General features: G+C 36.6%; 1 long non-coding RNA gene across 1 annotated transcript; it reads right to left on the bottom strand.

Annotated features, from left to right (window-relative positions):
- Positions 1-48,834: 48,834 nt before the first annotated feature.
- LOC144365876 (uncharacterized) lies at positions 48,835-58,183 on the bottom strand. The gene is made up of 3 exons (XR_013424608.1): positions 58,022-58,183; positions 57,582-57,690; positions 48,835-49,233 (listed from the first exon to the last, which is right to left on the bottom strand). It is a non-coding gene; the product is annotated as an uncharacterized LOC144365876 (long non-coding RNA).
- Positions 58,184-72,089: the final 13,906 nt, after the last annotated feature.

Raw genomic sequence — 72,089 nt, 5'->3', positions numbered from 1 at the left:
ATACTTTCTTCTCACAATGAGGCAAATGACGCACAGGAGTAAATGTGATCAATTATGGCACAATGATGCCAGAACTTATTAATAGTCTGAAGAACTACCATCAAGTCAGGCTGCTACTCAAAGAGAATGCAGAAAACCCATTAGAATGTCAAAAGACATATATCATAGAGGTGAGCTTACAAGCAGAGTACACTTCTGAACAGGTGATTACATAACAAGAACTAGCCTTGACTCCTGATGCCAGAAAGTGTAACATGATTTTACTTTCACCAGCATCATCCTTGGAAATAAAATTACTGACATCCTAATAATTATGAAAATAATGAAATGGACAGAGATAATGCAAAAACAAAAGTATATTACAATGCAAAAATTAATGCCTAAAAAGTTAAATGTTAAGAAGGCAAGAAGTGATATAGTTGGGAATACAGAGATCTTCCCTGAAACTTTTACTTTATAGTGGAGTAAACATTTTAAATATTTCCAGATATAACTGACCTTTATCCATCTCCTTGTAGCACCATGTACCTGCCAAATATTATGTTACAACTCTGTCAATATGAAAATTTATTTATAATTAAAATTATTTACTTCTAAGTGAGTACAGGGAAATGAAGGACATCATGACAAAATGAGTTTCTCAAAGTATAAGCAGGCCCATTTATGTGTAAGTAACCTTTCTACAGTCATTATTTACTACTGGATGCTTTCAAGCCAAAAATAGACCATGTTATTTTCAAAATGCCACTGAAGAAGAAAACTTCACCCTATTCTTTTCCCTCCCTTATTTTAGTGTTAAATCATGACAACTAAAGCCTGACAAATATTCATAGCAAATATAAATGAGTATCTTATGATGCAGAAATTGCCTTTCTAAGTATAATATCCAGAAGAAACCCTGGAAATGTGCAAGAGGGAACATTTATTAATTTTAAAATATGCTATCACTGTTTGTGATAGCAAAATCTGAAATGTGTTATCTTCACCAGATGGAATGTTATCCAGCAGTTAACATAAAAGAATGTTATCCAACCTCCTCTATCTCCTTTCCTTTCAGGATGATGCTAACTCCAGGTTAGCAGAAGGTAGGAGAATGGATTAGCCAAGATAAACATACACTGATATGCAAGTGATATCTATGATTTCATAGTTTTGTTTTGGATTCATGAATTGTTGTTTTCTTATAAACAGATTATTAAAGAAATAAAGAATGTAAGGGGAAAAGGAAGGGAGGGAGAGAAGAAGGCTATGAATGAATGGATAATAAGGCTGTGACATGACCCAGGAGGTGTTACATCTTGGATCTGGAATGTCCCCTAAATGGTTCATGTGTTGAAAGCATAGTCCCAGAAGCAGCAAGGCTGAGGTGAGGATTTTAGGCAATGATTGGATCTCATGAGCTCTGACCTCATCATTGGATTAGCCTATTTAATGGATTAATCCATTGATTGCTGGATGGCTTACTGGGAGATAATATCTAATTTGAGGAAGTAAGTCATCAAGGATGTGCCCTGGAAGGGTTTATCTTCTCCTCAGCCCTTTCCTCTCTCTGTTGCCTGCTGAGATGAACCATTCTCTTCATGCTCTTTCACCATGTTTCTGCCTTGGAGGCAGCTGACCATAGACTGAATTATCTGAACCCATGAGCCAAAGTAAGTCTTTCTTCTGCTAAATTGTTCTTATTAAATGTTTTAGTCATGGCAATGAAAGCTGACAAAGATTCCAAAGATCATGATTGATCCAATTCTGTGAATGTACAGAACAAAACCCAACATACTTAAGCACCAATAATAGAACTAAAGTGAAAAATCTCTATATACCCAGGGCTGTTTTTATTAAAATACACTGGATTCAATTATTTAACTTTTGAAAATTGTACATTACGCAACTCTAGTTTGTACTAAGCCTCATTAAACTCAATTTGGTATTTCATATTAAGAAATGAAGCTCAGACACCTTGGCCATAATTCAGGGCCCCTAAGTAATCTATGAATAAGAAACATTTATGTAATGTTTATTTATTTAATCTTTAATTAAAATATTGATGTGTGTAGCACTGACCATTCATTGCAAAGTAAAATCCCAGCATGTACTAAGAAACATAATTTTTGTTTATTTATTTGCTGCTTTGTTTTGTTTACAGTCATCTAAAGCTAAGTGCTAGTTTATTGGTTTGTTTGATTAATTGGTGATATCTGTGTGCCCAAGGCTCTGTGCACAGTTTAATGTTGCCATATCAACATACTGGTTATTGCTTTGTATTACTGAATGTGGGAATGTATCTGTAACATCTTGAGTAAATCTACCTAGATTTTCCAGTTAATCCAGGTATCAATGACAAGAGAGCAATACAATATACCTAAATAAATTGAATTTGCAATCATAGTTTAATATTTATTTTATGAGCAATAGCTAGGAACCATTTTCAACTATATTATTCAGAATTTACAGAGAGTGTATTATCAAGTCTAAGATATTTTCGCTGATCTGTGCCTTTATCCTGAATATTTCTCCCCCTCACACACACACACACAGTCACCAAGGCTTTTATACACTCAATGGTCATCTTCTTTATAAACACACCTTCTTAGTATAAATCACATCTTCCTCCTTGTTTACATTGTGCTCACACTGATTTTTATCTTAGCATGTGCATGTCTACATTCCTCTGACAAAGTGACAGATATTGTATGTCTCTGGTTTTCCATCTCAGAATGTGTACAGATATTTGTCTTCTTCATGCTTAACTTATCCAATGAACAGTCCTGCAGAAAATCACATAAGAAAACCTAACTGAATGATTGGAATTCATTGTTATCAATTTCAATTTAGCCACAACACTGAATCTCTTCTGTTCTTCTCATTACTTTGGTTTCATCACTTCAAGGCATCTCTCAAACTACCTGTTCTTTCCTCAGACTTCTGCCTTCTCACTTTCCTCCCTCTTAGAAGATAACCTTTCCCCTGCCATCTTATTTCGTTTGTGCTTCTGTAACAGAATACCACAGACTGGGTAATTTATAATGAGCTTATTATTCTTCAGGCTAGGAAGTCCATGATCAAGGGGCCACATCTAGTAGAGCCTTCTTGCTGTGTCATAACACAGTAGAAGTCATCGTGCAGGTGAGACAGAAAGGACTGAACTCACCTTCGTAACAAACCCATTCTTGTGACAACATGAACTCAATTCTGTGATAATAATATGAATCTATTAATGAGGACAGAGCCCTTATGACCTAACCATCTCTTAAAGATACCACCTCTCAACATTTTCATATTAGGGATTAAGTTTCAAACATAGAAACATTGGGGGACACATTCAAGCCATGACATTCCACCCCTAGGCCCTACATTTGTGTTTCCACATACAAAATATATTAATTCCATCCCATAATTCTCAAAAGTCTTAACTTGTTCCAGCATCAACTCAAATTTTTTAACTCCAGAAAAATTTTAAACTCATCTGAACAAGATATGATTAAGACTCAAGCCACGATTCCTCCTGCAGCAAATTGCCCTCCAGATAGAGTCTGTGAAATTAAAGAAGACAGAGATTTCCAAAGTACAATGGTGGGAGAGATATACAACAGACATTGCCATTCCCAAAGAGAAACAGGCAAGAAGAAAGGGATAACTTGTTCCAAGTAAGTCCAAAACCTAAGAAGAAAAAGATTTATAAATCTTAAGATGCCAGAATAGTCTCTAACTCCATGTCCTGTATCTTGGACACACTGGGGTGGGGTTGGACTTCCAAAGGACTCAGGTAGCCCCTCCGCCATGGCTTTGCTGGGCCTATCCACAGAGTAGCTCTCATGTGCCTGCAGCTCTCCCAAGCTATGGTTTCACACGGAGAGCATGACTGTAAGTTTTGGAGTCTCAAGGGCTACCCCAAACCCAGAGCTCCACTAGGCATTGCCCTAATGGGGACTCTCTGCAGTGACTCCAACCCTGTGATAAGTCTCTGCCTAGGGTCTCAGACTGTCTGTGACATCCTCTGAAAAACAGGAAGAGGTTGGTATGACCCCATAACTCTTACATTTTGCCTGTTTTCAGAATTAACACCAAATAGAAACGACCATGGTTTACAGTTTGCTCCTGAAGCAGTGAGTCAAGCCACAACTGGGCCTGCTTGAGCCATGGCTGGAGTGACTGAAAGGCACTGCACTAGCAGGGGGCAGAGCCCTGAGGCTTAGGTCAGTGAATGCTGAGGTCCTACAAGCATTTATCCAGAAACCTTGCTTTCAAGGCCCTAGCCTACCTTGAGAATCTGCGAAATGCCTTTTAAGTTCATTTCTTTTGCCTTGATGAACATAGCCTAGCTTCCTTCTATCCATATTAACCTCTTTAGCAAATAGTTAGTATTCTCACCTAAACATGCTTTTTTATTCCTTACATAGCCAGAATGAGAGTTTTTGTTCTATTTCCCTTTTAATTATGAATTCCAACTTTAAATCATTTTTATCTTCTCTTGTTTTACTATAAGAGGTTAAAAGAAGCCATTCAGCATCTTGACTACTTTGATACTTGGATATTTCTTCTGCATATATCCTAGTCTATAGCTCTTAAGTTCTCCTTTCCTCAAAGTCTGAGGTTACAGACATAGTTCTGTAAAATGTTTTGCTGCTGTACAAGACTTGCCTTTTCTCTAGTTTCGAACAGCTGTAACTCATTTCTACAAGAGACCTCATCACAATGTTCTTCACTAGCTATATTTCTACTCAAAGTCTTTTCACAATCAACTAAGTAATCCATAAGAATATCAGGCTCTATCTAAGGGTCTTCTCTTCTGGATACTCACCACAGAGATGATTCCATTCATGACAATCGAGGCTTTTTCTAGCCTATTCATCCAGAATCTTCCTATTGATCACACAGTTCCACAACTGCTTCCACAGTCTCAGATGTCTGTTATATAACAACAGCTATACTTCTTGGAACCAATTTTCTGTCTTAGTCCTTTTTTTGTGCTTGTATAATGGAATACCACAGACTTGGGGATTTAAATTGAACAGAAAATTATCTGGCTTATGATTCTGAAGGCTGAGAAGTCTAAGACTGAGGGGTTGCATCTGATGAGACCTTGTTACTATGTCAAAACATGGCAAAAAGTATCACAAGGGGAAGAAAAGGCCAAAATCACTTTTATATGTAATTCAATCTCATGATAACGAAACCACTCCAGAGATAATATTAATCCACTTTTCATAACTCACATGAGCAGAGCCTTCATGAGTTAATTACTTCTTGAAGGTATCACTTCTCAATATTTGTGCAATAGGGATTAATTTTAACACATACTCTTTGGGGGACATGTTCAAATCAGCACCTACTTTATATACACATTAGAAAAAAATAGAATTCTATTAATTTTCTGTTACCAAACATAAACCTGCATACTATATACAACTATGTTCACCTCTTTATCAATTTTACCATAAAAAATATGTGCCTTCCTTCTATCAAAGGGATGAATTTACCTATATTTTGGGTCATATGCTCTCTACATTAAAAAAAAAAAGTGGCTCATCAGTCTTTATTTAAACTGTCCCAACTTTCCATACCACAAACAGACAAGCAAACAAAATATTTTGTTGAATCCCATATCTTCTCCCAGATAATAATTTCAATTTTGTCTTTTTCATCATAATTATCTATTTATTTCATAATAGTTATCTGTTTAATTAACTTTTCCCCACATTCTCTTTAATTTATTCTGGTAAATGTTAACTCTCTGATAGGGTTCTTATGATAATAAAATGAGGAAATGAGATCAATATCACAATTAGATTATTATTATTCACCAATTGCTCTTTGGGAGCATTTAACAGACTGACCATCTTCCTCTTGAAACTCTCATTTTGGATACATGATCTGTGGTCTTTGGATTGGCCCCCTCCCTCTCTGACACATCTTTGTCTATTTAAATTCACCTGCTCACCTGATAGTTCAATGTGAATTTCTTTTCTCTAAAACCCTATGTGCCTGAGGAATGATTCTCTTATTAAGACTTTACACAGGTTCTGTATAACATCTCTTTTGCTATGGATACTTTGGAAATTATTAGATTCACTGTAATAAAGGCCAATATAGGGTTGCTCTCATGTAGTCTGATCCAGCTGAAAAGGCTTCTCTTGCTGAGGTGCCATTTAAAAAATAACATCCTAAGAGCCAACAGAAATGTGTTGATTATTTTCCCCCACATTTAAAAATACTAACTGTGCTTCTTCCTTCATGATTAAGGGGAAAAAGTATAAGAACTTGCCTTGCAATTGAATATGAATCCTACTGTGTACTCTGTTTTAGTATATTCAGAAAGTTCTCCAAGGTGGAAGATCCCTGTATGAACCAGGCTGTGCACTGGTCACCAATTTCTCTGAGTCCTATGAAACCCAGCATACACAAACTCAAAAAGTTACATGAAATGTATTTAATCACTTAAAGATAAGCAGTAAAGGACAACAAAACCCTACAATTCATTATGAGCTGGTCCCAAAGACTCAAAAATCCACCTGGGGCAGGTGGAGTCTCAACCATAAATCCCACTTGCACAACACAGGAGAGATCCCACAAAAATGACCACCATGAACTTTGTACTCCATGGCATTGTGATAGCTTGGCTCTGAATTCAAAGACAATCTATTTCCAAAGGGCACTGAAAAAGATTTAGGTCATCTGGTCAAATTCTCACTATCTCAGGTTAATATATTCCTTGTGTATTCTACAGTTATTCTTGAGAACTACAAGAAAGAAGGGGGAAAGGCTAGGGAACTGGGTTGGACCAAGAGAATTATCCTAAACCCAGTATTTTCATGGAATGTATTACATACATGCATACATGAATTGTTAAAAGAATCTAGAATACCTATCTCCAATTTCTTTCCTCATGAGGTCATCAATGTATTGAATCTTGGGAATGCTCTACAAAATTGTGAGTAAATCAAGTTCTCTAGAATAAATAATGACACAGATTTATATATTTAATACAGCTCTAAGACAAAATAATAAAGATGCACCACTGTTTATACCAGGTGAAAGCCGTTTCTGTTGGTCTCTGGTTATTAATGTAAGAAAAAGGCATATACCATAGGAATAGCTACATTCCATGTTCTATGCTAAGCTCTGTAGATTTATTTTATAAATTGGGTTGGAATCAAGGAACTCATTTCAATCTCCATATCTTCAAAAGCCTACTCCCATCTCCCCATCAACAAAACAAAACAAAACAACAATAACAAAAAAAAAAACCTCAGTAACTTCTCACTGTGCTTTGTGTGCTTTGTGTTTTTCACTAAGACTCAAATAAGATTCTTCTTCCCAGTATATTTCTACCAATAATTGCATATCAATCATCTGGATCCTTTTAGGAAATTGATTTAGGGTTAGAGTCATTCACGATAAATTCAATGCCAAAATTTTCATAATTTATTGGACTTAGCTATTCTAATTAAAGGAATTTAATGAATTTAATGATTACTACTTTCATCATAAGCCATCTTTGTACACAAGTTTCAGTCAGCTTACTGAGCAAACAATTAAAATATTTGGCTCATTCTAGCTATAGGGCAACAAGCAATGAGGATAATAGGAAGGGACATAAGAAATTTTGTTTCCCTTGAAAAGAACATACTATAAGGGTGTAGAAGCAAGGCATCATTGGCTTGAATAGACTGGTAAAAAAGTTCTGTTTTGCAGGCAAAACAGTCCATGAGGTTTTGGTGTTTGAGGTTCTCTGGAATGAATCTCTTTTGATTCTATAGTGCTTCTCTTTTCTATGCAATCTGTTGTTACAAAGAAATCTGACAAAGATTTGGATTCAATCTAAGCTGAGATTCAGCAACCCAAAACAGATAGGATGTCTTATTATTTGCTATGACAATTCTGCTGTTGTAACAATAGCATCAACAAGAAGTGCTTTGGTCACTAGCATATTAAGATCTGGATTCTCTTACTATACCTCAAACTAGGAATTTAAGACTGAACTCTTACCATTTTCTGTCATCAAGCTCTCTAGTGCAGTTGGAAGCAGCAAGCCTTCCTTCTTTTCCTATAATCCTTGGTTCTTCCTATTTATTTTATATAAATAGATACATGCTTCCCCATGACTTGACTACAAATCCTATTTCACTTTATAGAATTTAAATAACTGATTCATATGCAAAGCCATTAACCACTAGAGTTCCCAATTCTGCAGTAACTAGATCTTCAATGCCTTCAAGCCCAGTCAACTTAAATGACCCATCTATTGATTTTCATTTTCTTGAGAGCCTATTACCTCTCCAAGAGCCAAATATTATATTAGTCAGGATCCTTAGTTGCAAACATTAGAAACTATTCTGGCTTATTTAAGGAGAAAATAATTTTAAGGGCTATTATGGAACTTATATAAATTGGAAAGGGCTAGAGGGCATGATTCTGAAGCTAATGTCTCAAAAGCAATGACACCATATTGCAGGAGCTACTCTGGAAGAGGTACTAGCTAGTTTAGTGTTACTACAACAAAATGCTTGAATCTGGGTACTTTATGAAGTAGAGAAGTTTATCTGGCTCAAGATTATGATAGCTAGAAGGTTCAAACAGCATGTGTGTCCTGGCAAAGGTCCTATGTCTGAGTCTTGACATGACAGAGAAGCAGAAAGGGAACCAGCCACATGCAGATTGGGCACATGTACAAAACAGTGAGTCAATACAGCCAAACTCACTTTATAAGGATTCAATCTCTTGGGAACTCATCTGATCTAATCACAGCTTTATTAATCTCTTCATGAGGGCAGTGCCCCTGTGATCTAATCATCTCCCACCAGACCTCACCTCATAAAGATCCACCACCTTGCAACACTGTCACACCAAGACCATATTTCCAGCACGTGGGTCTTTAGGTGAATGGTGGTTGGTGCAAGATGTGGGTGGGTTGGAGAGCAATCATATCTAAACCATATTTCATACCCAAACCATGCCATATGCTCACTTACTAATGCAAATCTTATATGGGTTCCAGCGACTAAAGAAATCTAGGTCACATTCTAACATCTAAAACTGCAAAAAAGTCTGGCATAGAAATTTGTTGGACATTGCCTTAAGAAGACGGACTAATAATGTGAGGAATCACAGGGAAAACAGTTGACCACCACTAGTGATGAGTGTGACTACACGTTAAAAACCCCTGACTAATATTACCCAACTTGAGATAGCCATTATTAGCATTCACCAATATTTTGGGGTTTCCTTCTCCTCCCAGATAGTAATGGAAAACTACCTTTTTTTTTTTCTTTTTAGAAGCCAACAGAAGTCATATGACTTCCCTCAGCTGATGGGATGGAAATGGAAATGACAGGTGTCACTATAGGACAGGAGTGTTTTTGAGCTGATATGTATTTCCACAGTCTCTCTTGCCCTGCTGCAGTGAACACTGAAGCCCCAAAGGGAGATGGCAGCATTATAACTGGGAGGATCTCTAGCAGCCCAGGAACCTGAATAAGTACTTTGAAAAGGAGCTCTTTGCTAAAGCACTGGACATACAGCAGAAGCAAAAGAAAACACCTTTTATTCTAACTCCTTCAACTTTTTCTGTGGCATAATCTAGCCAATGCTGACAGGCATAGACCTCTCTCCTGACTGTACACTTTATACTGTATGTACCTAACAGCTTGCAAGGCATGGCATTGGGAAGTCACAAAAACACTCCAAATTCAGTGTTCTAAAATTGATTCTGCACTTGTCCACGAATTGTTCTTCCATTGTTTCTTTCTTCAGAAAAGCATCCAACAGATGAGTCTATTTAATCTAAGAACCTAAGGATCTTTCCTGATTCTTCCTATTTTCTTGTTACCCATCTGCTGTCAATATACAAGTGTTATGTTTTTTTATTTTCTTTCTACTTCTATAGTCCCATTTTGGTCCCATAGCTTAGTCCAAAAAACTATCCATTGTATGATTTATTGAAATAGTCTCGTACCTAGTCACACACACTTATCTCTGCCGTCCAACAAGCCTCTACATTACAAACAGCATGGTCCTTTGGGGATTTATTTGTTTGTTTTTAAATGTAGGGTCATTCCATAACTTTCATCTTTAAAAGTCACTAATGGCTTTTCATTTCTCTTAGTGTAAAGCTGATATTCCTGAGTGACTCTTTAAGACTCTACATGTTCTAACTTTTTGTTCATCTTATCTTCATGCTCATCTCCAAAAACGCTGTCATCCTGTTCTTAGGACATTCCATCCTCTTTTCTACCTCAGAGCTTGTGTTCCTGCTATTCTTTCTGCTACCTGGAGCCTCTTCTTCAATCCACCACTACATTCACAGCTACCACACCTACCTCTACATTGCTCCACACACCTACTCTGCTTTCTTCTGACCATGCATTCTTTATATCTCTGGTTACAGTTTAAAGTCATCATCTCAGGACACATGCCTTAATTCCTCAATCCTCTGACCTGTTATAGACTCCCAACATACTTCATTCTCACCCTCTTATTTTTGTAACTTTTATGGTGTTCATCTTCCCAAATAATGTTTAAATTTCATGATGAAGAAAATATTGACTTTTCCTCCATAGTTTCTTCAATCCTAGCACATAATAGGTAATAAGTCACATTTTTTTTCAAAGAAGGCTTGAAGATGAATGAATGAATGAATGAATGAATGAATGAATGAATGAATGAATGAATGGCTCCTGCAAGGAACGCACATCTTTAAAATACTTCCAGTTTTTTTTTAAATTTCCTCTGCTAACTTAATTCCACGTTCAGCTGCCATTGCTGCTGCTGCTCCTCCTCCTCCCCCTCCTCCCCCTCCTCCTTCTCCTCCTCCTCCTCCTCCACTTCCTTCTTTTCTAATGTAGATTTTAAAATTATCTTCTTTTGTGGAACTAGTGAAACATTCCTGTAATCCCAGCTACTTGGGAGGCTGTGGTAGGAGGATCACAGTTTCAAGGCCAGCCTGGATTCCTTAGTGAGAATGGAGACCCTGTCTCAATAAAAATTTAAAAGTCTGTGAATGTAGCTTAGAGGTAGAGTACTTGCTTACAATGTGTGAGGCTCTGGGTTCAATCCCCAGAATGGCAGAAAGAAAAACAAAATTATCACATTTGTTGTTTACATCATGCTATCTGTCCATCTGTTCTTTATTGTGTTTGATTGTCCTACTTATGTTCAGCTTCCAGATTGCATTGAATTGTTTTAGTGTCAGTCTTCTCAATTGTTTGGAAACTAGGGATTAGTTTGTTCATTTCTCATAACCCATGCTGGCATGGACTACAGGCACTGTTTTTGGAGTCTAGCATTTGCAGAAATGTCCCCACCTCTGGGACAGTACAGAAAGAAAAAGAATTATAATAATCTAGTTTTTTCCTTCTCCAAATGGAAGGAAATTCTATTTTGGAATACAAATGTTTATAGCTTGTTCCATGTAAATATTTTAATTCATATCCAGAAAGCACTTCAGTAAATTACTGAAATATTAAAACTTGGGTTCTAAATAACATCTCTTTAAAAATTTCTAATATTTAATATGACTAATAATATTTCATAACAAATATTCTGTTATTTAAATCTATTGCAGTAGCATAATAATGTTATAAAAACAATCCAAGTAATGAACTAGAAAGAACAGAACAATTTTCATATAGATTAAGTCATGAACAAATGTATCTGAAGTATAATTCATTGGTAGGATCTGGGAAAGGATGTTTAAAATCCCATTCCAAGAGTAATTTATGACTGTTCCAGGATATTTGGTCTCTAATTAATAAATCATGAGCCAATGGGGTTTCTTAATGAGCACTATGTCTGGGATAGATAGTAGCAATTTGGCAGGTCCCACAGGTGATTTTTTAAAGTGAATCCAAATTCTCCACAGGTCTTGTCTACTTTCCATCAGTTTCTTTGAAGGGTACATGGGAGCTGTCATAATGTGTTCTCCTGTACTATGTTGAAAAATTGAAAAAACTGCTATAAAAATGCAAATTTGGGCACATTAGTGAATTTTCTCTTGAAGCTGCCTGGATATCATTCAGAGAAATAATAAGCATTTGTGGTAAAAAGGTAGAAAGAGGATTTCAAAAGCAGTAGCAGTATGGTCTTCCAGCACACTTTTAAATAGCAACTTTGTTTTAATTAAAGTTTGACCTCAACTGAACTTTTTTTCCTATGTGAAGAGATTTTTAGAAGACACATAGTATTTCAGGGCAAATATATGAGTCAGAATTACTTGCATTACTGTGAAAATCAAAACTTGTCTACCATCATTGCCTAAGTCAAAGATCTCTCCAAGTAGAACTATTTACTGTTTGGCAAATTCTTACTCATTCTAATTTAAACTAGAGGCTTTTTAAATCTCTCTTTTAGTGAGAGAAAGGGGAACCTCATCAGCACATGTGTTTTTTGTTTTTTGTTTTTTATTATAGTTCACAGTGGGAAAGATCCATTGTATATTTCTCCTGTTGGAAACTATGGGGTATGTGTCACAGTGCTCAGGAAGCATACTCTTCTAGATGGGATATAAGCTTCAACATCTGTTTTGAACCATAGGTCCTGGATGTTTTAAAACTTGGGCTTGCTGGTCCTGAAGGGACTACTTCTCTTAGAGCTAGCCAGTGCCTGGAGATTGTAAGTCCAAGCACATCTTTTATCCCCAAACCAAGACATCCAGACCCTAGATCCCACCATTATTTTTATGTACTTTCTCAAGGCTCTCATACCATGGACCACCATCCACCCACCCTAATCGCCTCAGGACCAGGTACTAGACAACTTTGGGGGCCCCTGAAGTTATTCCCATTAGCTAACCCTAACCCTGTTGGCCCTTGCTTGCCCATTCCTTCCTGTGGAAACCATAGTAAAGCTCGTTGCCCATGTTTTCCCAATGTTCCTGCTGTCTCCTAACTTACTTTGATGCCTCCTGTGTGTCCCACACACGCCCATGATGAACTGTGCACTGGATCCTCTTGAGATCTGTGAGTTTGAGAAACCGTCCTTTCAGTGACAAATGTCTCCGTGGGCCTCAATACACCTATATCCAAAGAAAACCTACATTTAAAATAATATCCCAGCTTGTACAATATTCCCAGGAATTCTAATTATTATCTTTTGGTCAAAGAAGGCATTTTCTCCCTTGGTGATTTGAAAATGCCAACAAGTTTCCAAAGTAATAAGTACCTGTGCCCAAACCACTCAAATTTCTCTTAAATTCTCTCTCTCTCTCTCTCTCTCTCTCTCTCTCTCTCTCTCTCTTCTTCCTTCCTTCCTTTCTTTCCTGTTTTTCCTTGGCTGAAATATTTTAACTTCATTGAGGTATAATTGATATAGAAAGACTACACATACTATTGTGCAGAATTCAATGGGATGGGACATGTATGAACAATCTATTGTACCATTACCACATTCATGGTGATGAACACATTCAGCATCTCCCAAAGACTTTTTGTGCTTCTTTGTTTTTGTTTTAATTGCATTTTATTAGATTTGCTTTGTTTTTTAATAAGACCACATCACATGAGATCTACCCTTTTAAATTCTGAAGTTTGCAATACTGTATTGTTAATTACAGGCACTATGTTTGCAACATATTTGTAATTAAAAAGGATGCAATGATATTTTCAAAATAAAATCATTGAGAGATGTGACCCCCAGTAGAAACTTTGAAAGAGAAACAGCATGTTTTTCTGAATAAAGATCTAAGATTCAAAATAAACTGGTAAAAGAAAAACTTATAAACATAAAAATACCATTGTTACAGTAACTCAACTAAAGAAATCAAAAGCCCCCTAGCAGAATAAGCTCATGAAGGCTTTAGATATACTGAAAGTTTAATTTCATATTTACTCATTAAATCAGATAGTAAACCCTATGATACTTTTATAATTTAACTGATGGCAGAATAAGTATGGGATTTTTAAATTGAGACATAATATTTGTACATGTTTACAAGATACAGTAAAATAATTTAATATATGTATAAAATGTATGATGATCAAATCAGGGTAATATGCACTTTCATCTCCTAAAACATTAATCATTTCTATGCATTAGGAAACTTCATATTCTAGTTATTTTGAAATAACTACTTGAAATAACTATAATATCACAGACAATTGTAGATTACAGTTACCCAAACATGATATAGAAAACCAGAACTAATTTCTACTCTCTAATTATATTTTGTTACCCATTGTCTAACCTAGGTACATCTCCCTTTCTTCCTGCCCTTCCCAGTATCTAGTGACCGCTATTCCATTCTGAGATTGATTTTTCAGATTCCACAAGAATAAAAACATGTGGTATTTGTCTTTCTGTGTCTGACTTATTTCACTTAACACAGTGACTTCCAGTTCCATCCATTTTCCTTCACATGATAGAATCTCATTCAATACTGAGGCTGAATTGTATTCCATTGTGAAATGTACAGCATTTTTAATACATGCATTCATTGATAGACAGCTCACTTGATTCCGTATCATGTGTATTGTGAATTGTGCTGCAATAAACTCAGAATGCAAACATTTCTTTGACATAATGGTTATATTTCCTTTGAATATATATACAGTGTTGTGGTTTAGATACGTGGTATCTCCCCAAAAGCTCATGTATGAGACAATGCAAGAATGCTTGGAGGTAAAATGATTGAATTGTAAGAGCTGAAGCTAATCAGTGGGTTAATCCTCTGATAGGGAATAACTGAATGGTAACTGTGGGCAGGTAAGGCGTGGCTAGAAGAAGTAGATTACTGGGAGTATGTAACCTACTTGGGGTTATACTTTGTCTCTGATGAGAAGAGCTCTCTCTGCTTCCTGATAGCCATGTCCTAAACTGCTTTCCTCCTCCACACCCTTCCACCATGATCTGCCTCACTTTGGGCCCAGAATAACAGAGTCAGTTGTTTATGGACTAAGACCTCTGGAACTGTGAGACAGTAATTTTTTTTCTCCTCTAAAATTGTTCTTGTTAGGAATTTTGGTCACAGCAGTGAAAAAACTGGCTAAAACACCCAGTGGTGAGACTGCTGGATCATATGGTAGCTCTATTCTTAGCTTGTTAGGAAATCACCTTACACCACAACGGCTGTGCTAATTTACATTCCCACCAGCAGTTTCTATTTCTGCTTTATCCATATCCTATTTATTTATTTATCAGTCATTTGATAAGACACTGACCATTTTAACTGATTTAAGAATGACATTAGAGAGCAGCATCGTTATCTTTCACTTGGTCACAGCTCAGAAGAAAACCATCTCAACTCTTGAGCACCTAGCAGCAAATAAGATGTAGAAAAGAAGGAAGTGTAACATATGAGTTTACAAAGGATGAAGAAGTTGAAATACACTGGAAGGTGAGCCCCAGGCAGTCAGGGGTCTCATGGGAGGTTAGATGGAATTAAAAAAAAAAAAAAGAAATAAAAGAAAGTAAAAGAGTGCCAAGGAACTTTTGATAGCTTTGCCATTTTAAGTCCTAACCTTGCCATTAAGTTATGCTTACACGTTTCTTAATTCATCATTTGAATTTTTCTTTTTTCATTATACAACCATCTGTTTTTGTTAAAAGACACATGTACCAATTAGTACATTTTGGTTTGCTAATCTAATGTACTTTGCCTCCACTTAAAGGAAAAAAATAGTAAAGTCAAAAAATGATTTATGATGAAAAACTTTCCAGAATTATCTATAAGATAGATTAAAGACGCTGGTGATCTGAAAGGACCAGGAAACTCAGTACCCAGAAGACTAATCTCAAGAGCTCTTGAATGCAGGAGTCCATAGCAGAGTCTACCCTTATGTAGACTCCTTTTCCAATTCCCTGGTGAAGATCTGACTTGACTAGTACCTCATAAGCACTTGATATTCTACATCTTATCTGCCCCACTGCTTTGGTCTGAATATATGTGATTTTTCAAATTTGTATTGAAACTTAATCCCCAGTGTGATGGTGTTAACAGATGATTAGACCATGAGTTCTCTGCCTTCATGAATGGGATTAGTATCTTTATGAAAGAAACATGAGGGAGCTATTTGTTCCCTCTGACATGTGAAGTCACATAGAAGACACGAGCTATGAGAAATAGGCACTCCCCAGATGCCAAATCTGCTGGCATCCCATCTTGGACTTCCCAGCCTACAGAACTGAACTGTTGTTTGTAAATTTCCCAGTATATGTTATTTTGCTATAGCGGCCTAAATGGATTAATATACTCACCTGAACTTTACTGTTAAACTAAACTGGAGGAACCTATAAGTCAGATTATGTCACGCCTCTGCTCAATGTCTTCCAGGGGCCCATATGCACTAGAATAAAAAAAGCATAATCTTTATATTGCCTGCAGAGTGCTCTACTATCTGGATATCCATTGTCTGTCTGACCTTATCTCTTTTACTCTTTTCCTCACTACTCTGCTGCACTGACCTGCTTACTGCTCTAGAACTTAACCAGGTATATATTCCTGTGCAGGACTGATCTTCTTGTTGCTTCCTTCCCTGAAGACGCTCCTCACTGGTCCTCTCTGATCACTGAAGAATACCAAAGATGCGTGACACACAATCGAAAATTCAAATGGGTAAAATGAGTTTACTCATGTTACAAAAATTTTGCAGCATTTCCCTAAAAAGTGTGTTTAATTCATTTAATGTGTTTGGATGTAAGACTTAAAAATTTTAAATTTCTGCACTAGTTAACATGTACTAAGCATCAAAATTATCAGGCACTGTGCTTGGAACTGAGAGAGATAAAAAGACAAAGGGGACTTAATCTCGCATCTTGTACCTTCCTGCTCATGTTCATGTGAAATGACAAAACGTCTTATTCCTTAAAACTACTTAATTATTACAAATTGATTAAAATTAAATGCAAATGCTTCATGGAGATATTTGCCAACATTAAGAAATTTAGGAGGAACAGGATTGTTTAAAACAGCATTAACCTGCATTAGAATGGCTCTTGGTTTTTCCCTTTTTATTTAGCTGCAAAGAAATTCTACTGCCCCAGCTGCCTTCTCTAACCTTAGTGATTTCCTTGAGGACACATTGAACTTCTTAATTTCCCCAGCCATATTCTGTGCTAAGTTAATTTAATTCATCATAGTATCGGGTACCTACCTGGCACATGTGCATCATTTATGAAATTTCCTGTCTCCCCCTGTCAGTCAAATCCACACTTACTTTTTAACATCCTATTCACATTTCCTCATTGAATAATTTCCTGAATTCTTCTGCTTGTCATTCATTCAGCTTGCCTTTACATGTTTTAGTCCTCTGTGAAATCATTTAACTAGGTATTAGTTGGACACTTCCTCTGTGGCAGGCCCATTTCTACAGGCTGAGAATGCAAATGTAAATGAAACAGAAAGGAAAAAAAAATCCCTTCTTGCATAAAATGTACAGCCTGGCCAGTGAATGTGTGCAATAACTAAATAAATGTGCTGTTCTAAAAGCTTTGAAAAATAAAGTTGTGCATTGCTTCAGTGTCCACCCCTGACTCCCTGCTTCCTATAGAAAGGATGGGCACTCGGGAAGGGTTCTGGGGTGAACATTTGAACAGAGACTGGATGGAAACTCATTTCAGAGAGAGAGAAGGCACTTACAAAGTCCCTAAAGCAGGGACATGTTTAGGAGCTCTAAGGATAGCAAAGAAGGTTAACATATCATGAACACCAAGATGAGGGAGAGCAACTGGGCAGACAGAGTAAAATCCCGCAGTCTTCTATGCTAGGACCTTACTCTGGGAAGGATTCTGGAATCTAAATGTATTGGGAAGCCATCCAAGGATTTGGGACATGATAATTGTCTGATCTAAATCTACATTTGCAATTCATCTGGCTATTTTGTAGAGACTAGACAGTAGGGGTCAGGAATGGAGACAGAGAAGTGTTAGGAGTGTATCACAAGCTGCTGAGAGATGATGGTAGCACTCATTCTCTGTATAGTCACTTCGAATTTTTTACTGTAAGCCGCTTCATGACAGAACTTGATTCATTCATTTCCTACTGCCAATATCTAGCAAATGCCTGGCATGATAGATAAATGTCTGTACAGTAAGTGCTTATTGAGAAAAGGAAGGAAGGAAGGAAGAAAACACATAGAAGAAAGGATTATAAAATAAATAAATAATGAGTTTTAAGATCTTGAAACTAGTGAAAAGAATCTCAGATGAGGAAGCTCTCTTTCCAAATAGAATTTTAAAGAGAGAGGAGAGAAAAAGCTTCATCATGCTTTCAGTGAAAGGCACAGATGTGTTTTTCTATTTTAAAATTGAAAATGCTGGAACCTACTCATGCCAACATTAAATGAATTGTCAGCCATAGAGAAGACTTCAATGCAGACTGACCAACAGGTTTTAAAGGTTATGGGAAGTAGGAAGTAGGGGGAAGTGACAATGTCTTTAAACAGGAACGAAGTAATTATCTCTGCCATCTCTCTTCATGAGTGGCACTGTGCTCTCCTAAGCAAGGTCATTGAGCAGATGGTTTTATTATTGGGATAGAGGAAAACAAAATAAACCTCTTATGTGAAATCAGTTTTATTTGGAAAGAAAATTTTCACTTTCACAGATGTACTTAAAGTTGGCACCAAAAAAAATGAGAACATGTTGAATTTGAATCAATTGCTCTGATTCCTTATGTTTTCTACTAACTGTTAGTCAAATGATCTTCTGCTGTATTTGGCAAAATAACAATAAAGAATAAGCTTTAATCTTAAATTCAATGATTAATCACCCAAGAAGCTTGTGAAAAGAGATTGTGTTTGGAACTTAATTTAATGACGTTAATTCAATTCCTGTTAAGAAACTGAACATTTGAATAATCATGTTCACTCACAAACCAATGCTTCTGATAGGAAATCAGTCAAAATGGTCAAGTATCACTGTGTCTAACTGGCTTGACCATATTGTAAAATTACAAAACAAACCATGCAAATCATCTTGCCTAGAAAAATTGTAAGAATGTCCTGATGAGCTGTTCCAGACAGCTATTACGTCTCTTAGAAATTTGGGCTACCACCAGCCACATTGAGGGAGAGGCTTAAAGTGCACAGAGATGTCTTAGTGTACGATAAATATCAAGGAAACTTCTGCTTGGAACATCCTTTACTTCTGACACCCATACCACAGTATTATTTTTGCAGAGCCTGTGGGATTGGATTTAATCTTAGGGCATTCGTTGGTAAATAGTAAATCCATTTTTCAGTCCTTCAGAAGAAAAATATTGGAAGTCGTGGGTGGTGATTCCTACTTATATACTCCACATCCAATTTGTTCATAAATTGTCATCAGCTTTATCTACAAGGTGTATCCAGAATCTTTCTCTTCTCATCCTTCATTGCCAGCATTATCTCTTTCCTAGATGACTGCAAAGGCTTCCTAACTACCTCCCTGCTCACTCCTAAGCCCCCTCAGCAGCCCAGGGAAAGACTGTGCTAAATCATAAATTCAATGACATCTTTACTCTCCTCACATTCCCAGGTTTTACATTAACGTCAAAGTCAAAGTCAACAGAATGCAAACATTATATGATCTCTGTTCTTTCTGGCCTCATTTATAGCTTTCCCTTTAATTCCTCTACAACTTAGTTTTGTGACTCATAAATGTCTATGTGTATGGTATGTTTTGCTCAGACTCCACATTAAGTAGAATCCTATTCTGTCAATTTATTTGTCATGAATCAGCCAATACAATTTTCCTAGACATAATAAGTAGATTTTGGCTTATTTTAATACTTATGTCACAATAATATTTTTATGTCCTGTTGTTTTAAGATAAATTATTGGAGGGCATTGTTATTCTTTAATCATACTTGCCTCACCCTCCAAATAATGTATAAAATTTATTGCAGTTCTTTGTGAACTTTGGGACAGATTTTTGAATTCCTCAAAGAATGGCTTGTTCTTGCCATTCTTCTGCCAAATTAATTTGTAAATAAAGGTAAAAGAGATCATGTAAGGCTATTTTGAGAGTAATATTTCTATTCTGAAATCCATGAACCAGAAATTTTGCCATCTCTGTAGGCTGAGTACTTATTTTAATTTCTAAGTTTCTTCTATTGATATATTTTTCCCCAGTTAACATTGGTGGAAATTAAATGGTTCATTGCTTTTGGGAAATTTTTGTCTTTGCTCAGTAGTTTAAATTTAAGGCACTTTTACCTTTTCTCCTTGCTTTGCTTCCATTTGACAAGCTTCAGGCAGAATTTAAACTAGGAATCCAATATTCCTAAATATTTTAGTAACAATATAGAAAGGGACTTTATGTGAAAAATTTCCCTGAAACATACAGCTCAGTTTAGTTCTGAGTTCCCAGCGCATTCATAAAAAGTTTAAGTAGACTTTTCACAACATAAGACTTCAAAAAACTAGGAAAATTTCTAGGGTAAGTTGTGGAAACTTGGAATTCTATTAGAGTGTAAACTGAACACCAATAGGCAATCAGTGATTCAAAAAATGGTGAAATTTAATACACTATTACCATGTTTTATAAAGGAATAATATGTAAAGATGGTTAATGAATTTTGCCACGATCAAGTAAAGCCTCTTCTTATTCAAACTATTACTTCAACTTTCAAGAAATTTGTTATAAGAATTCCTCATGAAGATTACAGAAATACTGAAAAGGATAGATAGGCTTCCAAGAGGTGAGGAAGAGGCACTAGCATTAGCTCAGAGAGCCTGAAGTGTCGATTTGCTTTGGAACACTTGGAGGACTGTTCCAGCATGCCAGTGACCAGCTGTCCACATTGTCACAAAGGGTAAACCTAGGGACAGGGTTTGGGCTAAAATCCCAATTAAACCTGAGAATATGTGTCCAAATGTATCAGCCTGTGAGTGATTCACAGTCTTAAAGTTTATACTAGTTCACCTGTGAGTTAAAAAAAAAAAAGTTAATTCCCAGAAAAGTTAAGTTGGCTTGAGCATTGGGATGTCGTAAAAGTTCTTAGGATGCTTCTATTACATGGTCCAGGCTGAGAATCACCTGTGTGAGGCAAGAGGAGTCTATGAACTATGCTTTATTGGGCCATCTTAAGAATTGAGAAAATACGTTATGGACATAGAAAGCATGCCTTCTGTTCTCTAAAGATGCTTGTTTCCAAACCTCTATTTTGTGATTCTAGAAGAATAAATGTGTTATTTGGGTTCAGAATTTAGACATGGAGTTGAGGCAGCGATCGCTGCTCTCCTTAGAGGATTGCTAATTATAAAACCAAACCCAGCCTCCTAAAACAACAGTAGAACAGAAACAGGATGATCTTTAGATTTCTAAATAGCTCTGACTGCCATAAGAATGATCTTATTTTTATTGTAAAGCCAACAGCTCATGGTTGAGCCCTCAGAGCACACTTCTTTATTTCCACTTGCCTTTGGAAGTGAACTAGAAGTCTCAGAAGTAAAAAGGGGACAGCAAGAAGAGATAATTACAAAAGCATAAAACCACAAATATCAACAAAGTTAAATTTTTGGTTTATGCAATAGCCAGCTTATTTCCAAAGCCTGTTCCATTCAACCCACTGCTTTGAACACCAACATTTTACTTCTCCTGCATAGGCACAAGTTGCAACACCTGGCTAGTTTTTGCATTTCCTATCCTTGAGAGTCAACTGCATAGTCTGTTCACACAGGCATCTCTCCAGTTTTACTTTACATCTCTAGTTAAATCCCAGATCAGAAGTTGCTACCCTTTAATTTTCAAAAAAAAGAAGAATAAGAGGAGGGGGAGGGGCAAGAGAAGGAAAAGGGGAAGAAGAAGGGGGGAGGAGAAAAAAATCCTAATTTATTTTAATAAAACTATGCATTATATATGGTTTGTCTATACATTAACAATATCTTTAAAACAACCATGAATCTTGAATATTATATTCTAGATGATGAGACCACAGCTCAGGGACATGAAGTACCCTCCCAAGAATGTACAGATATAAGACTCTGGCTAAAATTCCCGTGAAAGTCTATCCTACTTCACAGAGTTACTTTCTTTGCCCACCTTTCTAAGTGTTGTTTCTGGGCAAAAGGAATCATATTACTCCAGAGTTAAATTCAATCCAGTGCATACTGGTATCATGGAAATGCATGAGACAGCTACCTGTCCTAATAGTGCAATGTACAGTTTCCACAAGCCTATCGCCTCAAAGATTTATTCCATAAATGACCTATTCTGTGAGAACTTATATCCCCAATTGCAATCATTGCAATACGAACAGTAATTATAGCCAATATCCACTGATTCATTATGAGCTAAGCACTGGTCTGATCCATTTTTGTAAATTAACATATTCAATCTTTACAGTGTTCTATCAGGTCAGTAATTATTTTCCTATTACAGAGGATATAACTAAAACAGACAAAATTGCCAAAGGTCACATAAATGACAATTTACAAAATAGGAATTTGAGCCAGACAATCAATAGCCATTACAATGGAAGGAAGTAACAATAGCCTTAGTGTAATAAAGATTACATATGCTAGTGAATAGCTTTTCTCTAACACTTGCCATATGCCTGACTATGGAAGGAATGATCTAAATTATTTAAGATAGAGAAAAAATTATCTTGAAATTTCAAGAAAGTGACTCAGCTAGAAATTTGGAATATATAAGAAGTGTATGAGTAAGTGCTTCAAAAAACTAAATATCTGCATATATTTCACAAGGATTAGTATGGTGGTTTAGACTTGAGGTTTCCACAAAAGCTCATGTGTGAGACAATGCAAGAACATTTAGAGATGAAAGGATTGGTTTAGGAGCCCTAAGATAATCACTTGAATGAGTATTAACTGTTGGTGGGTAGGGTGTGGTTGAAAGGGATAAGTCCCTAGGGCTTGCCTTTAGGGTATATGTCTTTGGTGAATAGAGATCTCTCTGCTTCCTGATTGGCCAAGTCCTGAGCTGCTTTCCTCCTCCATACTATTCTGCCCTAATATTCTGACTCATGTTAGGCCCAAAACAATGGAGTCAATCATATATGGATTGAGACATGTGAAACCCTGAGCCCCAAATAAACTTTTCTTCCTCTATATTGTTCTTGCCAGATCTTTTGATCACAGTAATAATCTAGTTGTAAATAATAATAATCTAGTAATAATAATAATAATAATAATAATAATAATCTAGTAATAATTTAGTTGACTAAAAGGATTTGAGAAAGGGATGTTAAGATTACAATATCAGCTTGGGTTGTGGCTCAGAGGTAGAGTACTCACCTAGCATGCATGACATGAGGCACTGGGTTCTAGTCTCAGCACCACATAAAATAAAATAAATATTTTGTGTCCACCTATAACAAAAAAAATAAATATTAAGGGAAACAGTGCCAAAAGGTTAAAAAAATTACAATATCACTGTAACTACTTTTATACCTTTCAATTTGACATGACTTAAATTGAACATGAAGTTGTGCCTTTAATGAATAAAAGGTAGATTGAACCACTTATTTCTTCCAATTTTGAAAATGGTGTATGTATTTGGTTACAGAGAAAACAAGCTAGCTCCACAGATGGTTGAAGAGAACAAACTGAAAACTTAAAATAGAAAAAAAATGAGATATTAGTTCTTTACAAGTCTTATAATATAATATTATAAATAATATGCTTCCAGAGTATTTTGAATAGAAAGAACCTCTTAAAAATTATTCTTTGAATTAAGTCCCCATTCTCACCTATTCCTCTTTCCATAGAAACTTCGTTTCAATTTTCTAGTTCACTTAATACACTATGACTTTCATTATTCATTGATATAACTGAAACTGAAAACCTTAACTATTTTAGAGTATCTAGAAATATCCAAGAAATGTCAAGCAATTTTAGGGAAATGGAGAATAAAAAAGCATGATATGAGTGTTTATGTCTTTTAGATAAGTAAATTATCTGGATTGAAGAGGGAAAGAGAGAATCATGAATAGAAGGAGAAAATAAATTGATTTTAAAAAATAAATCTATATTATTATTTTTAGGAACTGCTATATATTATTATCTTCCTTACCAGAGGCTAAAGAGAGGTAGATGGGGATGGGGAAAGAGAAGATGAAGATCAAAGTGTACAAAGTTTCAGTTAGACTGAAGGAATAAGTTTTAGTGTCACCACTGTATGGTGAAAATAATAATGTATAATGTATTTAATAATTGCTAAAATCAATTTTAACATTTTCACCACCAAAAAAAAATAAATAAATAGGTGAGGTGATAGATATGTTAATTAGCTTAAGTGACTCTATACATATGTAGATCAAAACATCAGAATGTATCCCAAAACAAAAAACGATTATTGTCAGTTTACAAAAGGTTCAGTCACCATAGCACGCCTGTAATCTCAGCATATCTGGAGTCTGAGGCAGGAAGATTGCAAGTTGGAGGCCTGCCTGGGCAATTTTTTTACTTAGTAAGACCTTGTCTCAAAATAAAAGTTAAAAAGAGGTTGGAAGTGTAGTTTTGTGGTAGATACCTCTGGGTTAAATCCCAAGCATGCCCTTTACATACATACACACACACACACACACACACACACACACACACACACACACATTAATATTTTTGCAAAAGTAATCACCATAATTATTTTTATTCTTTGAGAACTGATTTCCATTAAATACTTTGCAGGAAAACAATTGGTGCAAATGATTTTCTTATATGGTAATTTATTTTGATTAGGAGAGTAGTGCCAATTCAGTTTGTATTGAAAGGGTAAAATTTCTAAGTTGCAAACCCTGAGTTAAAATGTAAAGGACTAGGTATTGTAAAGTTTCTGAACTGCACACAGAACCTGAAATTCCTGAGGCAATTAAGACAATGCCCTGTACTGACCAGTTAGTTGTTAAATAACCTAGGACCCTGTGCAGCTTGGCACGTAGGCATTCAGGGCCCAAACCAATCAGTTTAAATGTATCCCCCTCTTTAGGAGTGACCTATCACCCCCACCCGACCTATTCCCGCCAATGAATGGACTAATTATGTTTGAGAGTTGTTATTCAATTTTCCCACACCTCATGATGATTTGCTCTGATGTATGCAAAGCCCCCGCCCTCCCCAAAAAGTGTACTTAAGCACTGCTCAACCCTTGCTCGGGGCTCTGGGCTGCTCTCCCTTCTTGAGTGAGCGCAGAGCCCCAGCATGCTGGATCTGCAATAAACCCCTTTTGCTGTTGCTTGAGCCGGTCTCTTGGTGGTCTCTTCTTCCGATGTTCGCTGGACCCTTACAGAATGTGTCAACAATATTCAAACCATTTCTCACTATGTTACCCTTTAGGATCTCTAAAGTGATGATAGAAACTTTTTCAAGCAAAGACTGAGATATAATTGGAAGATTATAAAACACTCCTCCTTACCTACAACATACTGAGACTAGGGCAAAGGACAGATAGTCAGCATAGATAATAAATGATCAGACTGGAAAGATGGGAGGATAATTGAAAGAAAAGGAAATGAAATGTTAACAACTCCAGAGCACTCCCTTTCCCCTCTCAAGGTTAAGAAGAAACCCTGGGGAATCTCCTCCCAACTCAAGAAGCTGCTAAAAAGTACCCCCTGGGCAACCTTTTCCTGACTTTTGGTCACAAAGGTAAAATAGGAAGAAACCTGAGATCTATAAAGGAATAAGATGCACCCCCTCCCATGGACACCAGCTTTGGGTCCACAGCTTCTCTTAGGAAAAAGTTTTCTCCCTCTCTCTCTCTCTTTCTCTCTCTCTCTCTCTCTCTCTCTCTCTCTCTCTCTCTCTCTCTCTCTGTTTTCTTAAAAAAAAAAAATTCTTTCTATGATTGCCTCAGTGTTTCTCTGGTGTTTAATCTTCAACACCAAGGAACTAGGACCCCATCCAGATTTCCAAGACCAGTATCAATATCATCACACCAAAAGTGTCATAAGTAGATCATGACTGATAAAGCCGCAGACAGAGACCCTACCCAGAGAAGCAATAGAGGGAAGCTCAAAGTCAATAGGGGATTAAAAAACATGGACACAAGATATATCCTAAATAATCCTCTAGTACCCATAGTGATAACAAATATTTCACAGTTCAGCAACTAATCCAAATAGATAAATCACCATACTCAATACCTCTTTAACTCAGATCTTATTACCCAATACTTTGTGTCTAAATTTAAACAATGACAAAAAGTAAAGCATGCTAAAATACAGGGGAAAAATACTTGAGCTAAAGGCAAGAGAAAAAGTAAATATTATGGAAGAACAGAAACAATATAAGCAGAGAGATAAAAACTCTAAATAAATCTAGAAATATAAAGCCTAGAAAAAAAAAAAACAACTTAGACTTTTTAAGGCTAAAAACTTTAGAGTTAAACCAAGTCTAATATAATTCTAAGATTCTAGAGTTAAAAATTTCAGTAAAAAGAAATAAAGAATCCCCTAAATGGGCATGTGAGAGATGACATGACTGAGCAGAGAATCCATGAACCTGAGGACAGGTCAATAAAAACTTCCCCCTTAATAATGCAAAAACAAAGAAGTTTAAAAGGAAGTAAACAAGTACTGAACATCAAAGAACTGTGGGACAATACCAATAGGAGTAACATACACTTAATTGAAATACCTGAGACCATTCTGAAAGTATGGCAAGCACCAATCACAGACCCAGAACATTCAGAGTGTTATGCTCGAATTCGGGACCCCCGAAAGACCACCAGAGACCAAGATCGATGTAAACAGCAAAGAGGTGTTTATTGCAAGCTAGCTAGGTCCTCCGTGTGCACACATAGCAACTGGTCACGCTGAGAGGTCCCTAGCCCAGGGTTTGCAGCAGTTTTATACATTTTTTGGAGAAGGCAGGGACTTCACATACATCATAGCATCTCTTAGCAAGTCATCACACACCACAGGAAAATCAAATAACAACTCTAAAACATGATTAGCACATTCACTGGCAGGAACAAGTTGGGTAGGTGTGATTGGTTACTACCAGAGGGGGAGTCATTTGAACTGATTGGTTTAAGCCAAAAGGGGTGTACTTGCTAAACTACATGGTTTCCCAACATGTTATCAACCACCAGAAACTACAAGTTGGGTAGGTGTGATTGGTTACTACAAGAGGGGGATTCATTTGAACTGATTGGTTTAAGCCAAAAGGGGTGTACTTGCTAAACTACATGGTTTCCCAACATGTTATCAACCACCATAAACTATCTGGCATCCCAGGTATTTCCCTGTCTCATGCTGATTGGTGGCTGCTAGGGGGTTACTATGGGTCTCCACCTAGCCTGACTGAGTCAGGGACACCTGGCACAGCAGATCTCTCCTGTTATTTGTAGATAAACCACTTAGCAGGGTGGGAATGTGCCTAAGAGTGCAAGGACAAAGGTGATGTCCCTTCCTTGGACAGGCTTTGCTCTGAGGTAGAGGCTGGTTTTTCAAGAGAATACCAAGTTTTCTATACAAAAAAATAAAAAGACAACTTCTAGGCATGCATATTCAAAATGCAGGCAACGAAGGCAAAGAAAAAGAAATCCGAAAGGAAGACCATGGGGAAAAACCCCAAACCAGAGGAAGTATAAGAATTAAAGGGGATTGCTCATCAGATACCTTGAAATCAAGGAGAGAGTGAAGTCAAAGATGGTGAAAATTGATCAACTGTTATGGGCCAGGCTATATGGGGCAATTACCAAACAGACTCCATATCATGTAAGAAATGCTTCTCCCATGGGAAAGCCCACCTCTGTACCCATTAATAGTTACCTAGCATAGCAATTCTCATACAATGTAAAATTGTTCTCTTTGCTTTCCATTTTTCTTGGGCAATGCTCCTTGTCGGAGATTAATTGTCTAGAATTGGTAACCATTCTCTCTAACTTGTACTCAACTAGGGTCATTTGACTCACTTCCTTTCTGCTTGCTTCCTGCTATGGCAACCTGGAAAGTCCTGTGGGAAATACCAATGTACCCATTGCATTGTCTCGTAAACTGCCCAAATCAGCTTCTGCTTGCTTACATTGGCTAACCCCCCAAATGTCCCTTTTGTGGTTTTTTGGCTTAAATATAAGGCCAACTGAAGACGGGCACACCACTCTGACTATCTTGTTCTTTTAGAGAGCAGAATATCCACCGCTGGCCAGCAATTATTTGAGAGTTATTTGAGGGTCTTGGTCTCGGTATAACACAACTAGAATTCTACATTTCAAAAGTAAAGAAGAAATGAAGAAAAACAAACATGATAGAATTCATCACTAGCCAATCTTCAAGAAATATTAAAAAAAAAACCTTCAGAAAGAAAATGATAAAGGTCAGAAATTTGTTTTTGCATACAGAAAGTGAAAGCGCATGGCACACAAATGAGAGAGGCAGGGAGCAAACCTCCGATCAGCAAGTTCTTCTTTATTCAGGGTCAATTGGCCAAACACCTGATATGGCTTATTTTCAGGGGTGAAATAGCTGCTGGCCACCATGAGGTTCTGGACTTTATATACAACCTTAGCACAGCCAGGCCATGGGAGGAGTTAGTTACTTTTGCAGGCCTTTTTGATAGACAGGGGGCAGGGCAAGGCCATGGGAGGAGTTTTGGTAGCAGGATCATTTAGCGTGGGGCAGGAGGACATGCAGGTAACTATATCCTTCATTCCAGACTCTGAAAAGGGTATAATGAATTGGGGATGTTAATATTATGTCAGGCTTCTTCCTGTTGTAAAGGGAAAAAGTAGTGGGACCCCCTTTCACAATTCTGGGAGAAGATACAAGGATTCCAGCAGCCAAAGCTGAAGAGGGTGTATATGGAAGGAGCTTTAGGGTAACTGCAGACAATCATTCCTTGTTGTGGTTTCAGGAACTCAGATTGTAAATGCAGAAAGATGGTTTTGAGATGGTCCTGGAGCAGGTTTGGGCTAACTGGGTCACCTTCCTAAGAAGCTGTTTCTGTATAAAATTAAGAATACAGGGAAGAAAAGCTATTATGAGAAAAAAGAATATTAAGGGGGAAAAACCAGGAGGACCACCAGGAATCAGGCAGTTCTTGCCTTTATTGTTTCAGGTCTAGTGTGGCTGTTAAAAATGGTATGTAGGGAACATATGGAGAAGAAAGAAATTTGGATGGGGGTCAGGTCAATGGATGTCCCTTGAAGCTAGAGATCCCCAGTGAGGTCTAGTGTTTGAGGAGGAGAAAGGTGAAGGGAGAGTAAATATGACAAATTTGTCTCTTGAGTGTTGTCAAGAAAAGGTGGAAGGACATCTGAGAAAATGACATTAGGAATTTTGGGCAAGAGGATCAGCAGCTTCAGTTATATGTGAAAAGTGAATCATTAAGAAATCAGGAGTGTCAGAACTAGAGTGAAAAATCACAGGAGCAGAGGGGTTTTGTTGGGAGACAAGTGGCAGGGTTCAATGCAGAGTCTTGCTGGAAAGTAGTTAGGGAATCCAGTAGTTATGCATGCAGTAATTTGATTCTGGTTGAGGGAAGGATGAGAAATTAATGATGACTGAGATCTGGGAGAGAGTGGTAAGAACAGCAATGGGCTGAAATAATGAAAATTTTCTGGCTTCAGGGATAAGGAGTGCTGCTGTCACCAACACCTTGAGGTATTGGGCCAGCATTGATAAACTAAGTCTAATTGTTTGCATAGAAATTAAATGTGGTGGTGGTTATCTCCTACCTTATGGTAAAGAACTCCCAAAGCTTGTCTGTGTTTTGAGTGGAGGAACAGGAAAAGGGCTTATTAGGGTTTGATAAATAAAGAGTTGAAAATTTTATAAGAGTATTCTCAAGGGTAGAAATGGTAAAAGGAAAGAAATAGGAAGATGGAAGGGGATCTGCAAGATTCACCTTCTTAGAGGCCTCATGAAGAGGTTTGGCTATGAAGGAGAATTTTAATATATTTAAGATATGAAAATACTTAAAAAAGCCTAAGAGGGACAGCATGTCTCTCTGGGGAATGGTGCTAGAGATGCGGGTTAATAGGATGCCTAAATATTGTACTTGAGGGGTGCAGAGCTGGGCCTTAGATTGAGAAACCTGGTACCCCGAGGATGTCAGGGAGTTACGGAGGGTGGTAGTGTAATTGGTAGAATGTCCCAGTGATGGGCTAGAGAGTAGAAAGTCATCTACATCTATAAATTTAAGGTGGCCATGTCACATTGGAGAGCCTAGCCAAAGTAGTGGAGTCTATCTCTGAAACCTTGTGGGAGAATGGTCCAGGTCAGCTGTTGTGGACAATTAGTGTCTGGGTCAGTCCAGGTAAATGCCAAAGTGAGCAAGAAGCAGGATGGAGGGAGATAGTAAAAAAAAAAAAAAAAAAAAAAAAAAGCATCATTTTGGTCTAATATTGATAAATGTGTGGTGGAGGCTAGAATGTGAGATTAAATGGGTGTAGGAGTTGGGCACTTTGAGGTGTGTGGGGACTACTGCCTCATTGATTTTTCTGAGGTCCTGTACTAGTTGGAATTGACCATTAGGTTTCCTATCCCTGTTGAGAGCCACAGTCGAAGGGGCCCCAACAAACTTCCAGCTGCCAGCAAACTTCCAGCTGCTAGCTGATGATTGGCTCACAGCGGCCCCAGCAAACTTCTAGCTGCCAACTGATTGGCTCCTCTGTAGTGATGCTCAGTGGGCTGTTTCCCTGCCCTTTCAGACCACGGAGCTGCTCATTGGGGGACTTTTTTGGCTCCGCCCATGTGACCCAGCCAATCAGTCTCAAGAGCAGGAGGAGGGGGTGAGGTTGAGAGGCTTATGGGAAGCCGGTGGTGGCAGTTGGGCTCTGAGGGGATTCCTGAAGAGCTGTGTGGTGCGGTGTGTGTGTGTTCTAAAAATAAAGTTCGTTTCTTTTGACAAGTGGCTCCTGAATTGTGCCCAGCCAGACTGCGGCACATCCCCAAGATTGGGGGAGTTATGGAGAAAGTGGGATTGGGATGAGGGGTTTTACCTGTAGTAAATAGGAAATGATGGGCTTTAAACCTTTGAGGGATAAGGGGGTTAAAGGATATTGGGGAAGAATTACATAGTGGGTAGGGTCTCCTAGTTGGATATGAACCAGGGAATGGTGTCTTGCCATTTTAGGTTGAGAAGTTTCCCAGACTGTAGGGTTAATCCCAGCAAGCAAAGGACAATCAGGAGGCCTAGGGAGCACAGAGATCGAGTCCAGGCCAGAGAATATTAAAAAGATGGTAGTAGACTTTAAATAAGGAATATTGGAGGCTTTTAATTTGTGAAGGAGATCTTATCCCAATAGGGGAACAGGGCAACTTGGCACAAGTATAAAGAATGGGATAATAAAAGAGATCCAAATGTGCAAAAAATGGGGAGTGTTTGCAGTGGATACGTAGGGGTCCCTGAGACTCCCATAATTGGAGTATTTGATTTGAAAGTATATTCATGCCATTTTCTTAAAAGTGAAAGTGCTGCCCCACTGTCGACCACAAATGAAACCATAAGGCTGTTCACCATCCCTCTAACTTTGGGTTCCTTGGATGTGAGGTGGCAGGGATAATGAAGTCCAGACCCCCTCATTCCAGTAAATTGGTGAATGGTGCTGGGTTTCTATTCTCGCGACTAAAAGGCTCAGGGGTCACTCTAGTTAAACTGGGCTAACTGGGATGAACGAAATAACCACACAAGAGACACAAATATCTTTTTCTTTGGTGTCGCTGTGACGGCTCCTCTGACCTTAAGGGTCTGCAGAAAAAGAGAGAGAGAGAGCATGAGCTGATCCCTTTTATTGAGGAGAAGCATTCAAATGAGGCAAGGGGTCAGGTTTCAGGGGGCTGAGTCTATCTTCATGATGCCCACTGTCAGCAGGTTGACTGACACCTGGGTAGGCCACACCCAAGGGCACAGAAAGAGGAGGGGACACACACAAGGCACTTCCATGGAAGATTCTATCCTAAACAGGGCAAGGGGTTATATTACAAAGGAACAGGTGAGCATAACTTCACCCATGGGGCTGTAGCAAGACACACCCATTTCTGTGACTGAGCGCCTCAGCACCCAGCTGGGGAGTGTAACTCAGTCACCCGTAAGGTTGGCCTCCCACAGAATGGGACTTGGTAATTAGGCTGCTGTACTGGGGGAGGAATGTCCTTCCCTGGGGACAATCCACCTCCCAGTGTCCTCATTGTCCTCAGTTGGGACAGGGCTTGGAGGGAGGGCTTTGGGTTAAGGCAGGTTTTGCCCAATATCCACTTACCCACATCAGATGCAGGACCCAGGAGGTAGATTAGAGGGTCTGTGGAGCCCTGAGCCACAGGAATATTGGGTGAAGTCAGGAGCTGTAGGACTTTCCTTGGATTCTGGATGATGGAGGCCAGGAGTTGATATTCAGCTTTAAGATGTTTGTCTCTTTTCTTTTTGGTCTTATCTTCTCTGTTATGAATTTTAAAAGAATGTCTGAAAACTGTTGTTGAGGTGTCTTGGGGAACCTTTTCTAACTAAGTTTTTTACGAATGTAAAGTGAAGACCTGCTGATCTAGATTTGTATATTTGGTAACAGCATCCATGAGCCAAGTCAAAAAGAAGGCTGGGTTTTCATCAGGTTCCTGGGTAATTTCCTTATACTTTGTCCCAATTAACCTGGGTATGAGAATTTTTGCCATGCCTCCAAGGAGACACGTAATCATGTGCTGGAGTCTGACTCCAGCATCTTGAGGCTGATATGTCCAATTAGGTTCAACTGTGTGGATGGCAGCCTCAGCTGCAGGGTGAATATAGGGGTTTGGCTATGTAGGAGATACGCATGGTCCCTGACCACCTACCAAATGTGGGTATGTTCATTATTGGTTAGGGTGGAAGTTAATATATAGTAATGTCTGCCCAAGCAAGGTGGTAGGCTTAAGTTAGAAGAGTGAACTCCTTCCTATATTTAGCAGGATTTTCAGAAAATGATCCAGATCTGTCTTCTATTTGGGACATATCTGTTATGGAGATGGGAGCATGGACCTAGACTATACCTTCAGTCCTGATATCTCCTGGAGAGGGAATATGTGTTTTTCTGGGAGAGTTTTAGATCATGCATGGGGAGAGGATGGCAAGGGATAGGGGGAACTTGTGTGTGGGGTCTGACGAGATGGATCTGGAAGGGGAGCAATGGGACTCTGCCTGGTGGAGTCAGATGGGGGAGAAGTGGACTTTGCAGAGAGGAACTAGATGAGGGAGCAGTGGAGTTCTGGGGAGGAGGGCTCAATGTGGGGGCTGTGGAGCCCCACATCTGTGAGGAGGGGGTTTATTTGTTATTTATGGGGCTGTAAATGAGAAAGAAAGTTGTGAGTCCATAATTAGTAATTGAAAGTGGAACAAGGGGTGGGAAAAGGCGTGGAGATAGGGGAACTTAGATCACTTACCATTCTGTATTAAATATTTCTCCAAAGCCTGGAGAATTTATCAAGAGTTCTGTACTTGGGCCCTGGATGCTGAATCTAATTTATACTGTGGCCAAATCTGAGTGCTGAGCCTAATGAGGCATTCAATGTTGATGTCGGTTTGGGAGTAGAGGTTCTTAAAATTGGTAAAGAGACAGCCCACAGGGGTGTCTTTGGGAACTGGGTAACTCCCATATTTGGAGCAGCTCCGTGGAAGTGACAGCTGAGACCAGAGCATCCTCTACCCTCTTAAGTTACAGCCATGCCAGTCACAGTACTGACCTTTTCCCACTGAGGACTAGGGAACCATCTTAACCCCAATCCCAGTGATGGGGACCCCTGGGGTCCTGGCTAGCCAAAAGGTGGGGTCTCTGGGCAGGATACCTATCTGCTGGAAACTAAAGGGAAGCCTTACCTCTCTGGAGAATTAGAAGGCCAGTAGATGTTGGATACAGGAACAAAATGGCAAACAGGTCTCTGAATTGGGGGCAGGGTGTTGTGGAGGGAAAAGAGTGGGGAGAGGGAGCCCAGGGTAAGGGAAGGGAGAACTGTCAGTCTGGGAATTCAGCTTTAGCTATGTGAGGGGTGGCTGAGTGTGACCCTGACTTCAGAGGGCCACAGGGGTGCACAAGTGATCATGGTCACTCCCCAGGCTTCATCAGTTGTTAGACTGGACTGTGGGGGAAAGGGTAACTTTGTAAATTAATTAGATGTTTCTCACAAATACATTTATGATTAATCTGGTAGCAGATAAGTATATCAAACAACATTTATGGCTTCCTTGTTGAAGAAAAATCCTAGAAACAATGGATACATACATTTACATTTAATTAGTTGTTTAACCACCTAGAAAAATAGGAGGGTTAAAGACATCCTTTATTCTCACTTGTTTACCCAACATAAACTGAACCTTTTAAACCACGGGAACCAAAGGCACTTGGATCCATTTTAAAAAATTTAATTTAGATTGAGAGCTAACCTTTGCAAATTGGTCTCTGAACAAAGGCAGAGTGTAAAAAAACCTCTATAGTTGGATAAAATAGATTTGATCAGAAAAAAACATATTATTAACCCAGGCACAATGGATTAAAATCATGAGCTAAATAAATATAGAATAAAAAAAAATAGTCCTAGAAAAAAATGACACTGCTCCTAATTATTCTAGTAAAGCAGCATGAGACAGAGAGAAAGGGGGCGGGGGAGAGAAGTGTGGGAGCAAGCCCTGAGTCAGAGCCAGGGAGAAGTTAAACTGAACTTTTCCAACTAGTTGCACCTTTATAATTTTTTTTCAGAAGGGAAACATTTTCCTGCTGCTCTGAGCTGAAAGGGGTCTGTGGCAAAAGCCTGGTTGGGGTGGAGTGGGAACAGGTTATGAAGTCATTTGGGGGGGGTGATGGTGGGTGCTCCTGACGGAAACAGAAAGACATGAGCACCTAAGCCTGTTAACATAACTATGGGTTAATTTAGAAAGTTAAGTCAACTGACCCCATTTCTGCCCAGACTTCACCCTGCTCCTCCTCCTGCCTCCTGCAAGAGCCCATTAGACCAGAGATTTATACCTTCACCCCCCTGCACCCAGAGTATGTATAAGGGCCAGTTCCAGGAGCTGGTGGCAATGTGCCTGCTCCTCCTGCCCACGTCCTTTGTGGTGCTTGAGGTTGTGATTGCTCTCCACCTACAATAGCAAGGGCTAAGCCTACCCCCATGCATAACCCAGGCTTTGACTTATAAAAAAGTTTGCTTCAGAGGAAGTCTGCTGCTGTTCTCTCTGCACAGAGGCAGCCTGTCAAATTTCCTGACAATAAACTTGTGTCTGCCTAGCTTGGGTGTGTTTTGAGTGATTTAGTCCTGCGCCACTTTCCTAAAAAGTACTGGAATGAGATTAATACAAAATAAATTGCCAGAGTTCACCCACAGCAAGGAAACTGAAGCTTGTCAAGGCAGACATTCCCAACATCTGGGTGAAGGGGGAAGCCAATCCACCTACTGTGATGCAAGATGATGTTGTGGCACTCTGCAGGTCCCAGGGCAGCATGCAGACCTGGGCTGAGGCCCCATATTGTGCTTCCTCCCTTGGCCTAAACCCCAGGGGTGGGAGGTGGAGACCATTAGAGCAGCCTGAGCCCTGAGGCTGTGGCAGCAGAGAGGGGCTGTGGGGGACAGGGAGCAGGGAAGGATGTGGAGGGAGGAGGAGTCCAGAGGGAGCCTGTGCACCAAGTTCCCCTGTTGATCATTGATTTGGGTCGCTTGGGTCAGTGGTGAGCCCAGTGCTCCTGTGCTGGCAAGAGAGCCAAGGGGCCGCAGTGAGGGCTGAGAAGGCGGTGGAGGAGCAAGATCCGGGGTGATGCTCCCGAGGCGTCTGCAGGTCGTAGTCTGCAGTCTGCCCTTGCAGGGTGAGAAGGCAGAGGAGCATCTGGGGTGGGGGAGGAGCAGTTTTGGGCTAGGCCTTACGTCCACAGGGTGGCGGTAGACTCTGGGTTCTGGTGTCAGCCACAGTGACTGCAGGCTTTTGGGGTGGGAGGCAGGGAAGTGAAGCCTTTCATATTCTCCCAAACACATACCTAATGGTGGATGCCATGCGTGCCAGGCAGAAGGTGGCCTCTGATCTGGAGGTTTCATGGAGACCACAAGAAAAACTGGAGGTTTGTTGAAATGAGGAGGGGTAAAAAAGACCCCCCACCCCTCCTGCCAAGCATCCGGTATCCAGATCAGAGAACCAAATGAAAGCACTTGGCGCACAAATGAGGGAGGCAGGCAGCAGACCTCGGATCAGCAAGCTCTTCTTTATTCAGCGGCAGGGTCAAATGGCCAAACACCTGATGTGGCTCATTTTCAGGGGTAAAATAGCGCAGGCCACCATGAGGTTCTGGGCTTTATAAGCAGCCTTACCGCAGCTAGGTCATAGGAGGCCTTAGTTACTTCTGGCAGGCCCTTTTGATGGGCAGGGGACAGAGCCCAGGTCGTGAGAGGAGTTTTGGTGGCAGGATTGTTTAGAGTGGGGCGGGAGGAAAGGTAGGTAGTCTTGTCCTTCAGAAAGAAAAGCAGTGAAGAAGAGATATAAAGGTAAAACAAAATCTTTTGTCATTATTAACTGATCTAAAAGACAACTTTTAAAACAATTATAATAAGAAGTTGGATGATAAAAAAAAATGGGTCAAATGGATGACAGCAATGTTACAGGGGAAGTAGGAAGAAATGGGAAATGATTTCTTATGAGATACCTGAATTAAGATGAGTAAAGATATAAAGCAGAAATGTAAACTGTAAACTCTAGGACAGTCAACAATTTAAAAAAAAATAGAATTGACGACTTAAGAGATACAATGAAATAATATAAAATACCCAGTTAAAATCAAAGAAGTCAGGATAAGAAGTGGAAATAACCCAATAAATACAAATGTTTAAAATTGAATAGATATGAATCCAACTATTTAAATTCTCACATAAAATATGTATAGTCTAACTAATTGAAAGACAGATGTTGTCAGAATGGATCAAAAACAATGTGACTCAACTATATGTTTATTAAATTCTGCTTTTATACAAATATTTTAATAGTCTAAAAGCACAGAATTGGAGAAAAATATAAGATTGTAACAGTAATTAAGAGGAAACTGGGACAGTGATATTAATTTTAGGAATAAAAGGAATTCAGATCAAGATAACTTTCAGAGATAAACAGGGGCATTACATAATGGTAACGATTCTATTCTTCAAGAAGACACAATAGCCCTAAAAGTGTATGCAATTAACAAAAGAACATGAAGATACATGAGGCAAAGTGGTAGAAGTGATGGAGAAATAGACAAATCCATTTTAAGTGGAGGCTTCAATACCTTTTTCTACAATTAATACCTCAAACAGGCAGAAATTCAATAAGGACATAGATGACTTTCATAGCATGACCAGTTAATTTGATCTAATTGAAATGTACACAATACTTCATTCAAGAACAGCAGAATATGTTTTCTTTTTAAGATTATATGAAACATCCATCAAGACAGACCACATTGTGGACCATAGAACACATCTTAACAAATTTTAAAAAATTGAAATAATACAAAGCATGTTCTCAGATAACAACAGAATTAAAATAGGAATGAATTATAAAAAGATAGCTTTAAAATTTCCAAATGCTTGGCAATTTATAAATACATTTCTACACCTGTGGGTCAAAGAAGAAGTATCAAGAGAAATTTTAAAATAATATGAACTAAATGAAAATGAAAGCAACTTATCAAAAATCTGTGAGATGCAACTAAAACAATTCATAAAAGGAGTTTTATAGCCTGAAATACTTACATTAGAAAATAAGAAATATCTAAAAAATCACAATCTGAGATTTTACTTTAGAAAACTAAATTTAAAAGAGTAGCAGAAAGAGAATAAATTTAGAGTAGTCAGTAATAAAAATAGAAAATCAACAGGAATGAAAGTTTTAAAAATTTGATTATTGAGAATATCAACAAAATTGATAAAATTCTAGACACTCTAACAAGGGTGGGGTGAGGATGGAGGGGAAGATACAAAGTACCAATATCAGAAGTGAAAAAGAGATTAACACTATTGATAATAAGAAAATACTGCAAAAATTATGTTCTCATAAATTTGCGAATGTAGATAAAATGAATCAATTCCTTGAAAGATAGAAATTAATAAATGTCTACCAATAAATTATTTCTCCACAGGAGAAATAGATAACCTAAATAGCTCTATACCTAATATAGAAATTTCAAAACCTCCTAAAAATGAATCACTAGACCCAGATATTTTCACTTGTAAATTCTTACACACACACACACACACACACACACACACGAAAGAAAGAATGCCAATTCTTTACAACTTCTTCCAGAAAATAGAAGCAGAGAGAACACTTTGCAATCCATTCTCTGAAACCAGAATTACTTTAATAGCTAAAAAAAAAGACATTATGAAGAAAGAAAACAACAAAACAATGACTCTCATGAGCATAAATGCAAAAATCTTCAGCAAAATATCGACAGATAGAAAAAGAATAATACATCAAAAACAATGGAATTTATTCTTGGTATCTTCAGGTAATTTAGAATTTGATGATAATGTAATGGGATGATGATATTGATTTATGCTGAGAAAGCATTTAATGCAGTGTGAATATATTCATGATAAAAACTCCCAATATTTGGGAATGCAAGGGAATTTTTTTTCATCTTGATTTGTTTTTTAAAAAGGAATAGCTACATCTAACATCATAATTAATGATAGCAGACAGGATGCTTTACCCCTAAGATCAGGAAAAAGACAAAGAGCTAATCTTATGTTAAACATATATTGTCCTACTGTAGTACAACAAGAAAAGGAGATGTGCACAAATTGGAGCAAATATGAGAAGATTGCCAGAACTGAAATCCCAAAAGAATCTGAAAAACAAGAAACTTAAAAGCATTTCCTGGAACTAATGAAGAAGTATAGTAAAGTTACAAGATTTAGCACCAGTATACAAAACTCAATAGTTTTCTTATATTTCAGCAACTGAAATTTGAAACTTTAAAAAATCACTATTTACAAAAAAAAAAAAAACCTAAGTACTTAAGTATAAATGTAACAACATAGGTACAAAATCTATCCGTAGAAAACTACAAAATATTCATGAAAAAAATAAAGAGTATCTAAATAAATGGAAGATTTCTTGTTCTTGAATTGGAAGATTCATTCTTAAGATACCAGTTCTTTCCAACTTGATGTCATTATTCGACACAATCACAAAATTTGAGCAAGCTGTAGATAACAAATCGATCCTGAAATTTATATGGAAAAGCAAAGGATAAAAACAAAACTGGAGGACTCATGCTATCCACATCTTAAGATTTTTATGAAGTTGCACTAATAGAGAAAAGGTAAAAGTAAAGCAGATGTAGGGTAGGCGCATCATTGTTGGGATAGAGATTTCTGACAAGGGAAGAAGTCTAGAAAGATGACATGGATCTAAATTAGATTCTGGAATAGACAAGGTTCTAGATTAGCATTGGAGACATCAGTATGAACTCGTGTTTAGTTTAATAAAATACTTATATGTAGGTGTTTATATGTGTTTAAATTCATACACATGTTTTCCTTGCTCTGTCAGCCCATAGTACAGAGGTATTGACCCTCTTGTAGCAATGAACACAATTAGCACTAGCACATATATTTTCGTTCCTAATACCATAAACAACAACAAAAAAAGGACTTCTATGACTGATTCAAGAAATGGATCAAGAGATATACAAAATGCAGCTAGACTATATTATAATGTTATAAAGTAATGCTAGAAAATAAAACATACAAACAATAGCAAGTAAAAACAAGCAAAAAACCCCAACAACAATGATGCTGCCAGGTTAAAAAGATACACGAGTTAACTTGTACTTTCAAAGGTCACAGCTAAGAAAACCTGAGCACCAACTTAATAATCTCACATTAGAAAATACTCCAAAATATAAAATATAAATATTTACAAGTCCATATTGACATAAGTGATTGAGTAAATAAATAAATTAGAAGACTAGGTGAATCACACATGTAAAAGAATTCCAAATGATTCCCATAGATAGTCCCCACTCAATAAAGTAGAACATAAATTCTCCATTCCTAAACTGTTACTGCACATAGTGACGTCCTTCCAAAGAATACATTATGAATACATTATGGGAAGGGAGGCGAAGATGAGGGGTAACTTTACAGTGATATCCTGTGATCATCACTTCCTCAGCCAGGTAGGTGTTCAAAGTCCACATCAAAAATGATAAGCGGGCTGGGGATCTGGCGCAAGCGGTAGCGCACTCGCCTGGCATGCGTGCAGCCCGGGTTCGATCCTCAGCACCACATACCAACAAAGATGTTGTGTCTGCTGAGAGCTAAAAAATAAATATTAAAAATTCTCTCTCCCTCTCTCACTCTCTCTTTAAAAAAAAAAATGATAAGCCATACTAATAGTGTGTATGTATCCTTGAAATATTGTGATAAAATGACTATTTACTTTTCTTCTTTTTCTCTTCTCCCAAACCAGCATAGCAAGTAACCAGCTATCACAACTACATGTAGTGTGATATCCTGAATGAGATCCTAGAATAGAAAAAGGACATTCAGTAAAAACTAAGGAAACCTGAATAAAACATGAGCTTGAGTTCATAACAGCATAACAGTATTGGTTCATTAACCAGACAAGTTAAAAACTACAGTAATATAAGGCGTTAATAACAGAGAAACCTGAGTGTGGAGTACATAAGAACTCTTTGTACTCTATTATTTCTTTGTGAATTTCAAACAATTATGAAATTAAAACGTATATATTTTTAAAAGAGCTAAAACAATGTTTACTACTTTAATTTATATTTTTCCATACTTATGTTCTTTTTTCTTTTTTTTTTTTTTCTCTTTCCTTTTTTTTTCTTTTGGTGTGTCCCCACCCCCACCTCTCAGGACAGGAAATGGAAACAGTGGAATTAATCTGACCAAATTTTCATGAATGCAGCAGGGTGGGTCCCTGCATCGGATGTGTCCACAGGACACTAAATACATAGTCCTAATAGAAGAGATAAATTGTAATACAATAATAATGGAGATTTTAATGTCTAAGTAAATTAATAGTAAAATAAAATAAATGGATTGAAGAAGGATTGATGGAATGAAGGGAGGGGAGGGGGAAAGGGGGTAATCCTAGGACTGAATTGGAGCAGGTTGTATTCCACACTTTTGTGATTATGTCAGGTTTAACCCAATGTTGTACATAACTTAAATAAAAAGAATTTAAGAAAAAATGTTAAAAAAGAATTCACTCAAATCTTCAGTTTGAAAAAAGGCGGGCATTCATTCTATGGCCAAATGAAAGTGTAGTTTCGAAAAGCGTAAATCATGATATTGAACATACAAATGTAGGGGCTGGTTGTAATAATTCTACTTATCTCCACATATTTTAAATGCTCAACACATTGACAAAGAAGTTTGAGTAAATAGCAAGAAACACAGGTATAGTTGAATAAAGCTCAATGCAAAGAGAACTTGTATGCTAGTATTTTGTTGAGAAGTTTTGCATCTATCTTCATTAAGGATACCAACCTATAGTTTTCTTCTGTTGTTGTTGTATCATTGTATGGTTTTGGTGTCACAGTAATAAGAATTGCATAGAATGTGTTTGGAAGAATTCTCTCCTTGTCAATTTTTTGAAATAATTTCAGATGAATTGATATCAGTTCTTTAAATATTTGGTATAACTCAGCAGTGAAGCCATCTGGTCCTAAATTTCTCTTTGATGTATGATTTTTATTATTGATGTAATCCCATTACCTATTATTGGCCTATTCAGGTTTTCTATTTCTTCATAATTAAATTTTGATAAGATGTATGTGTATAGGACTTTGTGCATTTCTTCCAGGTTATAAATTTGTTGGTATATAGTTGTTCATAATCACCTCTAATGTTCTTTTCTATTTCTGTGGTGTCAGATGTAATGTCTCCTTTTTATCTCTTATTTTTTTTTTGAGTCTTCTTTTCTTTTTCTTCTTTAGTGTGGCTAAGGGTTGGTCAAGTTTGCTTATATATTCAAAGAATCAGTTCTTCATTTTATCGAATTTTTGTATTTGTTCTTTTTCTTTTTCAGGCTTTATCTCATTTCTTTATGTCCCTTTATTATTTCTTTCCTTCTACTTATTTGAGATTTAGGTTTTTTTTTCCAGTTCCTTGAAATGTAATGATGAGGTTTTTGTTTTGTTTTGTTTTGTTTTGAGATCTTTCTCCTTATTTGATGTATGAGTTGATCACTATAAACTTACTTCTTGATACTGCTTTTGGAGTATCACAGAAGTTTTGGTATATTGTATCTCTATTGTCACTTATTTTAATAGGTTTTTAAGTGCTCTTTATTTATTCATCAATACATTGATTTTCAAAAAAAAACCTTTTTTAATTTCCATAAATTAATACATCTTTTGAAGTTTTTCTTGTAGTTGATTCCCAATTTTATTACATTACGGTCAAAAAAGATACTTAAACCTTTTAAACTTTTTAAGTCTTGGTTTGTGGCCCATTATATGATCTGTTCTGGAGAATGTGTCATGTGCTAATGAGTGTCTGTTCTGCAACTTTTGGGTGGAATGTCCCATAGATATCTATTATGTCCATTTGATCTAGGGTAAGTTTCACTCTATTCTTCTTTGACTTATATTGACTCTCTGTCTGAATAATATGTTCATTACTAAAAGTGAGATATTAAAATATCCATTATTATTGTATTACAATTTATCTCTTCTATTAGGACTATTAATATTTGCTTTGTATGGTTGGGTGCTCCAATAGTGGGTGCTTATTTATTAGAATTAGTATTTAATCTTGCTGAATTGATCCCTTATTTATGATATATGACTTTTTTTTTTTTTTTTTACTATTTTTAATTTAAAGCCTCTCGCCAGCTGCCCATGCTGATGAGATGTGCTGGGTTCAAAAGAGCTGGCTGCAACACTAAACTAAGAAAATTGTGAAGAAATCACACAACACGTGGACATGAGCTTCTCAGATGGAGAGTGGGACTGCTCTGCAAACTTAAGGGTCAGCTTCCACACTGGACAGCACTGGAAAGAAAGCAGGAACTCGGAATCTCTTTATTTTTATAGGAAGGATACACAAAAGAGCTTTGGTGGAATGTTCTTCACCAAATAAGGCAGGGGATAGGGTTTCAAAAGGTGGAGTCTTGATTTGTGATGTTTTATGGTCAGCAGATTGATTGGCCTCTTGGCAAACCACACCCATCTCAGGTGCTGTGTGGGATCACAGGTAGAGGGAGAGGAAAGGTGCACTTGTGTTAAACTGCCCAATCAATGTGCAACACCAGACCTGTCCCCTCATATTGCTCAAATGCGCATAGCTCACACACATAGCCCATGGATGGCTCCAGGTAAAAGCCTATTTTACCTATTATAAGTCTTACTACTTCTGCTTTCTTCGGTATTTCATGTCCATGAAATATCTTATTGCATCCTTTCATTTTCTGTCTATATGTAGTCTTAGAGACAAAGTAAATTTCTTATAAGCAACACATAGTCAAGTCTTATTTTGGATTCATTCAGTCACTCATGTCCCTTAAGTGTAGCATTTAATTCATTTATATTCAAGAAATTATTGATAGGTAGGATTTTCCTACAGCCATTTTGTAGCTTGTTTTTTTTTTTTCTATTATTAGTATTAGTATTAGTAGTAGTAGCAGATATTGAACTCAGGGGCACTCAACCACTGAGACATATCCCTAGCCCTATTTTGTATTTTATTTGGAGACAAGTGTCTCACTAAGTTGCTTAGGGCCTCCTCGCTAAGTTGCTGAGGCTGGCTTGAACTTGCAATCCTCCTGCCTCTGCCTTCCGAGCCGCTGGGATTACAGGCGTGTGCCTGTGCCCTGCCTTGTTGCTTGTTTTCTAGTTTTATTGTAGTTCCTCTCTTTTATTTTTCTCATTTTTTACACTTCCTTTATGAGTAAGTGATTTACTTTAGTAGTGTGTTTTGATTCTTTGCTTGTTATTTTGGTTTGTCTAGTATAGATTTTTGCTTTGTGGTTACCATGAGGCTTAAAAAATTAATTTTGATTATAAAAACTATTTTGAAATGACAGCCAACTTACCATGATTGTAAGAATAAGGAAAAATAAAGAAAAGTTACTAATTAAAAACTATACTTGCACTCTATTTCTCCTCACATTTTGAATTCTTGATGTTCATTTTCACATCTTTCTATATTGCCTGTTAGTTGACATATTAAAAGTCAATATTATTTTTAATTGTTTTTCTTTTTAATCTCCATGATAAAGAAATAAATGACTTATGTAACATTTGTACAGTATTAGAACATCTTTAATTCAACTTCTTTATTATTCTCACCAATGATTTTTACACTTTCTGATGTTTTTCTCCTTATTCATTAGCATCTCTTTTTATGAGTTTAAATAATTGCATTTATTGTAGAACAGATGTGAAGATATATTATCTCAACTTTTATGTATCTGGAAATGTTTTCATTTATTCTTCATTTATAAAGGATAGCTTTGTTGGATACACTATTCTTGATTGAGAGATTTTCTTTATTCAATACATGAAAAACTCATCCTAATCTCTTTTAGGCTGAAAGATTTTTTTCTTCATGAAAAGTCTGCTGTGAGGTAGGTCAGAACACCCTTCTGTGTTACTACTTTTTCTCTGGCTGTATTTCGAATCTCCTTATTCTTCACCATTAACAGCTTCATTATAATATGTCTTGGAGTAGACAAGTTAAATCTTACTGACAGATGATCTTTGACTTTTCTGTGCCTGGATATTTACATCCTTCTCTAGATTTGGGAAGTTTGCTATTATGATCTTCTTGACTAAGCTTTCTGCCCCTTTGATAGTCACAATCCAAAATGAAATATTTGCTAGTTTAATTCTGTCCCAAAGTTCCTGTAGGCTTTCTTCATTCCTTCTGAATATTTATTCTTCCTTTCCCTAAGAGTTTTCTAATAACCTGTCTTTAAACCAATTTGATTTATTTTATTTGTTCAATTTGGCTCTTTATATTTTTCTAGCACATTTAAAAAAATTTTCCTAGTGTATATTTTAATTCAAGAATGTGTTTGACTTTTTAAAGAAAATTTTCTACCTCTGTACTAAATTGCTATTTTAATGATTAATTAGCATTAATCATATTAGCTAATGATTTTTAAATTAATGATTAATTTAAAAATTAATGATTTTTAATTTTTATTAAAAATTAATGTTTTTTTTCCCTGTGAGAAAGGAAGGAGAAGGGCTAAGAATGAAAGAAAATGAAAGAGAAAGGAAAAAAAGGGAACAAATATTATTATGATCCAGAAACCAGATGTGCTTTAAGCCATTATCACCTATGAGATTTTTGAATTATATAAATCATGTTAATTAATCAATGATTTTAAATTAATGATTATTTTTCAGAATTAATGATTTTTAATTTTTATTAAAATTAATGATTTTAATTAACAATTAATTAAAATTATTTATTAATGATTAATGATTTTTCCCCCCTGTGTTTCTTGAGGCTCATTAACTTTCCTTAAAACATGCATTAAAGATTCTTCATTTGAGAATTTATTCATACTGGCTATGATCTCTGATCACTTTCTGACTTTTAGTTGAGGTCATAGTTTTATGATAACTCTTGATACTTGATGTACAACATTGTTGGTCCATTGAAGGACTGGGTATTTATTCCAGTCTTCATTATTAGGCTTTGTTTGTGTCTTTCCATCAATTCTAAAGAGAGTTCTTATTTTCTGTGAGTCTGTGGTCACTTCTGGTATTTGAATATTAGATGGTGCCTTAAATTCAGGTTTGTCATGAGTCTTCTATTACTGTCTTATTGTTTCAGAACTAGAGGGTAATCCAAGCCCAGGTTTATCTCAAATACAAAGTTGTGTTTTATAGCATTAACCACAAGAGTACCTATACAAGGTAATTTATCATCCCAGACATCTCTCTGGGGCTTTATTCTGTCCAACTCTGGCCAGAATTACTATGGACAGATGAGACTCAGGTTGTTGCTCTTCTTGTGGCTACCAATGCTTCAAAGTTATGTCACACCCTGAGGCTCCATCCTACTAAGACCAACACAATAGTGTAGTGGAATGACAGTTCACATTTTCATGCACTTCCTCCTGCTAAGGTACACACGTGGTCCAAGATCACTGCAACCAGGCATACATGATGCTGGCCCAAATTAAAGTACAATATAATGGATTATGTATTTCTGCCTGACTCCAGAACTGTTCCAGAGGCTCTATCCTCAGGGAGTTGCCTGAGCATGGGGATCATTAGGATCTACTCATTGATAGGTTTCGCAGGCCTGACACTGAGTTCCGAGGCAAAGTACTCGTCTAACTACTTGTTCCTACCCTTGGCAAATGGAGCCTTGTTCCATGCTATGATACCCACAGTTTGTGTATTGTTGGTGAAGGTAGTCCCTTGGCCATTACAGTTGATACCTAGCTGTCTCATGTCTGAGTCTCATAGCTATAAGGACCTGCACGGTTTCAAAAGTGTATTCAGACCCAAGTCACAACTGCCATTTATGTAAGGTGAAACAAGTGTCTATTCAACGAGGTTGCATGTCTCTTTCCAGTGGTACAAGTCTAGAGGCTTCTTCTGTGAGCAGTGGCCTATGATAGCTATGCTACCTGGGATGGGTGACAGATGGTGGAGACTGTCCTTTGACCACTAAGGCTGATACTAGGCTGGATCATACCAGAGTCTCACCGCAGTAAGAATCTGCAGCCTGCAAGTTGGGGTATGAGTAGGGTAAAGGGTTGCTTCCAGACTGTGCAGCTCCCTACAGCTGTGACTCAAGACTGTGCTAAAACTCAAGTCTGATCACTGCCTTGTGTTGTCACTTGATGTTGGTGCAGGTTTAGGGGCACCTTCTGTGGACTCTGGCTTATTCATAGAGGCCTTTGGTTTTTACCTGGTACTGGTTCTCATAGCAATGATCCTGATACTGATCTCTAAGATAAAGTCCTCTGCTAGCTTTGGAGTCTGGCTCCCCAGAGGAAATAATCTTACTCCTCTCTCTGCTTCCTAAGGTTAGAGGAGGTGGTGGAGGGAGTTAAGTCACCTGGCTAATGTAGTTTTGGTGGATTAGTTGGTAGGTATTGGACCAGGAGTAAGAGTCATGAGGGTCTGCCTGGCAGTAAGGTTTCATAGTGGTTGGCCTGGTACTAGATTTTAAGTGGGAAACCTGATCTTAATTCCCTCTTCTTTTTCCAGACAGGAGGTGTCTCCCTCCATACTGTTTGGAGTTGGGGTAGCGACCTTGCTGGCACCTCTTCCCTTCCTGTCTTCATCAATGAATCTTTTTTTTTATTATTATGCTGATACCAGGCACTATGGTATCTCACCTGGCTTCCTTTGCTCTTCTGAAAGTAGTTTGGTGTGAGACTAGCTATTCAAACTTGTCTGTCTATAGGAGATGATTTATGGGAGTTCCTTAACTACCAATAGCATTTTTAACACCAAGTAAAATTGCTAATTCTTGTTTTTTTGGTAAATTCTTACCAAGACCCATATTCAAACAAAATCACTATTAACCATATTTGTAATTATTCAAAAGACAGCACACGTGTTAAAATTTAGGAATGTAAACCATGAATTTGTTTTATAGGATACACTAGAGAGTAAATTAGGCTGAAGCTGACAACTAAAGCATGTGTTTAAATGTAAGGCACACTAAGAGACTGCTGAATTATAGTTTAGTAATTAAATTTCTTATGGAAACACTTTTATCCTCTCTACCATAAGAATCTTATCACTTGCAAGTATCCAACTTGAGAAATGCAATTTAATGATTTACATAATTGGAAAATCTCATAGGTGCTACTGGCTTGAGGCACATCTGGTTTCTGGAGCATAAGAATATTGGTTCCCTTCTTTCCCTTTCCCTTGAATTTTCTTTCGTTTTAGCCTTCTATCATAGTCCTTTCTCTTATCTTTTTTTCCCCTTTCCTCTTCTATTTTCTCCTCTTCTCTCTTTTTATCCTTTATTCTCCTCTCTCCTCTCCCCTTTCCTCCTTTTTTCTCCTCCCCTCTTCTTTTTTCTCCTGTTTCTCTCTCCACTCTTGACTATAATTTCTTCTGTGTCAGCTTTATTCTTAGGAAGGCACTCTCTCTATGATGAAAATTTGGACACAAGGAATAGGGAACTTGATTCTGAAAACTAAGCAAACTTAATAGAAAGAGAAGTACTTTTGATACCTTGGCATAAGTTTTAAGGGGAGATGCTAGTTTATAAGGGTGGGGTCACTCAATGATCTCTAAGCCAGTTAAGGAACTCTTAAAGTTGTGTGCTGTGCTTGAAAAAACTGGGTCACATAACACTCCTGTGAGACAAGGAGAAAACAGAACCAAATGCTCCCAAATAAGGAGCACAGGGACGGGTAGCTGGTACAATGGTAGCAATGATGATCAAAATTTTATGTATATTGAATTAAACTGAGAGCACTGTTACCATTGCATATACTAATTTAATAGTCAATAAGGGGGCCCCAAATTCTAAACTTAAGCTCCCAGACAATGTTGATCCTGCTGGTTTGGAAACAATAGCTTGAAAACCATTGTTATGTTGTAAAGGATACCAGGCATGGAAACACAATAGACAACAGCAGCTCAACCACCCAGTTAGGCTTTGGATGAATTGCATTATCAAAATTTTAGAAGCCTCTCCATGATAAAATTTAAATTTTGGATGAAGGCAGGATCATTCCTTCACAATTCTACATGTAACAAAAGAAATCTTAAAATATCATGTAAAGTGAAGAAAGACCAGCGTGATTTGGGACTAGGTTTGCACTGAGAAATAAGTTCTTGCATAAAAATTGTAGATTATAAAATATCCTATGTTATACAACAAGATAAATTCTACTGTAGCTACTAATACACTTTTATGAGGAAAACACAGCTTTAGTTTATCTATATATTTTGTTATGTTTTACTAGATTGTATATATGTATATATACATATATATATTTAAATTATGCCAAAATAATTCTATACCACAATATACAATTGTAAAGTCAAAATTTTCAAGCCACAGATGATTCATATTATTTTAAATCATAGTATATAAAAATGTTCTGATACACAATAAAATTCAAATGCTTTGCTTGGTACCAAATGATTTAAAATCAATTACTAAGTAGAGGGGGTCTTAAGGTCCGTGCAGTGTCAGAGCGCCCTCCTGTGGCTATTTTGTCTGGGTTGCTTGCGTTTACCAATTTGCTTGCTAGTTAATGAACCCATTAAATAGATGACCTCATGATTAGATACAATAAAGTCCTCAGTCACTACCAAAACTGAAAAACAGCTGCAATTAAGAAAGCATATTATGAGATCTGTGTAAAATATTAAGACTGTGTTATTTCTTCTGATACCATTCAGCATAAAAGTTCAATTGTAGTTGAAATGCAGTTGTTTTTGTCCACATTCAGTTTGCTAAAAGAAAGAAGTTACAAAGAAATGAGTCAACAAAGGAATATATAGATTATGACCTATTAGGGTCTAGAAGAATTCAACCAATTCAAGTAAATTATACATCTTTGATAATTGATTCGATGTTACACAAATAAATATATTTATATTTCAAGTAATAATAAAACAATCAGATTTACCAAGAAGTGAATACATGCTTATAGAAAGACAAAAGCTCCAAATTATTTTTAAAATGGTAAATAATTATTCCTCTGGGGAATAAAACTAGGTGGTAGGTATTATTAAGCACCGACATGAAGAAGATTATAAACCAACATCTGTGCTAGAGGCAGAGATGGTGGTAAATAACACTGATTCAGGCCCTTAGAGTCATGCAGTTTAGAGGCTATCTAGCCAGGCAGGCAGAGGACAAATAATTACAAGCTTAACCACTATCATATGGGAAATATAGCTGTTTCCCAAAGAGAATTATTCTCATGAGCATAGCAATGCTTCTTAGTTTTTTAAAATTAAATTATGTCTCTTGCATTATCTCCTTATATCTCTGTTTTACTCTTAATCTTTTCCACAAATTCACTCTTAATTGCATGAAAACTTGTTTATCTTTAATGAACATATTTATTGAAACTCAATTCTACTTATTTAAATAGGTTTTATTCTAAAATCCATCTTGTGTGTATGAATATGGGCAGTCAAAGGACTACTTCTAAGACATAACACCTTCTTTAGGGCTCAGGTATTTTAATGGCCAAGTCAAGCCTCAGCACCAAAAACTTAATAGCACATGCAGCAAGTTACCATTGCTATCAACCTTGAGAACCACAGAGATTTTCAGTGCTAGTAAAATAATATTTACCTGGCTGTAGAATATATTTACTCTTATGCATATATGTTTAAACCTAAAAAGTTACAGTTGCTGTTAATATAATTCTAATACATCTAGAATTGTTAAGGACAGTTTATGAAGATCTGTTTCATTTACCATTAAAGGAAACTTGGCATTTATTACCTGTTTCAAGGGAACTACTATCCTTCAAAAGAATAGCTCTTTAAAAGAGTTATTTTTCTATCACCAAGTATATCCATGCATATGCTTTATGAAGAAAATATTCATGACTTTGGAGAAAAAAAATATGTGATAGATTGGCTTTCTGCAAGAAAATGGCTTTTGTTAATGGATTAGTTAACTCCAAATGCTCAAAGATCACATGACACAGAGAAGGGTATCCAATACACAGTCACAAGGTCTATGCTCCTGTGTCTGTCTTGAGCTCTTTGTTATATTCCTCTTTCATGTTCCCCACCATTTACTAATCCTAAAATTTGATAAGAGTTTTTAAAAACATATTAATAAGTAAATTTTTCTATTTTTTGAACTCCAAGAACAATCAGCAAAGAGACACAAAATGTCTCTTAGAATGCAGGAAAACAATTTACAAAGGACAAGGGATTTTACTTTATTTGTAAGCCTATCAGTTTCATGGGCACTGGAAAAAAGTAATCTGGGTCAGAAACAAAGGATTTTATTACACACACTAATAGCAGTAGCCAGAGTATCAGCTTTAATCATGCTCATATGTCTTATTATATATGAGGTGAAGAGGATCAAGTCATCCTGGTGAGACCAGAGATGATACTGGTATTCCAAGTCCTGGTCCAAGTCCCATTCCCCCAGTGCTGAAGATTCAACACCCAAGAAATGCTGAGGCAAGAGCAAAAAGTTTTATTTAAAGGATAGAACACACACACACACACACACACACACACACACACACACACACAGAGAGAGAGAGAGAGAGAGAGAGAGAGAGAGAGAGAGAGAGAGAGAGAGACAGAGAGAGATTCCTCCACAGAGGAGGAGGTCCAAAGCTGGTGCCCGAGGGAGTGGGAATGTCCTGCCCCTTTTACAGACTTTAGATTTCCTTTGTTCTCATGCCCCTCTTCCCATTCTGCCTACATGACCCAAAAAGGTGGAGTGATCTAAGGATAGGAACCAAGCCACACAGGGGTACAGGCAGAAAGGGAGCCACCCAGCGGCTATTTATTAACAACTCCTTGAATGGAAAATCAATTCCCTAGAAGAAGGTAATTTTGGCAACAGGTTGGAGGTAGGGGAAGTGCTCTGCAAGTATTAGCATTATTTTTCTTTGAATCAGATCCCTTCTTCCTGACCCAATCATTCATTACCTATACTGACTGACCTTTTTCCCTGGCCTCAATCACCCCCTCTGATAACAGAATCCTTACTGTTGTAAAGAAAAATAGATGATGATCACTATGGCTGCCTAAGGCTGGGGATAGAGGAGGCAACATGGAGCAAACAGTTTTCCTTTTAGGAATGTTTTGGGTCAGTTGAGAGGTCCATGGAAAAAGTCTGGTTTGGAAGCAATAGGTTGTAAAGTCATCTGGGAGGTGGGTGCTTCTATGAGAGAAACAAGAAGATATATGGGCTGGGGATGTGGCTCAAGCAGTAGCACGCTCGCCTGGCATGCATGCAGCCTGGGTTTGATCCTCAGCACCACAAACAAATAAAGATGTTATGTCTGCCGAAAACTAAAAAAAATAAATATTAAAATTCTCTCTCTCTCTTTAAAAAAAAGAAGATATAAGTACTGGAATAAGATTAATACAAGAACAAATGCTGCAGCATGTGAACAAGCCAATGAGTATGATGATGATGACAGAAACTAGTAATCTTTTACCAGAAGGTGCAAGAGCTGAGAAGTTGTTCCCATAATAAGACTGGTGAGGAAATGGCTTCTATTTGAGAGTGTAAATCTTTAAGCATATTAGTTACATTGCCAGAGTTATCAGGAATGTAAACACAACACTTAGTTTTTATAATGTCACAGATGCTCTCATAAGATGTAGTTAAACTGTCTAATATCATATGATTTTTGTAAAATGCTTTTTCATTGCCATAACCTCTGTGTTTAGTGGAGATCTCTTTATTTCTATTACTTAGTGATGAACCCAGCCTAATTTGTTATAAAGTCATGAAAAATTAATTTCTGTTTTACTATAAATTATTGCAATTTCTAAACTTGGAATTCCTGCTCATGCCTTGAACTCATCTATGGGTGGCTTTCCCTGACCAGATAATAACCCTCTCTGAAACCTCAGAAGAACCTCATAAATACTGATGTTAGGATCTGAATTTATTCCTTACCTTGAAATAGCATGCTATGTAGATCATTAACCTACTATCTGCCTTTGTATTATGCTTGTCAAAATCCTGTTAGCTGTAAGTTCTCAAGATACCACCCTTTGCAACTTTTAGGGCTATAAAACCTTGTTCCTGGGATGCTGGGTAGCTGGTTTCTAGCCCACATTAGGAGAGACAGCCACTGATCAGCTCTTTTTGTGTACACAAATACAAGCTTGCTTTAATTTGACCTAAAATTGAAATTGGTGGTCTTTTCTTTGCATCAAAGTTCAACACTTAGGGCTAGAAAATCATACTAGCAAACAGATCAAGTATATCTACGTAGAAGGTTAGGAAGATTTGTAGGACTTAAATTGACTTTTGACTAAAAAAACTTCTGACTCTGATAGTGTCTTTTTTAGAGGGAGAAAGGAGGGGTACTGGGGATTGAATTCAGGGGCACCCAACCACTTAACTACACCCCTATCCCTATTTTTATTTTATTTAGAGACTGAGTCTCACTGAGGTTTTTAGAATCTCAGTTTTGCTGAGGCTGGCTTTGAACTCACAATACTCCTGCCTCAACTTCCCGAGATGCTGGTATGCAACATGACACCTGGCTGATAGTCTCTTTTGATATTTATCAGGCACTCCTGTCTAAGAATCCCCCTTTTGTAGCCTCCAATCTTACTTACTCTTGGTGTACATAGTAAGTGTACATAGTAAGATAAATTTTTTTTTCTTTTAAATGCCCAGATATGGTATACATTGGTTATAACTTGTTATGATAGGTGTTTAAGACTAAGCTGGTCAAATTGGCCTTGTTTCTATTTATTGTTAAGACTCAGGTAATTTTCCTCAGGGAACTTGAGAGCAGCCTATTAGTTTTTTTAGTGCCATTTGCCAGGATGGGTCAGGGCCTCATTGACAATGTGGCTTCCCTTGGAAGCATCAGGGACATTTCCCTCTCCAACAACCCTCCCCTTTGCAGCATGTGCACTAGTTAGTTTTCTGTTTTATATGGTCTCATTAATCCTCAATTGAGAGGTCATGTGGTCCAAAGTTGCAAAGCCCTCAGAGAAGTCCCCTTGTTCCCTGGGTTTAAGCTGACTCAGAGGGCAAGAGCCAAATATTGGCTATTACCTTTATTGGCCCTTTTACTTTCTTAACTTTAGTCTCTAAACTTTGGTCTTAAACATCCAGCAAGCCAGTTTTCTCAGTCTTAAAGTAAGAGTGCTGGGTTTCACATTTAATGTCTATAACTTTATAGATATTTACTCCTTCTATTTAATTGGGGTCAGTATTAGCCCTGGAAGTTAATCTTATATCCTGTCTGTCATATAGATGATGACCTATTATCTCAAATTAACTTGTTATATTAGAAGTTTATAAGGGAAATACAAAATGAAATTAAGAGTAAGAAAACATTTAGTTTGTTTAATAACTATGAACCAAGAAACATAATTTCTATCATTTCATTTACTTTAGTTTGAAGGATACCAGCTTGATAAAGTTTTCTTCTAAACCTTATAATTTAAAGACTTGTATACTTGGAAGATATATTACATCTATTATGCCAAGAAAACAGTAACCACACCACAATTACACTGATGTTCTTATATTAACCAAATTTAGCTTCTAAAGAAAAATGTAGACTCTGTAATGTAGTGTAATACTCTAAAATAATAGTTGTTATTTAATCAGAGTTGTAAAAATCCTAATTCCCTTTAGACTAGTTTCTTTAAATAATAAAACTTAACAGACACAATAAATTATCTTAATAGATAAGATTAATGTTTTAAGAAATCCTTGTTACTTTAACACATACATTAAACTTTGGTTTATATGAGTGCATTAATATTTAACCTTAAGAAAAGCCTTGAAAGATTTTTAACTGATTGTGATACTTATATATAACCAATTTAGTTACACATAAACTTTTTGAAATTTACCCTCCATACACCTTCTGTAACTTAGACATCCTACAACTTTTTACTTTACCACAGAAAAGACCTTTTCATCCAGAAACATTTCTTTTTCCACCTACTTTTCATATTAAAATATATTTCCATACCTAGAACCTTCTTATTTCTTTCCTAGTTATTAACCCCTTTTATTAATTCACACTCTGAAAGAACTCTAATACAATTTCTGCATTTAGATAAATTACTCTAATAAAGATAAAATACTTTGTTTTTATAGTACTTTAGTTGAAACCCAATTGAAACATTTGTACTCTTTGTATATAGAGTTACCCCTGACAGGATCTTAATTCCTAGTAATCTTGTTTTTAGTGAAGACACGGAAATAGAAAAATCTCAAGCTTTGTTCATTTGCCCATTTATGAAAACACACATAATGTTTAAATATATTACCTTATGGAATTTAAAAAGTTAAAAGTACTTGATTTTATATTTAGCAGTTGATGTTTTAGCACTTTAACTTTATAAATTAATAAGATATTTCCTTCAGAAACACATTTATTATTAATTCCATTGATGTTAAATCTTATTTTCTCACTTTTAACTGTAAAAATCAAGTATCAGACAAGTGTAGTTAACAATACTAGCCTTCTCTTCTCTGTTGAAAAAAAATTCTGGAAGCAATGAATATTACATTCCAGACATTTTATAGAATCCAACACTTTGTTAATTGGTCACCTGGAAAAATGTGTGAGTTAATAAGTTTAAAGACATCTTTATTCTCATTTTTGTATCTAATTTAAATTGAATACTTTTCTACTTTTTTTAAGTCATGTGAACTAAAAGGTATTTGGATACATTTTCTTTTAAATTTTGATTTATAAGCACTCATTTATATATATGCCAATTTTGATACCATGTACATAATATATGGACATAAATAAGCACATACAAAGACACTATACAAATCACAGGTGTGCACACATATACATATAATAGACAAGAAACAGAGATCTTGTAGCTATTTGTGTGTAGATATCCACAAGTAGAATACAGTGCTACAGATGTCCATTAAAGCCTTTATTACATTTCACTTGTTAGAAATTAAAGTAGTGTTTATCAGACTTTCACATTATGACTTAAATGTAAGACATGCCTGTACAAGTGGAAGCCAAGTGTAAAGTGTGACAGCCGTGGTGGACATTTAAATCAAAGGGTCAGGTAACCACTGTCCTTGATGACTATCAGATCTATTCCCATTTATGTCCTTAGGATTTTGTGAGGGAGACTTTCTAATGTATATGAGAGCTAACTCTTGCAAACAGTATAAAATTCTCTGTAGTTAGATAAAACTAATCAGAAAAATATATTGATTTATGCAAGACCAATGTGAATTTACCATAAAATCATGAGTTCAAAATAACAGAGTTAAAAATAAAACAAAACAAAACAGGAATTAAAAAAAAAACAACCCTGACATGGCAGCAATTACTGTAGTAAAGAATAGTTTTCTCAATCATAATACACTTTTTGGCTCAGATTAGAATCAGTTCAGATATTCAAAGAATGAGAGAGTCCTGAAATCCTTAGGTAAAGATTCTCAAAGTAAAAAAGACTTGTATATAAGAGATCATTCTATTTTTCCTCCCTGTGCTGTAGTGCTTAGGGAGAAACTTGTTAAGAAAACTGGATGGTAGAGTATGAGAGCAGATAAGATAGTCAGCCATTTAGGTCCCACAGTGAATTGAATTTAAAAGTGACACTTTTTTCCCCCTTTGGTCTCAACTGGTTCTTTGCAAGCCCTGGAAGCTTCTGCAATTTACAAATCAAATGCAAGCCTTGGAGAGAGAGAGAGCTGCTTTTCTGAGCAAAATCATGCATATGGCATTTTAAATATTTTTTTATTTCCTTAGTTGGTAATCAGGCCAGAATTGGATGCAGAAAATTATGAGACATTATCTCCCATTACATTTGAGCAAGAGGCTCCACTCTGAACAAAACATGAAACAAAGGAATGAAAGAGTTCAGTTCCCATAGGTACGTGCTCCAAGGGACTGTCCCTTTGGCTAGGGGACATCTCTCCAGTGCTGGAGCCTTTAATGGCCAGCAGTCTCCACCCCTCCTTATTTGCATGCCCTCTGTTTTCAATTGCTACTTCACCATTGTGATCATAACTCATGTGCTTTTATATGGGCAGCCATGAAAATGATGCAAGACTCCAGATTATCTATCCTTACTGTGTGACTGAAAGCCCTGGGAGAACATGGGACCCATTTTTGAAGTGAATCTTGACCTAATGGGAGGTGTCAAGCCTCCCATTAGTTAATAAATTCTGTGGGGAAATATGGCCTCACTTAGAATGGTTGATCATAGCTGAACCTAATTTACATTTTTGGTGCAATTTGGGATTTTTAAACAAGGTGTGAGAAGTCCTCAGACTTGCATATAAGAACCTCAGACTATCTTCTTCCTTTGTAAAGAACAGGCTGAGCTGTAGAGTCGTATTAAAATTTATTTCCCTTTGATAGCCATGATTCTCTATCAGATAGAGAGTCCATATTGAGACCATGTTTGGCAGCAGAAAGAAACGAGGGGTAAAGTCTGGAATAAAAATTTAGTCTTACCGTGGGCCAAAGGAATCTTCAGTGGGCTGTGGAAATAAATCTCCCTTTTGCAGTCAAACAAACTCACAGAAGCACACAGAAACAGAGAAACAACAATGGGAATACCTACAAGCTTGTAAAGACTTCATGCAAACAAAGGGAACAGGCATTTCCTTACAAACCACTCCATATCCCTCTCTCAACCCTAGAGACTGATCAGTGAGGGCAGGGGATACTTGGGAGAAGCAAGCATGGGGAGAGTGCATTATGGCTTATTTGGAGGTACATGTGTTATTGGGGTTTTTGCTCAGTACTACTTGATTGACCAGACACCACAGGATACCCAAAAAGGGTGGTCAGGGTGGGGAAGAAACCTTTGAGGTGTACCGAGGAGTGGCCCCAGCCAGAATGTCACAGTTATTCCAACCCTTTGTTCATCTCCACACATCCAAAGGCAGATAGAAATTAGAGACACCTAATGTGCTCCAAGCCTGGATAGGATAGTGAGAAATGATGTTGCTTGACCTCCAGGGCCGGTGATTAGGAGCCTCCTAGGCCATGAATTCTGTCAAGCAAATCTTGTAGAATGGGGGCTTGTATTTAATTAGCCATGGGTGCCAATTATTGTCCTCCAGAAAGATGCATCTCAGAAAGATGTGGTGTGCATGAGAAAGAGCTTACCTCAGTGATGATCCTTGGTGAGCCCCCGTCTGAGATCAGAGATGATACCTGTGTTCCGAGTCCTGGTCTCAGTCCGGTTGGCCAGTGTTGAAGATTCAACACCCGAGAACTGCTGAGGCAAGAGCAAAAAGTTTTATTTTAAGGATTAAAGCGAGGGGCGGGGGCAGAGACAGAGACAGAGACTTCTCCTCAGAGGAGGGGAGCCAAAGCTGCTGCCTGAGGGAGTGGGGATGTACTGTCTCTTTTATCGATTTCAGATTCCTTGGTTCTCATGCCCCCCCTGCCTACGAACCCAAAAAGGTGGAGTGACCTAAGGGCAGAAGGAGGCCACCCAGGGGTTACTACCTATGAGCAACTCCTAGCACTGAAGAACAATTCCCTAGAGGTAGGTAAGTTTGGCAATAGGTTGGAGGAGGGAGAAGTGCTCTGCAAGTATTCACATTTTTTTTTCCTTTGAATCAGACTCCATCTTCCTGACCCAGTCATTCATTACCTACACTGACTAACCTTTTGCCTCAACCTTACTAGCACACACCACAGATTACATTATAGGAGATAAACCCTGAGCATAGGGAACCTGGTTTTTTTTCTAGCAGCCCAGGCCTTCCCATGGAGAGTGAAAATATCTTTTTCTCTCAAGGCTATATGCAGGCATCTCTTCCTTCAAAACAAAGATATTTTTTATGTCTTCCAAAGTGGTTTATAAAGCAAACATCCTTGAAAAGATAATAGTTCAAAACAGTGGAAGAACAGACTAACAAGACCTGCAGGGAAAAAAAATCCCTGAAAATAAAAATTCTCTATCTTCTCTTCTTAGTGTGTATGTGAATAAGATATGTAATATGTAATATTGTATGCTTTTACTTTGTGTTTATATTTATGTTTATATCATATAGGTATTAACATATTCTATATTAATATGTGCATATGTATCATATTTTATCATATCTATTATACATTAAATATATATTTAATTAAATCTCTGGTTAGTAAATAGTTCATTCAATTAAAAAATTATTTATTAAAAATTATTTATTAAGTCTCATTCTAATAATTAGCCTAATTGTGCCTTAGTTCTCTCCCATATAAGACTAAGATAATAAGAGGACACAATAATTGTCCTATTTTAAAGTTTATATGAGACAATGCATTTAAGGCATCCAAAATTTTAGTTGGTTTATATGTATTAGTGCAAAAAATGCTAGCTCTTATTATTTTATTATTGTTAATGTTCATATTTTATATTGTTTTCAAAATCATATGTTGTAACTACCTATTTCACTAGGCAATTATTAAGAGCTATCCATATATCCAGATAATGTGCTTGAAAAATCTATACCTGTATATACATATTTATAGAAAATCCTTTGTGTATTACAAATATATTCAACCTATAATTATATTTACTTTTAAGTACCTAGTACACTTTCTTATGCATGTATAAAAGTCTGTTTATTTTATTATGATTGACTGAAGTAGACTCATGCTGAAATGTAGAATCAAGTTAAAATAGAAGAAAGATACTAGACTATGACAATTCCCTCTAGGAACAAGTCCTGAAGCAGCATAATAATTCTCTCCTTTGTAGATAGAATCCTTTTAATAAACTGGGAGCCATCAGGATATGCAGGATACGGAAAAAAAGAAATAGAGGAAGTTTGGAAAGGAAACTGAAAGAAAGAACTTTTATTAAAAGAACTATGATTTTCCCTTCAAAGAGCATTCATAGAGAGCCTGTTAAAAGGGAGCGAAATGGTTTCCTCCTGTGGGAGAACATCAGGGGACTCTTTTTTGGTTTTCAGATTCTCTTCCACCAAGAATCTTCTTTTCAATAGAAGGACCAAGTCCTGCTGCCAAACATATGCTGCTATAAATGGCAACTTGCCAGTTTCTCAGTGGTTTCTGATCATCTCTTATTTCCCAGGGAATGAAAACTTAGTGGGAAAGAGAAGCTCAGGAATGGTGAATTGGCACAATCGGTACTTTGTGTACAGGACCAGGGTGGGGGCAGGCAAGAGGAAATTAGAGATGGAGAAGGTAGTAGGGTAGAGAATATAGGATTTATTCTTATGCTAAATGTTCTGCCACATACTTTTCTCTCTTGGTGTTTAAAACTATCCTCATTAGTGTAAGCCTCAAGTGAAGTTAAACAATAAAACTGCTTGCTAAATCTACATAGGCAAAGTCAAAGTGGTTACTAATTCTCCTAAGTTACTTATCCTCTTTTTGTACAAACAGCACCAGACAATAAAAATAAATAAATGTGCATCCGTCTGTATATAATGAAAAGCATGCCAATACAATCACCTAGTAATTAATATCCCAGGAGTTTAATTAAAAGCTAATTACTCATTTTATTACTATGTTGCCTTAATTCTCTTGCAAAAGATGTCAAGACCATACATAGAGTCAATTGTAGGCCATTACATGTCATGGAACATTATTTTAAAAATATCATGTATATATTTTATCATATTGTAACATTTATACATAGTAAAATGGTTACCATATGCAAGCAAATTTAAATGAGTACCATCTCACATAGGATTTTTTTTAATTTTAATTTTTTAGTTTTTGAGGATGAGGAAGGGTTGGTAGGAACACCCTAAACTATATTCTCTGAGCAAATCGAAGTATGCACTACAATATTATTAACTATCTTCTCTATATTGTTTGGTAGGTCTCTTGACTCACTTCTTTACATAATTGCAACTCCGTACCCTTTGGCTGACATTCCCCACTCTTTTGCCACAGTAATTATTTTTGTCCTGTCTGTTTCTGTGTATTCGGTTATCTTTTTAACTCCATATAAGTAAGATGATATAGTACTTTTCTTTCTGCATCTGGCTTATTTTGCTTAAAGTAATGTCCTAAAGCTTCATTCCTATTTCCACAAAAAAGGCAGAATCTTCTTTATATAAGATTAAATAATATTCCTCTCTCTCTCTCTCTCTCTCTCTCTCTCTCTCTCTCTCTCTCTCTGTGTGTATGTATGTGTGTGTGTATGTGTATTTTCATCCATTTGTCAGAAACACACTCACCTGTCCAAACTCAAAGAGTGGACTAAAGACACAAAGTACAGCAAAAATCAAGGCTTTACTTTAATGATGTTCTTCCAAGATCAGGTGCCTGGTGGTCAAGACCCACAGATTGGGTACACCCAGCATGTTATCCTCTAGGTCCCTCCCCCAGTTCCTCATTGACTGAGTCCTACAGAATGCATGATCTTCCCAAATGTCATCTAGGTTTTATTGTCTCCTATGAGTTATTTAAAGATATATACCTTTAGTTGTTCTCTCCTCCTTTTGTTCTCTTGTAGTGGGAGAGTTCCCTTGGATTGAGTGCCTTTTGGCACATACACAGTTTATCTTTGTTGGGATGGGTGGGTTTCTTCTCATCTCCTGTTTGTCAAGGGGCTGTGAATTTTTATACATTTTTATACATGTGAATTTTTATAAGTGTTAACTGGTGTAACTTTTCATGCTGCTCTCCTCTCCAGCTGCCTTTCTTACATCCCAAATAATTACATTTAAGGATAAATACTGTCTATTGAAAATAGACCACTGGACTTTATAAGTCTCACACATGCACCTATAGATGGACACTTAGGTTGTTCCCATACATGGCCATTATGAATAATGCTGCAATGAACATAGGAGTACAAATATCTCCATGAGGTACTTATTTTCTTTGCACATGTAATCAAAAGAGAGATTGCTGGCTTACAGAATAACTCTATTTTTATTTTTTAAAGAAATCTTCTTACTGTTTTGCATAATAGCTAGACCAATTTATATTTCCACAAACAGTACACAAGGGTTCCTTCCTCTTTTTGATTATATCTATCCTAATGGGTGGGAGGTAAGAGCTCATTGTGGTCTTGATAGACATTTCCCAGGTGATTAATAATGTTGAGCACCTTCGTATGTACCTATATATTGTTGGCCATTTATATATCTTCTTTTTAAAATATGTACATTTAGATCCTCTGCTCACCTTTTAATCAGGTTGTTTTAAAACTTTGTTCAGTTCTGTTTTGCTTTATTCTTGAACTGTGCAAACTCCCCATATGTTCTGGATATCAGGCCCTTATCAGACGCATGGTTTGAGAATATTCTCTCTAAATCCACAGGCTCCATTTCATTTGATTCTCTGTTTCCTAAGCTGTGTGCTGAGCTTTTTGGCTACTGTCCCACTTGTTAATTTTTGCTTTTGTTGCCCGAGTTTAGTTGTGATAGCCAAAAATTCATTGCCAAGGCCATGTCAAGGAGCTTTCCCCTGTGTCTCCTGTAGGAAACTTATGACTTCAGATCTTATGTTTAGGTCTGTATCTATTTCAAGTTGATTTCAGAGTGTGGTGGAAGATAGGGGTCCAATTTCATTCTTGTGCCTGCAGAGATTCAGTTTTCCCAACACTATTTATTTAAAACTATTTTTGTTTTGTCTCTTGGATGACCTTGTTAAAAATTAGTTAACTTAATATGCTTAGGTTTGTTTCTTCAGTCTTTTGAGTGACTCTCTGATTAAATATCATGGATTTATTAGTGTGTTTTTAAATTATCTTTCGTAAATAATGTTTTTTATTGAAATAAAGTACTCATGTCTCCCAATTATTCCATTCCATTCACATTTATATATTTTTCAGAATGACATTTATTTCTACAATTGAAAGCATCAAAATATGTAGATAACTTTGATTAACAGTCAACTCCCATGTTTTTATTTTGTGATTTAATCGGAGAATCTCAAGGAGATGATTTCTGTTTCTTGATATTCACATGAAAAAGAAATACTGCAATAGATGTCACTGCCAGGATTTCACTGCAAATCTACATGGTTCCAACCTTTTTAATATGTCATTAATAGGAAAAAAAATGTCAAGAGGGACTCAAAGAAAACTGCAAATAAAGAAATAGTCTCCTCTTCCACCCCACCCTGAGTCCCACCATATTGTCTATACAAAGCAGCAGGAGAGAGCCTTAAAATTGGCAAATCCCTATATGATACAAATTTCAGCAGTGAAAAATTGCCTGACAATTTACTTTAATAGTGTTACTTGGTATGTGGAAGTGAGGGACTCCCTGTCCCAAAGAGCAAGTTATTTTTCTTCTGGGATGGGAGAATTTAGTTGGACGTGTGCATTCACTGAAACATCATCTGTTAGAGAACTTGACTGGATGGAACATAAAGACCCCACCTACTTATCTCTAACCAGTGAGTTTAAAATGTTTGTAAAAATAAATGTACAGCAAGTAGTTATCATAGCCTCAATGTGTATGTACAATTGATTCTCAAAAGGATCTTGGGGTTACAGGTTCTTTCAGTATATATTAGTAATATATACTGATTAAAGATAGAGATAAGTAGGGAGTCACATGTCTCTTTCTTGTCAAAATCACTAACAAGATATGTTTCAATATTCAATTTGGATATGCAAATTTATTTTAAAAGGGTTCTCAGTCACTTAGGTAGCCCACAGACTGAAGAACAACTCTCATAATCTTATTATTTCTTATATGATCTAATAAAAGGATAGTTATGGCTGGCACTGTAGTTCAATGGTACAATTTTTTTTTTAGCATGTGCAAGACCCTGCATTCAATCCCCTGTGTTGCAAAAAGATGAGAAGGAGAGAGGGAGATTGAGAAAGATTTATGTGGCTAAGGTAGGCTTTGGTGATTTCCCCAATCCACTCTATTTTACCAAAATAAACATACCAAGATAAAAAAAAATTAAAAATAAAAAGCTGTAAGTTTCAATTTTTGTTTTAGAAAAAATGGAAATAAAACAAGCAAGCCAACAAATAAGAAAAAAAACTCACCAATTCATACAAGATAACAAGTTCACTATATGTCATTTACATGTATAAATATGTGGATGAATTGTTTTCCTATTAAGAAATTAATGATTTTCCATCTTTTCTATGAAATTTTGACTGTGAAAAAAATCTATTAACTATGGTTATAGAAGGAAAGAGGAGATGCCAGGGACTAAAATGGAGCAAATTTTATTCCATACATATGATTATGTCAAAATATATCCCACCATTATATAAACTATAGTTCACTAATAAAAACATTTTTAAAAGATAACAATTGTTAAGAAAAGTATAAGAGGAATTTGGGATGTATGTTATCCTTTTGTTTGCTTGCTTGTTGTTTTAATCTAAATTAGTAAAATTGAAAATAATGTTACTCATGCAACTAAGTCCAGAATCACAAAGATTCTTTTTCCCTTTAAAAGTAGCAAAAGCATCAAAAAGAATAAAATATTTAAAAAGCAAATTTAAAGCCTGTTCATTTTGCACCATTTAACTTTGTTTCACATCTATTAAGGGATTATTTTAGCTAGTCTCATACAATTTGGATATACCAGATATATTAGGATAGGTACATGTTGTGATATTCTCCATCTCAAAATCTCAGTGGTTTACAATATATGTATTTTTCCTTCAATGTAAAGTTCACTGCAGGTTGTATCTAGGGTACTGAGCTCAGTGTAATGGCTGTTGTTCAGGCTGTTTTAAACCCTGCACTGCCCATTAACATGTGACCCAGACTCTGGCCTCAGGGGTAAGAGCAGAGCTGGAGAATCTGAGGGGACTTTTCCCTAATGCTTCAGCTCACCTGCCCAGAACTAGTCATTGTTCTCTTCACCACAAAGGGACTGGAAAATGTAGGGGAATTGATGAAATCCTTGATGAACATCACTGTCTTTGTTACGTTAATTTATTAAATATTTAAAAACCAGCTCTAAGAAAGAGTTCAAGGTTTACCATTTTGTCTCTCCCAAATATCATTCCCCAGATTTCACATGCAAAAATTTCTATGAGGCAGAGTAAGATTTTGATTACATAGATTTTTGATTTTTAATAGAGAAAAACAAAAAAAAGAACTTCATCAGAATTAGTGAATTAAGTTCGCCAGTGCTATGTTCTAGTTCTAGTTTTTGTTGCCTTTTCCTTTTTAACTAATTATTCTTGTATGACAGAAAATACAAGCATTTCCTTCTAGATTACAAGAGGAGCAACAAACTTTCTCTCTTCTCTCTCTTCCTTCCCACTTCTCCTCTCCCTCTCTCTTTCCCTCTCTCTCTTCCTTCCCACTTCTCCTCTCCCTCCTTTGTTCCTCTCTCTTTCTTCCTTCATTTAACACCCTCTCTCTACCCACCTTTCTGGGAAGATTCTTAAAGACAAAAACAAACCATGCAGTGATATTTCTCCTTTCTGTTATTCTTTTATTTATAATTTGCAGGGTTTGGGGATGTAGCTCAAATATAGAGCCCTCGCCTAGCACCACACAAAAATAATAAATTAATAAATAAAATTTGCTTCTGCTTCCTATTTGAGAAACATATTCCCAAATCTGAGTGAATTTTTTGTCTTTACACTATAGAAATAATACCACTGTTTTAGATCTTCCCAATTGTGTTTTATATTGAGGACACTCATTGAGCTCAAAAGGAACACAACTTATTGAACCCAAATGAGAACATTGTAAAAACATTTTAGAGCAATTGTAAGATAGCTGGAGCCCACTATGAAAGAAATGAGTGAAATTATTTCATCAAAGTACCTCTGACATTTTCTGACTTTGCTTTTATTTTTAGGGTGCACTATTACCCATTCAGATTCCTGGTACATGAATCTGATTTTGAACCTGATTTATAATCAGGTTCATGGGAGGTTTAATGGTGAATTAATTGCTTTCTCTAAAACTAAATTTGTTTCATTTTAATAAAATTATACTTAGTCTTGTTGTGACTAGGAATGAAGACAATGTTTAAATGTTGCCTTTCATTAAATATCATAGATTGTTAAGCTTTTGTATTTTCAATTATTATACTGAAAGTATACAGTATAATCCATTCCACTGATAGCTTTTCAAGTATATGAAAAGTTCTTTCCTACTCTCCATAGATCAGTCTCCATAATGAATTGAGCTGTGGCTCCCAAAAGATAAATATACCAGGAATCTGTGAGTGTGATCTTATTTAGAAAAAAGACCATTGCAAATGTAATTAGATTAATCATCCTATATTCAATGATGGATGCCCTTTTACAAATCAAAGAGGACCTGGAGATAAACACAGAGGAAAAGGCCTTGTGAAGACGGGCAAAGAGTGGAGCTACTCTTCCACAAGTCAAGAAATGTTTGGAGGCACCAGAATCTGTAGGAAGCAAAGAAAGATTCTTCCTTAGAGTCTTTGGAAGTACCATATCCTTTTTGATCTCTTATTTTGAGACTTCTGGCATAAAACTGTGAGGGAACAAATTTTTGTTATCAAGTTCAAAGTAATTTGTTATGCAGGAAAGAACTTTATGAAGAAAATTGTTTGAGAAGAGATGTCCTGTGTTAAAATCATACATTTTGGAACAATGTGTATATCTTGGACTTAAAAAAAAAAGACACCAGCTTATAACCCTGGCAATTAACTGCTAAATGAGTTTTAAATTGTCTGTTGTGTATTTTGTGTTAACATGCTTCAAGAATTCTATGCTAGTGTCCCTTTTTGTCTCTCTACTGAGCAGCTGTGTCTTCTTTGGGAAAAAGGAAACATAAAAAGTTCCATGACAACAGTTATTCATAAATAAATTTGACTCATAAATGAGACAATTCAAAAATTCAGCGGTAGATTTGTGAAAAAAAGAAAAAGAAGGTAATTGGCTAGGAATCACTTTCCCCAACTAAAGTTCCACTTGATAGGACACAAAAAAACTCTTCATGTTATGGCCAATAACAATAGCATCACATTTTTTACCTTTCCAAGTATCTTTAACGCCTTTTCAAAAATGTGAGACAAGTTAAGAACTCATCAAAAAGAAGTTTCTTTCCCACTATTTGAAAATGTAAGGCAAATAAAACTGACATTAACTTATGTTATCAAACTGAGACACACTAAGTAGAATGGGTTTTTTACCTATGTGGTATATTTATTATTTTTAGAGGTAGGAGGTAAGAAAGATATAAAAGATTGCACTGAGGATTTTCACATAGTAGATTCCCACTTGCCTCATTTGTAGAACAGAGGTAATAATAATATCTATCTTATAGGACTGGGATAAGAATCAGATAACTTAAGTAACTTGAGCCAGGCTTGGTGGCACATATCTGTAATCTCAGCAGCTCAGAAAGCTGAGACAAGAAGATCAGAAGTTCAAAGCCAGCCTCAGCAACTTAGCAAGGCCCTAAGCAACTTAGCAAAGCCCTAAGCAACCCTGTCTCAAATAAATAAATAGATAGATGATAGATAGATAGATAGATAGATAGACAGATAGATAGAACGATAGATCGATCAAAAAAGGGGCTGAGGGATGTGGCTTTGTGGTTAAGTGCCCCTGGATTCAATCCCTGGTAACATACAAAGACCCATACACACACACACATACACACACACACACACACACACACACACACACACAGAATCAGGTATCTTGAATTTTTTAAATACTGGCCCAAGGTTAGAACTTAAAATTGTTAACTCCTATTTTTAGCCACTAGGTTCAAGGTAGTCACTCAGAATTTTCCAGATTTTTTTTGTTATGAAATTCTAAAGAAGTCTTTCTTATGAGTTTTCAGAACACACAGCAGATAAGAAACAGCAAATTAATAGGTGGTAGAAGGTGTCATTAGCCATAGTTACCTTAGAGAGGTTCTTGATAGCCTGCTATTTGAGGAAAGGCACAGAACTAAGCAGTGAGAAAGAACTGTATTCCTCTCCAATCCAATAATGGATGTTTATACTTTTCGCATGGAAAGTATGGTGTTGTTAGGTAATAGCGTGAAAAACATTTTAAGTCTCTTTAGATAAAACCTCAGAAGTTAACTCCATTAAAAGTTTTAAAAGAAAAAATAACTTTCTCATAAAATATATTTTATTAAGAATATAGTTACTTTGTCATCCATCCCTCCTTAGATTAAATGAACAGTCATCTATATTTATCAACTAAAAAAATACATTAAAATTACCTTGTTATTCAAAGTTATAGAGAAAGACAAATCACATGTCATTAGTCATACAAGACTTTCTCAAAATAGTGCAGAAAATTACTGTAGTGCATATTTATTCATCTGTCCACTAGTAGTATTATTTTTAGGGATTGAAAACTCTATATCAGTTCAGTTATCTGCAGAATTGGGCATTTTGGTGATAGGATCATATTATGCCCCAGTGAAGATAGTGATAATAAAAGATTCAGCAAATTCCAATGTTAAAATTTATTTTAATTTCACTCTTAAGACATGCTGTCATTTTTGAGATGTCTTACAGTTATCTTGGGAGTGCTCATCTTTTGACTTCTCTTTTAATTTCCTCAGAGTATAAATAGCTGAAGGACAGAGGCTGACAGTGGAGTCCTGTCTTGTGAGCACTGGGGTTTCATGTCCTGCATTGTAACCATCAGTAAATTCTACTTACTGCCCAATTGTCTGGCTGTCTTTGGTGATTTTGAACAGATCACATAATGTGGGTCCCTGTGTTTCCATCTGTAAATGGTAGCCAACTTGCTTTGTAGAAAGGTGTTAGGACTCTAACATGCACAGGTGGTAGAGACAAGGAATTAAGGATAGGGAGCCAAAGCGGGACCCACCTGTAATGTGTGTGCAGATGAAGGTCTGGGAAGCAGTACCTTGTTGAAAACAGAAGAAGAAAGGAAAAAGAAGAATGAACAACTAGTCTCTCAGTAGCACTTAAAACTCCCCCAAAGCATTCCTTGTTCTTGTACTGCTCCTGTTCTCTTTTGAGTCACTGTGAAACCTTGACTCTTCTCCTAACCTCTTGGCCTAACTCTCTGCATTACTCTCTTCCCCACCTCCTTTTTTTTTTTTTTTTTTGCCTCTGATCTTCTATTTTTTCCTCTTGAAAATTCACTATTTATTATGATGTTTTGAAAAGCTGAAACAGTATGTTAATGCCTTTTAAAATATATATTAACCTTCCCATTTTGAATTGTTTCACAAGAACAACATATTATCATGCCATTTTGATAAAATGATAAGTGACAAGATTGGTAAATTGGAATACATAAAATGAATAGCTACTCTTCATCAAATGATGCCATGAAATAGCATGAAAATATAAGCCACAAAGTGAAAGAGCTGATGATATTCATGCAATATTAAACTAATAAAACAAAGATAATTAACTAGCAAAACAGGAAAAGAACCGAAAGGATCCTTCAAAACATGAAATTCTAATGGCCTAAAAGCACAAGAAAAGTTACTACACCTCACTAGAAATCAGGTAAACTCAAATTATAATGACTTGGAAATAGCACCAATAATGGTATTGGGGAATATAATGCTAAGTGAAGTAAGCCAAACCTCCAAAAACCAAAGGCCAAATATTTTCTTTGATATGAGAATGCTGACTCATAATGGAGATGTGGGGGGTGCATGGGAGGAATGAAGGAACTTTAGATAGGGCAAAGAGGAGGGAGAGAACGGGAGAGGGCAAGGGGGTAGGAATGATGATGGAATAAGATAGACATCATTACCCTAATTACATGTATAAAGACACAAATGTTGTGAAAATACGTTGTGTAGAGTGACTTGAAAAATTGTGCTCTATATGTGTAATGTGAATGTAACATGGCATTCTACCATCATGTATAAAAAAATTAAGATAAATAAATAATTTAATTTAAAAAAAAGAAAGAAATATCACTAATCATTTGCCGGGTTAGTAAACATCAAAACATTTAATATACCAAGTGTAGATAATGAGGACTCATGGACCTGATTAATGGAGTGTTAAGTGCTTAGTCCTTTTTTTGGAAAGCTGTTTCATCTTCTAAGTAGGTTAAAGATTTTCATTCCTGGTGCCCATCAATTCCATTTCTAAATATAAACTGTTGCATATCTACATAAGAAATCATATCCAAGTGGGTTTTTTTTTGTCCATGTCATATGTAGTAGATTTAAATTAGAAACAACTTAGTCAGCTTTTTGTTGCTGTGTCCAAAATACTTGACAAGAACAACTAAGAAAAGGAAAAATTTACTTTGGCTCATAGTTTTAGAGGTCAGTGGTTAGCCATCAGCAATGCTTTGGGACTGATGGGAGGTAGAACATTATGGCAGAAAGGCATGGTTGAAGAAATTGGCTCAGTTCATGGCAACCAGGAAGGAGAGAGTTTGGGAAGAAAGGAGCCATGTACATGAGACAGGTGTCCCAGGAAGGCATGCTGCCATGCTCCTCCTGCCTACAGTTTCCACCTCCTCCTGGTAGTCCATTCAAATTATTAAATCTATCAAATGAATGACTCCACTGAAAAGTTTAGAGTCCTCAAGAGCCAATCATTTTGTAAAAGCCCCACTTCTCAATATGCTACTTTGGGAACCAAGCCTTCAAAAATGAGAATGTTTATCTAATCCCTCATGAAATCCATAAATAAATATTCAGTGTCCACTAAGTTCCAGGCTCTAAACTAGGTTTTGAGCTACAAGGTGACTGAACCCATCATGCTTCTTGCCATCCTGAATTTTCAGTGATTAGTTTTGTGCCTGGCTTGCCTTGTAACAGTCTCTCTCATCTTCATCCCCTTTTTAGGCTTTATTCTTCTCATATGAACTAGAGCTTAATTTCCCTAACTGGAGAGCAGGTTATTCTGCCTCCTATTTTCACTAGTCTGGCTTAACCATCCTAGATTGTTCCTAACCAACCAGACTGGTCCTTGCAATCTGATTACTGTATTCTTTGATAAAAGTGATTCTCTGATCTGCTTCTTCTTCTCAGAATATTAAGTGCAAAATCTATACACATTGATTCCTACTCATCATTCAAAGCACATATAAAATGTTACCTCTTCCATAAAATCTTTCTAGTATGCAAGACACCCTTTGGTCATTTTGGAATCACTAGAGTGGGGGGTAAGAAACTATATTATAGTTATTTGAAATGAATAATAACAGCTGTTTCTAAGCCCTAGATTTAATCACCATGTCCCTTCTACAAGGAATAGCCTTATCTTCAAATACTTAACTTCTTTAATGGTAATTCCTCATAGTTCATTTTCATAATCTATTTGTAATTCATTAGAATTTACATCTAGTAAGGGCATTTCATCAATATTAAAGTTCAAGGAACATACCTACAATTTCAAGTGCTGTGAACATAAAAATGAAAAAAATCCAATGTCTCAGAAACTTCTATGTGAGTTTATATTAATACTTCTGCAAACTGATAAAGAAGATAAAAAGCTCATTCAAATAACTTCTTTTTTCAATTTGATCTTTAAAAAGATGAAATAGCTATAAAACATGCCCCTTTCTGCTTCACAGACATACAGAGGAATATACCAGAATTTTAAAAAATTAAACTACTCATTACTCTGGAAATTTTCCTTCAAATCTTTCCAACAGAAATAGTTTAAAGATCTATTATTTAATGATAGAATCCTCCCCACTATTTTATTTTTAACATTAGAAGCTATTAAAATTTGGTTTGAATTCTTTAATATAAAGATACTTTAAAAAGAAATTACCAAGTATTTGGGTTTTTCTCTTTACCACACAAATAATATCTTTCTAACATTATAACTATGCAAATTTTCATATGAAGGCATTTTTTGAAGAATTTTTATTTAAAAATTGTATGCAATAAAGCCTCAAAAACATAACTGTCGATGATTTCACTGATTTTTTTTTAAACCACACACCCCTAATAACGCACCCAAGGAAGGAAGAACGTTGGTGAAACAAATCTCACTTGCCTTAAAGATGACCAAAAGGTCCAGTGCACATAGCAAACTCCTCTCTAGGAATTCTGCATTTAGTGCTTTTGAGGTTTGAAGAGCAAGGAATAATCACATTTTAACCCTAATTCTGAGCAACCATATTTCTTTATAAGTTATGAGTATATGGATAATACTAAGTGTGCATAGGATACTGCCTGACATAGGAGTGTGACACAGGGCTTGTCAGGGATGCTTCTGTAGACCACCACAGATTATGGAAACAGGTGGCAGTTTAACCCTGTGGTAGTCAGTTTCCCCATCATGTGAAGTGGAAAAAATAATAAAAATAATTTGTCACCTTTTGAATAAAAAATAATTAAGATGATTACTGGAGGGAACATCTGGTTTTCTAATAATCATTGCAGCAATAGTAACCGAACAAAAAAATGTTCTTATTATGTGGAGGGAGGTTGAATGTAGTGGTTAGAAAATATTATACTATTATCTAGTAACACATTAAGAAAGGAAACCATATTCATATTTCATAAAACTGTGAGTGATGTTGTGTCTGTGAAAAAATGAGACAGAACAGAATTGCTGAATCAACTCTGAAGAGTCCTATTCCTTGAGGCCACTCCATGAATTCATCCCCACAGGACCTGGCTTCACCAAATCATGTATCACTCTGAGAGCTCCTCACCAGAGTTGAGTTGAGTGAGTAATCTTTCCCGTTAAATGCTGGTTATCTAACTAAATAAGAACTGAACAAACACTTGATAAACAGAGCACAGAGACTTCCAGTAACTATATGTATGTTGTGCTTTCTGTCCTCAT

Source organism: Ictidomys tridecemlineatus, chromosome 8, assembly GCF_052094955.1.
Source record: "Ictidomys tridecemlineatus isolate mIctTri1 chromosome 8, mIctTri1.hap1, whole genome shotgun sequence".
Lineage (NCBI taxonomy): Eukaryota > Metazoa > Chordata > Mammalia > Rodentia > Sciuridae > Ictidomys > Ictidomys tridecemlineatus.
Note: the sequence above shows the minus strand (reverse complement) of the source record. Positions and strands in the feature narration are given on the sequence as shown.